Genomic DNA, 72,089 nt, shown 5'->3' on the forward strand with positions numbered 1-72,089 from the left:
GCCACACAGATACCTCTGCCCTATCACTACATGCAATACTCTCAGCATCCTTTCTTCCCACCATTCTACCAACAATATCCTCTACCACCGGGTCAACCACCCATGCCCGTCAATGCTATCCCTCAGCAAGCACAACAACAGCCTCCTGCTCAACAGCAACGGCAGCAACAACAGGGTCCCCGACCTAAGCCTTCTTTCCCGCCAATACCAATGCGGTATGGTGAGCTGCTCCCAACTCTATTGGCTAAGGGACACTGTGTCACTAGACCAGGCAAGCCTCCGCCTAATCCATTGCCTCCCAGGTTCCGTCAGGACCTAACATGTGAATTCCATCAGGGTGCTCAAGGCCATGATGTCGAAGGTTGCTTTGCTCTGAAATATATTGTGAAAGATCTGATAGAAAAGGGACGGTTGACTTTTGAGAACAGTGTTCCTCATGTCCTTGATAATCCGCTTCCGAACCATGCTGCTGTTAACATGATTGAGGCCTTTGAAAGGGTTCCCGTTCCTCAAGAGGATCCCATGTTGGATGTCCGCAATGTCGTTACTCCCTTGGTGCCATTACATGTCAAGCTTTGCCAGGCTTCTCTGTTCAAACATGATCATGATTCTTGTTCAGAATGTCTGCAGAATCCTATGGGCTGTTGTGTTGTGCAAAATGATATCCAGAGCCTGATGGATGACAAGTACTTGATTGCCAGTGATGTATGTGTGATCGTGCCAGTATTCCATGACTCTCCTGTTGAAAGTGCATCTCAGGTAAAGAATGTTGAGCCTTTGGTGATCAGGCTACCTGGTCCAGTATCTTATACCTCTACCAAAGCAATTCCCTACAAATACAATGCAACCATGGTTGAAAATGGGGTGGAAGTACCTCTGGTATCCCCAGCTACAATTGACAATGTTGCCGGTGAAGTTACAACTCTGAGAAGTGGAAAAGTCCGTCCACCCTTGTTTCAAAAGAAGGTGGTGACACCTATCGCCACGGTAACTCCGCCAGCTGCTCCCCCTGTTGACAAGAACACCGGCCCAGCAGGCCAATCTATTGAAGAGTCCAATCTGGACGAAATCCTGAGACTTATCAAGAAAAGTGACTATAAGATTGTTGACCAGCTGCTACAGACTCCTTCAAAGATATCCATCCTGTCTCTGCTCATGAGCTCTGAGGCTCATAGGAAAGTGTTAATGAAGATACTCGAGCAAGCTTATGTTGACCACGAGGTCTCTGTGGATCAGTTTGATGGGATAGTGAGTAATATTACTGCCTGCAACAACTTGGGGTTCGGTGACGATGAGCTCCCCGAAGCAGGGAAACGCCACAACTTGGCTCTACATATCTCAGTACACTGTGGATCTGACCTGATATCCAACGTATTGGTAGACACTGGATCATCTCTGAATGTAATGCCCGAATCCACGCTAAGACAATTGAGCCATCATGGAATTTCCCTGAGGGGTGGCAGCTATCTGGTTAAAGCTTTTGATGGATCCCGCAAGGATGTTCTCGGGGAAGTGGACTTGCCAATCACCGTTGGTCCCGAGACATTTCAAATAACTTTCCAAGTCATGGATATCAACGCTTCTTACAGTTGTCTCCTCGGAAGACCGTGGATCCATGACGCTGGAGCGGTAACTTCCACCTTGCATCAGAAGCTCAAGTTCATGAGGAACGGTAAGGTTGTCACTGTATATGGTGAGGAGGCATTTCTAGTTAGCCAGGTATCATCATTCTCTTGTGTTGAAGCAGGGTCCGCTGAAGGGACGTCGTTTCAAGGATTGACTGTTGAGGGTGCAGAGCCCCGGAGGACTGGTGCTAGCATGGCTTCACTCAAGGACGCCCAGAAGGCTGTTCAAGCAGGGCAAGCTGCTGGCTGGGGCAAAGTGATTCAGATCTTGGAAAACAAGCGTAAAGAGGGCCTTGGATTCTCCCCGACATCTGCTGTTTCAAAGGGAACCTTCTACAGTGCTGGGTTCATCAATGCTATTACTGAAGATGCTGCTGAAGGTGGTTATGTGCCTGCCTTTGTTATACCAGGAGGCACTGTGAGGAATTGGGAAGCCATTGATGTTCCTTTAGTCATGCATGCTTCCATGTAATGTGTTTTGTTGCTCGTGTCTTTTGTTTTCAAAATAACAATCCTTTCGCTCTGCCCAAGGCGAAAGTGATATCTTTGTAAGGGCATGTTTGTTTCGGCATTGCCGTTAATCAATAAAAAGTTGTCGTCTTTCCCACGACTCTTTGTTTTTTACTTTTTAGTGCCCTTTTCTTGGAAATAATGGTAATGCCAGAAAAAACCAAAACATCTGTATTTTCTTATTAATTTCAAAAATCTGCATAGAAAAACTTTTTTCTAAAATCATCCCAATCATATTATGCAGATTGAACCATAATGAACCCGTTGAACACAGTGACCCTATGGTTCCTCCAAATTTTGAATTCCCTGTATATGAAGCTGAAGATGAGGATGATGATGATGAAGAGATACCGTATGAGATCACTCGACTGCTTGAGCAAGAAAGAAGAGCCATTCAGCCTCACCAGGAAGAGATTGAGCTTATCAACCTGGGTACTGAAGAAAACAAGCGAGAGATCAAGATTGGTGCTGCACTTGAGCCAGAGGTGAAAAAGAAGATCATCCAGCTTCTCCATGATTATCCAGATGTCTTTGCATGGTCCTATGAAGATATGCCGGGACTAGATCCCAAGATTGTGGAACATCGGATACCGACAAGACCTGAATGTCCTCCTGTCAAACAGAAATTGAGAAGGTCTCGTCCAGACATGGCTCTTAAGATCAAGGCTGAAGTACAAAAGCAAATTGATGCGGGTTTCCTCATGACAGCTGAATACCCTGAGTGGATTGCCAACATCGTACCAGTACCAAAGAAAGATGGGAAAGTTCGAAGGTGTGTTGATTACAGAGATCTGAATAAAGCCAGTCCAAAAGATAACTTCCCATTGCCTCATATTGATGTGCTTGTTGACAGTACTGCTCAATCCAAAGTGTTCTCCTTTATGGATGGTTTCTCTGGTTATAACCAGATACGAATGTCACCTGAAGATAGAGAAAAGACGTCCTTCATTACTCCGTGGGGAACATTCTGTTATAAAGTGATGCCATTCGGCTTGATAAATGCTGGTGCTACCTATCAAAGAGGCATGACCACTCTGTTTCATGATATGATTCACAAAGAGATTGAAGTATATGTTGATGATATGATTGTGAAGTCAAGTGATGAAGAGCAGCATGTGGTGTATTTGAAAAAGATGTTTGAAAGATTGAGAAAGTACAAGCTGCGGTTGAATCCTAACAAGTGCACATTTGGTGTAAGATCCGGAAAGTTGCTAGGCTTCATTGTCAGCCAGAGAGGCATTGAAGTTGATCCTGACAAAGTCCGAGCCATCAGAGAGATGCCGGCCCCTCAAACTGAGAAGCAAGTCAGAGGTTTCCTCGGACGTCTGAATTATATTTCAAGATTTATATCTCACATGACTACTACTTGTGGTCCAATTTTCAAATTGCTCAGAAAGAACCAGCCTGTTGTATGGAATGATGAATGCCAGGAAGCTTTTGATAGCATTAAAGAATACCTGTTAGAGCCACCTATCCTTGTCCCGCCAGTGGAAGGAAGGCCTTTGATTATGTATCTGTCAGTGTTAGACGATTCAGTGGGCTGTGTTCTCAGTCAACAAGATGAGACTGGTAAGAAAGAGCATGCAATCTACTATCTGAGCAAGAAGTTCACCGACTGCGAGACTCGGTATACGATGCTTGAAAAGACTTGTTGTGCTTTAGCTTGGGCTGCCAAACGCCTGCGTCATTACATGGTGAATCATACAACTTGGTTAATATCCCGAATGGATCCAATCAAGTACATCTTTGAAAAGCCTGCTGTTACTGGAAAGATCGCGCGTTGGCAAATGTTGTTGTCTGAATATGATATTGTGTACAAAGCTCAGAAAGCAATCAAAGGAAGTGTCCTTGCTGAGCATCTTGCTTGTCAACCTCTTGATGATTACCAGCCAATTAAATTTGATTTCCCTGATGAAGAAGTTATGTATCTGAAGGCAAAAGACTGTGAAGAGCCACTGATCAATGAAGGGCCGGATCCCAATAGCAAGTGGGGATTGGTGTTTGATGGTGCTGTTAATGCTTACGGTAAAGGAATTGGAGCCATCATTGTGACTCCGCAGGGGCACCACATTCCTTTCACTGCTCGAATAACTTTTGAATGCACGAACAACATAGCTGAATATGAAGCATGCATCTTGGGCATTGAAGAAGCCCTTGATCTAAGAATTAAGCACCTTGACATCTATGGAGATTCTGCACTTGTTATTAATCAGATAAAGGGTGAATGGGAGACTCATCATGAGAAGCTGATCCCATACCGTGACTATGCGAGACGGCTGTTGACGTATTTTACCAAGGTTGAACTGCACCACATCCCTCGGGATGAAAACCAGATGGCTGATGCTCTCGCTACTTTGTCTTCCATGTTTCGTGTGAATCACTGGAATGATGTGCCTGTGATCAAGGTGCAACGTCTCGATAGACCCGCTCATGTGTTTACTATTGAAAATATGCCAGATCAAGCTGATAGAGATGTGAATGATAAAAAGCCTTGGTATTACAACATCAAACAATTCTTGCAGAATCGTGAATATCCACCTGGTGCTTCCAACAGGGATAAAAAGACTCTGAGACGATGGGCTAGCAAATTCCTTCTGGACGGAGAAGTCCTATACAAGAGGAACTATGACATGGTTTTGTTAAGATGTGTTGATAAGCAAGAAGCCGAGAAATTGATGCATGATGTACATGATGGCACCTTTGGGACCCATGCTTCGGGCCACACCATGTCAAGAAAACTGTTAAGAGCCGGCTATTACTGGATAACTATGGAGCGTGATTGCCACAAACATGCTAAGAGATGCCACAAATGTCAAATTTATGCTGACAAGATTCATGTGCCTCCCCATGCTCTCAATGTTATCTCTTCCCCGTGGCCTTTCTCTATGTGGGGCATTGACATGATCGGAAGAATCGAACCGAAGGCTTCCAATGGACATCGTTTCATCCTAGTGGCAATTGATTATTTCACCAAGTGGGTTGAAGCTGCCTCCTATGCAAATGTGACCAAGCAAGTGGTTGTCAAGTTTATCAAGAATAACATCATCTGTCGATATGGTGTTCCCAACAAGATCATCACTGACAATGGTTCCAATCTGAACAATAGCATGGTGCAAGCTCTATGTGAAGAATTCAAGATTGAGCATCACAACTCTTCTCCTTATAGACCTCAGATGAATGGTGCAGTTGAGGCCGCTAACAAGAACATCAAGAAGATTGTTCAGAAGATGGTCACTACTTACAAAGACTGGCATGAAATGCTACCGTTTGCCTTGCATGGTTACCGTACTACAGTGCGCAGTTCAACCGGGGCAACTCCTTTCTCTCTGGTGTATGGCATGGAAGCAGTTCTCCCTCTGGAAGTGGAGATTCCATCTCTTCGAGTGATCATGGAAGCAAAACTAACCGAGGCTGAATGGTGTCAAAGTCGGTATGACCAGTTGAATCTGATTGAAGAGAAACGTATGGATGCCATGACTCATGGACAGTTGTATCAAGTGCGAATGAAGAATGCTTTCGACAAGAAAGTCCGACCTCGAGAATTCAAGCAAGGCGAACTTGTATTGAAAAGAAGGATAAGTCAGCAACCCGACCCAAGGGGCAAGTGGACACCTAACTATGAAGGTCCATATGTTGTCAAGAAGGCTTTCTCTGGTGGTGCTTTGATTCTTACACACATGGATGGTGTTGAGCTTCCAAATCCTGTTAATGCCGATATAGTCAAGAAATACTTTGTCTAGAAAGAAAAGAACAGCGTGGTAGGTCGAAAACCCGAAAGGGCGGCCTAGGCAAAAATGCGCTTCCCGGTGGATCGAAAACCCGAAAGGGCGATCCAGGCAAAAGTTAGGGACAAAAAAAAATGAATATGAAAGAGCTCGCTGAGATTGTACGCAACTCAGGCAAGAATGAGCGCCTCGATGAGCCGAAAACCCGAAAGGGCGGTTCATGCAAAAATGAGGTTGATAAAAGACAAGTAACTATATCTGGCAAATCACCATCACCCCTTGGGGCATCTGCAACTGTCAATGATCATCTTCATCAGAGGCTTCTGTACTTGTGAATTCAAAATTTCTATGAAATGTAGCGGTCATCGTGTTCAATGTATCACCAACCAATAAAATTACCATTTTCCAAGCTTTGTAAATCCGTGGAGTCATGCCCTTGGCTGACTTTCACTCTTCTACATCAATTTGAGCCTTTCTACTGTTTGAAACTCTATTTTTCTTTCTACTTTCAAATGCTATGTACAAAATATTTTCTTTCCATTTGATAATATCAATGTCTGAAACAAACATTTTTGAAAATTGAAAAAATCTTTTCCTGTCTATTTTGAAAGCAAACCTGAGCAACAGGGTACATTTCAATGAAACATGCATGAATAAACGAGTGTCAATGTCTATTTCAATACATGTTGCAAGCAGGTTACTCCCCGGGATGATCTGTGGTCAATGGCAAGAATGAAAAAACAGAATGAAAGAAAAAAAAAATGAAAAATGAAAATAAAGAGCTCGCTAAGTTGAAAACCCGAAAGGGCGGCTTAGACAAAATGAGCACCCCGCTGATTGACAACCTATGAAGGCAATTCAGGCAAAAATGGGGCAATGAAAAGAATCTTTACTCCCCGGTGAATCGAAAACCCGAAAGGGCGGTTCAGGCAAAAGTGGGGTTTGAAAATGAAAAATGAAAGAATGGAATATTGAAAAAGCATTGACCACAGATGCGAACATCCAATATTTACCCAGCACTGACACGCCTAGCAACGGCGACCTGTATCCAAGGACTTTCCAAGGGCCCCTCCTTTACAAGTTTTATTGCCCTCAGCCATGGTTTCGATACGTCTCCCAACGACGGTCTCTCCAAAAGAGGTTTTTCCCCTGTGAATATGTTGCAGCACGAGCCACTACGTGCCCAATCTTCCAATGTTTCGTCTGCCTTTGTGAAACTTCTCTGTCAAACTGCCAATCAATCATGCATTTCAAGCATTCATACATGCATAATCATGCATTTTATGTGCTCATACATCCAATAATCTTGCTATACCATACATACATGTTGCATATCCAACTTTCAACTGCCAAATTCAATGCAAGTTTCCACTCTCCAACTTCAATTCCAATCATGTCAACTGTCAAATTCGAAGCAATTTCCAATCTCCAATGTCAATCTTAACCTCAATTTCAATGTCAAACTGTCAAATTCAACTCAATGTCAATTGTCAAATTCGATGCAATCTCAACCTTCCAATCTCAATTCCAAACCATGTCAAATGTCGAATTCGAAGCAATCTCAACTTCAATAACAATGTCAATGTTGACATCCAATGACAATGTCAATGTCAATCTCCAATTCCAATGTTGACATCCAGTGACAATGTCAATGTCAATCTCCAATTCCAATTCCAATGCTAATCTCTAATTCCAATTCCAATGCCAATTTCCAATTCCAATGTCAATTTCAATGTCAACTTCCAATTTCAATCCAATCCCAATGTCAAAATTCCAATTTCAATCCAATTCCAATGTCAATTTCCAATTTCAAATCCAATGTCAATGTCAACGTCAATATCCAATGCCAATGTCAATTTTCAATCCAATTTCAGTCCAATTTCAATGTCAATTGCAATTCTCCAATCCAATGTCAATGTCTATGTCTCAATCCAATTCCAATTTCCAATCTCAACTTTCAATCTCAACTTTCAATGTCAATTTTCAACTCAAATCAATGTCAATTTACTCTCAATTTACTCTTGGGCCAACAAAAATGGTCATGTCTATTTCCAAATCAAGTCAATGACAATTTACCCTCAATTGGTATCTTGTTAAACCAGACTCTCAATTTGTATCTTGTTACTGATCAAGCGCCAGGTTCGATCCAAAAAAGAACCACTTGTACCTGCTTATATACCTATGCTTCCGGACAAACGGCGAGTTCGATTTGAAGAACAGTTTGTACCCAGCTTATGCTTTGTTATCAGTCAGACAGCAAGTTCAATCTGAAGAACAGTTTGTACCCAGCTTATGCTTTGTTATCGGTCAAACGACAAGTTCGTTCTAAGAGAACAGTCTGCACTCTCCCACATGGTGTGGTGATAATCCAACAAGCAAGTTCGATCCAAAGAAACAGCTTGTATCAACCCTTTTGTCTATGTCTCCAGCCAAACAGCCAGTTCAATCCAAAAGAACAGCTTGTGTCTGCCTATCTGTTTGTACCTTCAACCAAGTGTCAAGTTCGATCCAAAAGAACCGCTTGTATCTGCCTATATGTCTATGTTTCCGGTCAAGTGTCAAGTTCAGTCCCAAGAACAGCTTGCACCTATCTCTTGTTTTGTATTTCTTGGTCAAGTGACTAGTTCGACCCAAAGAACAACTTGCACCTTATTATTCTACTCCCTGGTTTGTCTACCCTGTCAATGTCCACCTGAATCCCCAGTGACATCACAGGTTCCATAGACTCCAGTTGTCTGTCTTGCATTCATAATCTAAGTATTGCATAACATTCATGTTTTTGAAAATCTGAAAGCGTATTTTTACGTCCAAAAGCAGTGCAAATGTTAATATTTAAGTATCTTCGTCCCGTCAACTCTAAGACTTCGTCTCTTGACTCTCCGGGCAAAGAAACTTAAATAGGGGCAGCTGTTATACCCTAATTTTGGACCTAAAAATACTAACTCAATTCCTCTTTTCTTGCATTATAAGTTATTTGAACTATCTCTGATCAATTGTGTCTTTCTCTGCATTTTGTTTCAATGTTATTTGCAAAAGTTACATGCAAGGGTATTTTAGTCATTTCCTATGTCAAATTTCTCCCAGTCTTTCAAAATTTTGTTTAAATCCTTTCAAATAGTGTGAATAAGCCTCTGTTTCATTCTATGTCAAAATCCATTCCAAAAGTTGCATTTGAGGTCATTTTGAGTCAGTTTTGCCCCTAGGGGCATTTTGGTCGTTTCAAGTGTCAAGTCACTGTTTAAATCCTAAAAAATGCCCCTGAGTCTTTTTAATTTTGCCTGTGTGAGTCTTTGATTCAATTTCTGTCAAAAATCCATTTTTTAATTGCATCTGAGTCGTTTTAGTCGTTTTCAGCCCCAGGGGCATTTCAGTCATTTCACACGAAATTTCGGCAGAGAGGTACTTTAAAGTACCTCATTTAGGCCATTGGTTCGTTTTAGTCCGTTTTGTCAATTTTAATCGTCTCACTTTACGTTTTTTCCAATTTACCAATTTTATTCCAATTTTTATTGTTATTTTCATTTTAGTCCCTAAACTTTTAGAAATTGCACTTTGGTCCTTTTATGCCATCTTATTTTCTTTTTAGGTTTTTATCTTTTTTTTTCTTTCTTTAAGTCCTTTAAGTCAATTTTCGTTTTGAGTCCCTCTTAAGTCAAATTACAGTCCAGTCCTCTAAGTTCCCTAAATTGCATATTGGTCCAGTTCTCTTATATTGCAGGAAGGTCCCCCAAGGTCTTAAAATTTGCAAGAAGGCCCTCAGGCCCAAACTGGCCCAAGGCCGAGCCATTTTTCAGTCCAGCACAGGTGTCAAATGCTCATTGGATCAGAAGTCACAAGCTGGCCTATAAAGCATTGCCAACTCAGAAATTTTCAGAAGAAGAATCAATCACTCAGTGACACATCACCAAAAAGTCTAACAGAATTTTTTCTCTCTCCCAAGTCACCACCGTAACAAACTCGGTCACCACCGTAACAAACTCAGAAACCACCGCAACAAACTCAGAAACCACCACACAAACACAAATTCGTACCAATTTTCACAAAATTCATCATCAAACATTCAAAACCAACATGAATTTCGAGAGAATCAAAACTGAAGTATTCAATTCAATAAAATCCTTTTGAATTGGGATTGTTCTCAGAGATTTTCCACGAAAATCATCATCATCGAACTATTTTCCTTCGTATTCTTGCAATTCAAGTCTAAAGACGATCACAAGAAGATTTGAGAGAGAGAAGAAGAGAAATTGAAGCCAGTTCAAACCAGTTCGAAGAAGAAGAAGATTGAAGACCGATTTATTTTCGGTTTTGAAGCTTACCAGAAAAGTCCAAAGCTCGCAAGGATCCATTTGTTCGAATCTCCAAGCACATTCAGGTAAAAATACGAAAAATCTCCTCATAGTCATCATTGAAGCTTCGTATTAAAAATAAATGGTGAATCCGATTGAAAAAACTTGAAAGATTCGAACGAATTGAAAAAACTGAAACCCTAGGACACAAAAATCATGAAGATACACCGTTTACTTTTTAATTCAGAGCGTAAACTCATCATTAGCATAAGAAACGAATCAGATTAGGGTTTCAATTCCAAGAAAGCCTCAAAATCCAAAACGTTTTGAACTTGTGAAGGATCAGGCAAGAATCCGTTCGATTTGGTGTAGTTCGAATCATTTCGATTCGATTTTCCCCAAAAAATATCAAGTTTAAAAGGATTCAAACAACTTTCCTTCGAAAGATCTGGATTGAAACGTTTTAAACGGTGTTTTTCAGAAAACATCAAGTTTAAAACACTTCGAATAATTTTCTTCAGAAAAACATCCAAATCGAAGCGTTTCAAACAAAAAGTATCCAGATCGAATCATTTCAAACAACTTTCGTCAAAAAGTAGTCAAATCGAAACGTTTCGACTGATTCCATGGAGAAGTGCTTAGATCGAACCATCTCAAACGGTTTCCTTCAAACAGCCACAATATCGAAACATTTCGAACGGATTCTTTTCGAAAAAGTACCAAGATCCAAAGCGTTTTGCCCAAAACTGTGTTGATGTGTGGTTTATTTGTGGTATGTGGTTTGAATCCATGAGCGTGGTAAGGGGAAGATGGATGGAGGATGAGAGAACGAGGGAGGAGAACGGCGGAGAGGTTAAGAGATTAGGGTTAGAAATGAGCTTCTGTGCGTTGGTTTGTTTATATACCCCTCCCCAATCTAGTGCATGCGCGTCTCTGAAGCTCATCGTGTGCCCTCCTTGTGCGCCGTTAGATCTTTGATCTAACGGCTACTGCTGATCCTCACTTCAATGGGAGCGTATGCACCGTTTGATCCAAGGGTTTGGGTCTCTGGATCCATCGTGTGGCTCACGTGGCTCCCTGAGACCCAGATCCGTTTGGTGCTTGGGCCTGGACTTTAGGTCTGGTGGTTTCCTTTAGTTCCTTAAGGTTTTTTCGCTTTTTACTACTCTGCTTTAATTTTTACACCCCTGGCTCATTTGAAAACTTTAATAAGCTTCCTAAAAAATTTTTGCATATACATTTCTTGACAATTTTGTGACCTTTTAGTGTTGATTTTACATGAAAAATTGGTAAACATAATGTGGTTGATTTTTCCTAATATTTTGTGGTGTTTTGTGCTAAAAATGAATGAAGTTTTGTTTGATTTTAATTCCAAATTGCTTGGTGAATGATTGTGGCCTATTCTTTTGATTCCATAGAGTTTAGCCACTGTTTGAGACTGACTTTGATGCTTGTGTGTGAAATTTAGATGGTTGCTTAGCTTACAAGTTAGTTGAGTAGTTAATAATGCAAATATGCTTAAAGTTTGTTTTAAAATGCCAAGTAAATCGTGTTGCCTTAATTCCCATTCCAAGACCTGATTCTAAACCTTTAAAAATGTATTGGAATGTGAGAATTATAGGTCATATGGTTCTTGCATTCTATGAACAAATTTTAGCCATGTTTGCACTCATTTTCTATCCTTTATGTTCTAGTGTTCCTCTTGCTTTATTTCCTTTGATATTGTCATGTGCTACTAACTCCTTTCATTTCATGTTTCATCATTTCATAAGCATTTCCATTTCATCCCATATTCATCTCCATTTCTTTCTTGCAATTTAATTTGTACCAAAATTAGAATGTAAACATTTAGGAGCTTTTTGTAATATTTTACTTTCATGCTTTTAATTTCTTGGCAAAGAGGCCATAGAATGTATTTAGGGTATGATGTAAAGGACAATGGACTCTAATGATGTACACCGACACAAGCACCGACACATGCACACACATCGCTATATAGCTAGAATATGCATGTTTAGATGTATGTTTAGGATTGTATGTTTAGATGAATGCCTAGGACTTATGCTTAGAAAAAACCAATTTTCCAAACAAATGTGAACAACTTCACACAAATCTTTTCCAAATAAACCTTGGGATCCAATATCCCATTGTATTTTCTTTTCCATTTTCTTAATCAAACTTCAATGAAAATAATCAAACTTTGACCTCTTTTGCAATTCACTAATCCAACCTCACTATTTCCTAATCTCGTGCCCTTGAGGCCTCTTTCTATTCTTCAAACCCCATTTTTCAAACTTAAAATCAATCAACAAAAACAAAAACATTTTTTTTGAGAGAGAACTACGGTGGATTTGATCCCTTAATCGGGTACGTAGGCAAGGAACAAAATTCCTTCAATTCAACTAAAATAAAAATTCAAACACTTTCTTCTCCCTCCAATTCTTCACTTAGCAAATTTTAGGTGTAAATAACATTTTCAAATAGCATTTAAAAATAAAGCGCGCGCGTAGAAATTAAAGACGGTTCCTATAGGTTACTATAGTCGTTATGGGTGCCTAACACCTTCCCGTAGCGAAAACAACTCCCGGACCTCGATTCTCAAGGGTTTTGTGTAACACCCCGTTTTCCCAACATAAAAATTTCATATTAAATCAGAGTATTTAAATCATAAACGGAATGTCACATACTACTTTTAAGTCATAAAATAGATATTAATAAATATCCTTCCAGGTTCAACATCATAAAAGTATGGAAATACGCAGCGGAAATAGTTCAACATGAACAAAGTCTTGGCACGCAGGCCTTATCAGAAAATCTCATAATTTGATTCAATACTTATTCGTAAAAAGTTCATAAAGACACGTAAGGAATAGATAAGAAAGCAAGCCCCATCCCGTTACGTATCAGAGCACCTAGACACAAGTGAGGAGTCCTCTCACGAACACTTCTAATCTTTAATACCTGCACATTACCCACGGTCGAGGCAACATATACGCAGAAGGGGTGAGATTTCTCAAACAATAATATTAAGCTCATAAATCATAAATTACATTTAACAACTTTAAACTTCATTAACTAGCATCATTAATCTCTTACATTAGTCATATACTTCATCTTATATCACCTTAATCATAGCATCATATATCATCATATAACATCAGTTACTAGTCATAAACATCATCATACATCATCAAATAATAATCACACACATCATCACATATATTAATCACGACATCATCACATATCGTCAAATATTAATCATAAACATCATAGCATTATCAAACATAGCATTATCATAACAACTTCATAATCAAATTCATGGTCAGCTTCATAATCAATCATCAACATCAACTTCATATTCAACTTATAAATCAATCTTAACGACTCAACATCTTAACCTCTTAAACTCTCGACATCTTAACCTCTTAACAACTCGACTCGACTATGCAACTTATACTTCTCAAATCATCTTAGACAACTTCAACAACAACTTAGACAGCTTCAACAACAACTTAGACAACTTCAATATGCATGTGGTACCACCAGGGCATTAAGCCCCCTTCGCTAAGGTCATATTTGGACCTGTCAGGCATTAAGCCCCCATCGCTAAGGTCATAAAGGACCTGTCAGGCATTAAGCCCCCATCGCTAAGGTCATAAAGGACCTGTCAGGCATTAAGCCCCCATCGCTGACTATGCAACAACACAACTCTAAATGCAACTTGGACAACAACGTGAACATCTTATACAATTCCATTAAAATGGACAACTTCTTAAATCATTACAACTTAGACCGACTTTTACATCTTAAATAAGGTCGACAACAACTTATGCAACACATATTAATTCATAGCATATCAACATCATAATATAACACATCCTTAAATCACACATCTTTATATAACACATCTTTAAATCAAATATCTTCAAATAACTCTTCTTTACATAACACATCTTTAAAAGCACGCATCTTCAAATAACACATCTTTATATAGAACATCTTTAAATCACACATAGTCAAATAATTCATCAATTACACTTTGTTAAATAACTCATCAATTACACATCGTTAAATGACATATCAATTTCACATCATCAATTTAATATTTCCCTCATTCATCACAATTATTTTACACTCAAGTACTCGAACTCATTTGATAATTTTCCCAGTAATAACTATAACTTAATTCTAATTCTTATCAAAATCAAGTTCCTATTCAGTTTTTGGTTTCTCCTTCCCAACAATCCTTCTACAATCCCTTTTTCTATTCTACTCAAACCATGGCTTATAATTGGCTCAACAATTATTATAACTCCAATATAATCAAACACCTACTCCAACAAATTTCTCTCTTTTTGGGTCATAATTGCAAATAACTACATCCTAAACATAAACTAAATTCGGCAGTGTCACCATATTCTAAACATCACAATTGCATGAGAAGAAACCTCATCCTATAAATCCAAAACTAAACTTATTTCACTTGACACTAATGTTTCAGTACATTACTCATAAACATACAGCCCCATTCTCCTTTCTAATCATTTAAAAATTAACTTATCTTATTATACGTTCATAAAGTGTGTACCTTAGCAACTTATCATCTAGCATGATCATCATTTCCTATGACAGTCATCAGCACTTACTTAATTCTTATAGGTTAACATAGAGACATGTATAAAAAAGGTTAACTAGGCTAGATTTGGCAGCATCACTAAATATATAAATCCCAAAAATAAATAAATTAATACCATAATATGAAGAAAAATCAAGTACATGTATAATAGTGACCCCAAAAATAAAGGAACGAGAATATGGTCATTGCAAGTGATTTTAATGAGAATTTTAGACAAAATTCATGTACTGTAGCATCCTGTGATTTCCGTATTTATTAAAACTATATAATTGGCTCATACATTCATATATATACTACTTGACAAAAGCAATTCATATCCATAAATCCAACAAAATATTAAGTTTTCAAAAATTGTGAAGCGTGGGAAATAGGTTACTGCAAAACTAGAACCGCAGATTTCATACATCAGAAAGTAGAATTGCTCATAAAAACTACATATATATATATATCGTTTGAGTCACATCCCAAAGTGATGAAACATACTATCATATTAATATTAGACAAACAAACAGCTCACAAGACAAACAATATAAGCACCGCATATTAAAAAAATACTTTGTGAAAACACCTGAACTGACGTAAGCAAACATAAGCAACACACATGTTCATGCAACAAAGAAAATATTCCTAATTTACAAATTAGGGTTCATACGAGAATAGGGTTAATTTATGAAAAGAAAATCATGGCTGACCATCGAAAATAATTTTTTATCAACCTCAATGAGTCAAATCTATCATTATAGCGATATATAAAAAAAAACACGAAACATGAATTGGTGAATAGAAACTCCCCCATACATTAATTCAACGGTTTTTCATCACCTAATCATCAATTCTCACTTAAACCCTAATTTCTCATAATCTCACAAACTCATCCTAAAGCATGTTAGATGCAATCTAATGATTCACAGACTTAATATTAGTGAAAGATAGTCTCACCCTTACCTTAGATTGTTTTTCTGAAATCAAAAGCAGCGTTCTTCGTTCCTAGGGTTCTCTATCTCTGAGTTCTTCTCTTTCTCCAAAAAGCGGTTTAACGTAAAAACTCTTTCTAACCTAAACTTCCTTATTTATAATACTAATCACTCTTCCTAAATCTATTTAGGCCCAATAACTTATTCTTCTTTCTATTCTAACCTCCAAATCTACTTACTCTAATAATTCTCATATTCTAATAAATATAAAATAATGCCACATAATAAAATACCAACACCTCATATATATAAATAAATCGCATAAATAGATTCTAACTTAATAAAAATAATTAAATAAAAGGAGGGCGTTACAACTCTCCCCAACTTAAAAGAATTTCGTCCTCGAAATTCAAAGCACAAGAGAAAATAAATTTAGTCATTACTTCTTCAAACAAAACACAAAAACCACATCAAGTTAGTCAGTTAAACATGATCACATAAAAAACATAACTACTAACTAGAAAACATGACGACACGACACAACGACTCATCTACTTGGCCGGACGGACCGACCTGCTCTGATACCAATTGTAACACCCCGTTTTCCCAACATAAAAATTTCATATTAAATCAGAGTATTTAAATCATAAACGGAATGTCACATACTACTTTTAAGTCATAAAATAGATATTAATAAATATCCTTCCAGGTTCAACATCATAAAAGTATGGAAATACGCAGCGGAAATAGTTCAACATGAACAAAGTCTTGGCACGCAGGCCTTATCAGAAAATCTCATAATTTGATTCAATACTTATTCGTAAAAAGTTCATAAAGACACGTAAGGAATAGATAAGAAAGCAAGCCCCATCCCGTTACGTATCAGAGCACCTAGACACAAGTGAGGAGTCCTCTCACGAACACTTCTAATCTTTAATACCTGCACATTACCCACGGTCGAGGCAACATATACGCAGAAGGGGTGAGATTTCTCAAACAATAATATTAAGCTCATAAATCATAAATTACATTTAACAACTTTAAACTTCATTAACTAGCATCATTAATCTCTTACATTAGTCATATACTTCATCTTATATCACCTTAATCATAGCATCATATATCATCATATAACATCAGTTACTAGTCATAAACATCATCATACATCATCAAATAATAATCACACACATCATCACATATATTAATCACGACATCATCACATATCGTCAAATATTAATCATAAACATCATAGCATTATCAAACATAGCATTATCATAACAACTTCATAATCAAATTCATGGTCAGCTTCATAATCAATCATCAACATCAACTTCATATTCAACTTATAAATCAATCTTAACGACTCAACATCTTAACCTCTTAAACTCTCGACATCTTAACCTCTTAACAACTCGACTCGACTATGCAACTTATACTTCTCAAATCATCTTAGACAACTTCAACAACAACTTAGACAGCTTCAACAACAACTTAGACAACTTCAATATGCATGTGGTACCACCAGGGCATTAAGCCCCCTTCGCTAAGGTCATATTTGGACCTGTCAGGCATTAAGCCCCCATCGCTAAGGTCATAAAGGACCTGTCAGGCATTAAGCCCCCATCGCTAAGGTCATAAAGGACCTGTCAGGCATTAAGCCCCCATCGCTGACTATGCAACAACACAACTCTAAATGCAACTTGGACAACAACGTGAACATCTTATACAATTCCATTAAAATGGACAACTTCTTAAATCATTACAACTTAGACCGACTTTTACATCTTAAATAAGGTCGACAACAACTTATGCAACACATATTAATTCATAGCATATCAACATCATAATATAACACATCCTTAAATCACACATCTTTATATAACACATCTTTAAATCAAATATCTTCAAATAACTCTTCTTTACATAACACATCTTTAAAAGCACGCATCTTCAAATAACACATCTTTATATAGAACATCTTTAAATCACACATAGTCAAATAATTCATCAATTACACTTTGTTAAATAACTCATCAATTACACATCGTTAAATGACATATCAATTTCACATCATCAATTTAATATTTCCCTCATTCATCACAATTATTTTACACTCAAGTACTCGAACTCATTTGATAATTTTCCCAGTAATAACTATAACTTAATTCTAATTCTTATCAAAATCAAGTTCCTATTCAGTTTTTGGTTTCTCCTTCCCAACAATCCTTCTACAATCCCTTTTTCTATTCTACTCAAACCATGGCTTATAATTGGCTCAACAATTATTATAACTCCAATATAATCAAACACCTACTCCAACAAATTTCTCTCTTTTTGGGTCATAATTGCAAATAACTACATCCTAAACATAAACTAAATTCGGCAGTGTCACCATATTCTAAACATCACAATTGCATGAGAAGAAACCTCATCCTATAAATCCAAAACTAAACTTATTTCACTTGACACTAATGTTTCAGTACATTACTCATAAACATACAGCCCCATTCTCCTTTCTAATCATTTAAAAATTAACTTATCTTATTATACGTTCATAAAGTGTGTACCTTAGCAACTTATCATCTAGCATGATCATCATTTCCTATGACAGTCATCAGCACTTACTTAATTCTTATAGGTTAACATAGAGACATGTATAAAAAAGGTTAACTAGGCTAGATTTGGCAGCATCACTAAATATATAAATCCCAAAAATAAATAAATTAATACCATAATATGAAGAAAAATCAAGTACATGTATAATAGTGACCCCAAAAATAAAGGAACGAGAATATGGTCATTGCAAGTGATTTTAATGAGAATTTTAGACAAAATTCATGTACTGTAGCATCCTGTGATTTCCGTATTTATTAAAACTATATAATTGGCTCATACATTCATATATATACTACTTGACAAAAGCAATTCATATCCATAAATCCAACAAAATATTAAGTTTTCAAAAATTGTGAAGCGTGGGAAATAGGTTACTGCAAAACTAGAACCGCAGATTTCATACATCAGAAAGTAGAATTGCTCATAAAAACTACATATATATATATATATCGTTTGAGTCACATCCCAAAGTGATGAAACATACTATCATATTAATATTAGACAAACAAACAGCTCACAAGACAAACAATATAAGCACCGCATATTAAAAAAATACTTTGTGAAAACACCTGAACTGACGTAAGCAAACATAAGCAACACACATGTTCATGCAACAAAGAAAATATTCCTAATTTACAAATTAGGGTTCATACGAGAATAGGGTTAATTTATGAAAAGAAAATCATGGCTGACCATCGAAAATAATTTTTTATCAACCTCAATGAGTCAAATCTATCATTATAGCGATATATAAAAAAAAACACGAAACATGAATTGGTGAATAGAAACTCCCCCATACATTAATTCAACGGTTTTTCATCACCTAATCATCAATTCTCACTTAAACCCTAATTTCTCATAATCTCACAAACTCATCCTAAAGCATGTTAGATGCAATCTAATGATTCACAGACTTAATATTAGTGAAAGATAGTCTCACCCTTACCTTAGATTGTTTTTCTGAAATCAAAAGCAGCGTTCTTCGTTCCTAGGGTTCTCTATCTCTGAGTTCTTCTCTTTCTCCAAAAAGCGGTTTAACGTAAAAACTCTTTCTAACCTAAACTTCCTTATTTATAATACTAATCACTCTTCCTAAATCTATTTAGGCCCAATAACTTATTCTTCTTTCTATTCTAACCTCCAAATCTACTTACTCTAATAATTCTCATATTCTAATAAATAATAAAATAATGCCACATAATAAAATACCAACACCTCATATATATAAATAAATCGCATAAATAGATTCTAACTTAATAAAAATAATTAAATAAAAGGAGGGCGTTACATTTTGCTTACTTTTTCCCTTCCCAAGAAAAAATAAGATATCACCGGTTTAAAAGGTTCAAACGTAATCAATGTTTGACACCCGAAAACCAAGATAAAACAACCATCTTCTCTAATTTGGTTAAAGTGATCGACATCTTCGCCTCACTCTCTAAATTATTTGCACATTTATTTTTGAATCAAGACGGCTTTCATTTTCACAGATCGAAAACATTGTTTTTTTGGAAAATTTCTCAATATCCAATCTAGTATCCATGATGTACATTTGAAAGATTTGTTATGTTCCCACATAACCACTTGTGAATTCAACAAGAAAAGTGGAACAAATAACAATGGCAAACAAACTAAATGATCAATCAAACCAAAGATTAAGGGTGCATTTGGATTGGCTTATTTTTTAGATTATGCAAATAAATAAGCTTTTATGTATTATTCATAAGCTTGTCAAGGTAGTTTATGATAAAACAACTTATAAAGATACAATTTTCGTTACTGAAAACTTATGAAATAACATAAAAAAAGCTTATTTATTTGCATAAACTATTTTTAATAGGCTTAAAAATAAGCTAATCCAAACAGGCCCTAAATGAAGAACAAATATAAAACATGCGCGCAAGTGCAAATGTATACAATCAAAACCAAAAACAAAGATAAAGAGTAGATGAATAACATTATTGTTTGTTGACACGGTTTGACCCAAAAAGATAACCTACATATGTTGGAGAGAGCAACACACTAACTCAATATCAATGAGTATTTACAAGAAATTACATAAGATTCAAGAAATTAGCCCTAATTGTTCACGGTGAACAATCTCTAATTTCTCCCCTTTTCTCCCTCAATGATGTTTACTTTATGATTAAGTAGAGAAATAACGAATCTTTTTCCCCCAATGGTTCTTAATCACCCAAGATGTTTACAACGTGTTCCCCACTCCAAATCACTCCAAAAGTTGCTCTGAACCATAAACCCTAATTTATGCATTTATTAATATTCTGTCACCCGATTTTGCTCTCCAACTTTTACAACAAAGGCAAAAACACTGATTGTATTTAAATTAACATTATAAATTTTTACTATGATTCAATTCTCCACATATAACAAACTTTACGAGATAGAAAAGAAAGGGATTCCAAAATTTAAAATTCCGTCGTTCAGACCATTTTTTATATTTTTTTTATAATTTTTCATATTCTCAAGAAAATCCGGAAAAATTTGCATTAGTTTTATTTGTTTTTTAGAACTTTTTGATGATATTTTTATGATTTTATTTGACAAGTTCTATCATTTTTTACTTTGTTTTTTGGTTGTTTTTAAAATCAAAATTTAAAACTGCTGGAATTATAGAGATTCTGATTGCTGATATGTACAAATATATTTCGGATTATATAATCAAAACACATCCAAATTGTGTTAAGATTATATAATCCGAATCCACAGGGGCAATTTTGTAAAAATTACAGGGCATGTGAGAAGTAGATAGGGTGGGAAAAATAAAAGCCCAGTTTATTGTCACCCCATCAATTGGGCCTATTAAAAAATCCAATAAAGGGCTTACTGGTGTTCTCGAAAATTGCTGTTTAGACATCCATTGTTTCTTAGAAACACATGGAAATGACCAAAAAGTCCAGCGGTAGTTAACTATCCCCGATTTTCTGCTTTGAAGCCATTGGTAGTTAACTACCATTGTGGTGTTTTTAGTCATTTCCGTGTATTTCTAAGAAACAATGGATGTCAAAACAGCAACACTTAGGCTTTGTTTGCGAGTTGGGTTTTGGAGGGGAAGGGAAGGGAAGGAAAAACTTATGGAGAGGTAAACCATTGTTTGGGAGTTTTAAAAAAATAGGGAAAGGTTATGGGGGGTTTTGAAGGGCTTCATTTGTCCAATTTTAGAGTTCCCCCAAATTGGGGGATTTTGGAGGGTTAAAGATACAAATTGACCATTTTACCCTTACAATAATTCAAAATTTCAATTTTAGCCCTAACTTAATTTCATCTAATTCTAACATTCATTTCACTGTAACTGTGCGCGCTCTCTCTTCTCCCGACCGCGACGTGAATGGCGATCTCAACCTGAACGGCGGCGAACGACGGTGAACGGCGGAGAAGGAAGCTGAACAACGGAGTTTCCTTCATCTCTCTCGATCCTCTTTCTTCTGGTATCAATCTCAAACTCTCTTCCATTCTTTTCCAATTTCTTTTCCTTTTGCTATTTCATTCATGAATTGATTTATGTTTTGCTGTTTGATTCACAATTTGATTTATGTTTTTGTGTTTGATTCACAATTTGATTTCTGTTTTGCTATTTGATTTTTTTAGAGTGAATCATATCTACTCAATAGATGTTTTTTGTTTTAGGATTTGCTTTGATTTATCTTGATTTCATAGGGTGATTTATGCTTATACATAAATGTTGATTTATGTTTTTCACTATTATTATGATTTTTTTGTATAATCATGGATACTGTATAATCACTATTATTATGATTTCACTATTATTATAAATAAATGTTGTTTGTTTCACAAACATGTATTATTTTGTGTTGGATTCAGTTTAAATTCAGTTTAAATGGATCATCAAATGGCTCGTCAAACAGTTATGGAATTGATTAGATGGAGATCAAGACTTCGAATGACCCTTGTTCATGTCATATGTCTTGTAGTTTGTTACTATAGGATTAAAATCCATTCTCAAAGTAGGATAGTTGATCGTAGTTTGACTCTAGAGAAGGATAGAGTACGCAATAAGATAATGAATATAGTTGCTACTAGTGAAGGTCGGAAGATAATAAGAATGAGTCCTAAGGCGTTTTTGGACTTATGCTCTATATTACAACAAGAGGGTGGTCTTCTACCAACACAAAGGGTAACCGTAGAGGAACAAGTTGCTAAAACTCTTTACCTTCTAACACACAATGTTAGAAATAGAGAGATTCAATTCTGGTTCTGACGCTCTGGCGAAGCTACTAGTCGTCATTTTCATCGGGTGCTCCGATCGGCTACTAGTCGTCATTTTCATCGGGTGCTCCGATCGATAATTCAGATATATCATAAAAAATTTATTTCTGTTAAAATAGATTAAAGTGTAGTGCATATTTAATTATTAACAGAAGGGTTGTAATTCAAGCATCTTATTAATATATAGTTTGCATTATATTACAAATGATACAAATTTATAATTTAGAATATACTAATTTTATAATATTTCAAATAGGTTTACTTTCTTTTAGGAAAACAAATAAGGTCAAATATGTAACAACCCAATTCTAAATTTTAGTGGAGAAGGAATAAATTAGAATTATCTAAAGCCCAACAAATATTTGGATCAAAAATAATAATAATTTTGGATCAATACCACCAAAGTGAAGGATAAAGTGGTCAATACAACTATCTAATGGCAAAATAGTAAAATATAAACTGATGAGTTGCAATGGCATAATTTTTAATTTTTTTCTGTGGCTGTATTAGTGGAAGAAATAGACAAAAGAGGAAGAAAAATTGAGATCTTCCTTCTCTCTCGTGAAGCTCTCTCCAACCCTCACTCACTAATCCTCCATTTTTGTCAATCTTCAAGCTTGCATGTGTTGAACCCAACCTCAGTCTTTCAAGTTGAAAGTAGTAGGAAACAAAGTTAATTGGAACAAACTCAATTCCTCTCTTTTTCCCTCAATCTTCGTCCAACCCCTTTTACCCAAATTCACCTTTCAATCAAATTGAGTTGAGTAATAAGCTATTTGCATGTAGAATTCTATATCGAAGATAGATGTTGGGTTGTTATAAGCTGGAGTGAGGACTTGTTAGGGAGCAAAGAAGCTTTGAAGAAGACATAAAGGTTTCTAGGCAAACTGCATCAAGTGGAAAATTTGCTTTTGAGGTGGGTTTCCTTTCTTAGGCTTGAATTTAATTAGTTAAACTTGAAATTTTAGGTGAGATTAATAGATATTGTGATTAGTATGAATGATGAAATTAGATAGTGATGGGAATTCTCATGTTAAATTAGTTTAATTCAATAATTAGCTGAGCATGAGTTGATAATTACTATTAGTGTCCCCCTTAATTTTACTAATGGGCTGAAATTGTTTAGGAAATAATGTTGAGACATGCATGAGAAAAAGTGAATTCCCCTATATATGTTAGCTTGACTCATGAATTAGATAAACATTGTTGGAGTTATTAGCTTCCTAGCCTTGAACCTTTTATATTTGTCTCTGATTCCCAACCTTTTGGAAATCAATTGGAAGGCTCATAATGTTTCTCCATCTTGAAACTGTTGTGTTTTCCCACTGCTGATGTTTCTTTATAATGGAGGTCAATTGGAATGATCATATACTTTATCATTTTTCTTCTGTATATTACTCAAGTTTGTAATCAAATTGATCCATATATTATATTATCCTTGGTTCCTCATTTCACTAATTTTCACCTCTTCCTTCTCCACTACGAGTTCATGTGATAATCAATCATTTATGATGCTAGTTCCTTATCCTTCACTCTATTAACATTTGAAGTATTTTAACTTTGGTTCCCACTTCATTACAAAATTGGTTGTAGTTTTTTTCTTTGTATCACACACAAGACCAAATAGCTAATATTTCCATAAAAGCCATACATGTTGAAGCTTCTACCCTTGTGTATATGATAAAAATGTCACTTGGGTTAATCAATGGGAATGGTTCTTTTCTCCTAACTTGGTTCAGTTTCATGTTTACTACTTATGTTCTGCTTAGTATATAGGGAAAATAAGTGGTTCTAAGGATCATTTTAATAAAATTATTTGTTAATAAAAATATTCTTTTCTCCTAATTTTTGTTAAGTCAAAATATTTAACAATAATAATAATCTAAAAAAGGATCTCTAAAAAAAATCTATAAAAAGGGGAAAATTAAAGTGTACACAACTTTTTTTTGAGAGATCCTTTTTATAGATTATTATTGTTATTAAAAATATTTTGATTTATTTGAGAGGAATAATAAGATTATATTAATTTTAATCTATATCAAACATCTAATTTCATTGTAAAATATATTATTTAAAAAAAATTATAAAATTGTCTGCCAAAGTCTATTTGGGCTTTGCTCAATGGGTCAACCCACAAATAACCCAACTCAAGGATAAAACCCTAAAAACAACACTTCCTCTTCTTTTCTCCGACTAGACTTTTGCCCGTGCTATCGCACGGGTTTGTTATAATGTCTGTCGATGAACAGTGAATACGTCTTGGACATACTTTAGAATATCAACAAAGCAAGCACATTATGTCTGAATCAAAAGTAATAGTATACAAAAAAACATAATAATAATAATAATAATAATAATAATAATAATAATAATAATAATAATAATAATAATAATAATAATAATAATAATAATAATAATAATAATAATAATGATATGCAAAATTAGTCCGTCATAGGAACGAACTAAAGTACATTTTGAAATATTTTTTTATATATCATATTTGATGTTACATTTGTATCATCACCTTCGTCGTCATGAACCAATATCTTCAAGTCATTCCAATTAGTAACTCTAGACATGGCAACATATACTTGTCCATGGGAGAAAATTGATTATTGGAATGGAAGCAAGTAAATTATTAGGATCACATTGAGCTCCAAAATGCTAGCACGCCTCATTTAAACTCTGCATAAGGATTAAATGGAGTAGTTGGTATCGGCTGCTCAAGGATTCTTGCAATAATTGCAAGTGCATCGGGCAAAACAACCTTAAATCTGAGCATACTTACATTGAGCTCTACATTTGGCCATTAAATGAAGTAGCTGTATTATTATGCATGAAGTGTGAATGAAGTAGTTGGTATTCTTATCACCTTGAGCAACCAACCTTAATGAGTAGCCAACCTTAAAATTGAACATGATTACCCAACTGACAAATGTACCTACCAACTCTAGGATATAGCCAAATTGCAGAACACGTGTATATTGACACAATGGAGTATATGCTTATATGATGCAGAACTCAATCTTAAGATACTTAATTAATAAAAACTTAAGATACTGAATCAGAGAGGTGTGTATTGAGCAGCGCAACTCATTAATTAGTGGTGTTGTTGAGTGGCTCCATACTAATTGAAAAACGTGTGAAATTAGTTGGTGGGACAAACTTTTTAAATGCAATGACGAAAACAATTTAGAGGGAAATAGTTGATATTCAAGGATAAATTAGTCATTTTGGGTGTTAAGGCTGGATTAGGGCAAACAAAATATGCTTATCAGACTGCACAAGATTTATATTAAGTATGATAGTAGCCGCCGCAGGCAAACACACTCTGTGTGTTTTTTTCTTTTTCAACACAACATTTCTCATCAATTAACCACCACCTACTCTCTTCATTTCCGACCAACTCCGACCACCACACATCAAAATAAAAACTACAATTCCTTCCCTTTCATTTTCCTCTACAGAAGCCACAAAAAATAATGGTAATCGGTGCATCTTTGTTGTCAACCACCAATCGGAAAATAGCCTCATCGAAGATCCTATTGAAGTTATTTCATCAGTTTCTCTTTATCCTTTGTAACGATTTGAAGCTCCATTCTCTTTTCTTCATTTGTATCATACATGCAACAAAAACAATGAGAAGATTATGTTAGATCCGATTCTGTTGTGTTTTTTCCTGTTCTTCATTCATGTAATTGATTTTATATTTTGGTATTTAATCCTCTTAATCTTCAATAAAAAAAATTTGACAGTAATTGTGTGTAATTTTTTAATGCAGAAATGTATTTTTTTTTTTTTTTACATGCTTGAATGTAAATTTGACAGTACAGTCGGTACTCTCTTACATGATTTAGAGTAAGATTTACTTGATTAGAGACATTAAAAAATAATTTTTGACAAATGCAAGGAAATGCAAGGAGATTATGTTTTTTTCTAAGTTAAAAAATTAGTGACATTTATGATTTAACAATAATAGTATAAAATTTATTATAATAAAATTGTATAATGTTTGTAATAAAAAAAATTGTAGTATATATTCTGATATGTTCATGAATTTTTATAGCAAATAAGATAGACAACCAACATAAACCTTTCAATAAAGGACAATGAGCAGAAAAACTATTTTTTTAACATTTATAACACAATTGTTGTCATTGATTTTATTCTATAAACTTCATCTACTTTCTTTTGGTTGATTATTTCATTCCTCCTCACATGAGAACTGTGTTATTTAAGTAGACATAGTAGAATAAAAGAACAAATTTATATTTTGTATACCTTGATGACAATTTGTTATTTTGATGAAGTTTAAGAAAAATGCTTCAAGCTGCTCACTATTTTCACCATCGTCTTCTCTTCACCCTAAACCTCAAACATAAAGGAAATAATTAATTATAAAAAAATATAAGAATATAAAACAATAAAATGTGAAGAAGAAGAAATAGATAGATATAACATTGAGAAAGAGACAGAGAAAATGAGAAGGAGAGAGGAGAGAAATGAAGTCTGTTTATTTTAGAAAGAAGGTAAGAGAGGGAATATAAAGTGAATGAATGAATTTTGAAATTTGAAATTTATGAATAGTAAAAAGTTGGATAAATGCTTGCATTGTTGGTAGACCCATGGTTAATAGACTATATCAACAGTGTTTAATCAGAAAGGTGATTTTCTGTTACAAAATATCATGTCTACCCTTTGTGTTATAGTTAAAATTGAGTTTAGGAGAAGGGTATTAGAAGTCCGATATTGGTAAAAAAACTCAGGATTCTCCCATTTCAAATTTTTTTACAATGTTACCCTTTGATAAAGTGAAAATAAAGTGAAAATACAGTGCAGTTAAAAAGTTAGTGGCAGGGTATAATAGATTTTTTTACAATGTTACCCTTTGATAAAGTGAAAATACAGTGCAGTTAAAAAGTTAGTGACAGGGACAGTTGTGAAATTTTGGTAGGCATTTGTTTTCTCATATATATTCAATCTATTTTTTAAATGAATTTTCAGAAAGTTCCATAATGTATTCTCTGAGTGAAAATAGAAACAAATAACACCAGAATTATACCAGGGCCCTAATAAATTGCTGATTTTCAAAAACAGTTTGGCCATTCAGTGTTCTTCAAAGCCCAAGTCGTGGTTTACAAACACTGACCTCGTAAAATTCAGGAAGGTTATGAAGTTTGTAAATTGCATTGACTGCTTCAATTTGCTTCCTTATCTGAAATCAATTGAAAAGAAACACACATTTAATGTGGCAACAAAAAGAGAGTACTAATTCACAAGACTAAAAAAGCAGATATTAATCAGAGTCGAGAGAAAATGAAAGAAAAGTTAGAGAGATATAAACAAGTCTTGGAATCACTTGACTTTCACTTAAGAGTATAATATAATAAATAAAATGCAAGTTTAGCGGGAGATACACAAAGCTTAGCTTAGAGTTGAAAATTGAAAAACACACCATATCACAAGTCTTGTGTTTCAAGTACCTTAGATTCATCAAATAAAATGACGTGGAGATATATGATGATATAAGCTTTAGGATTCAAGAAAACAATACTACTTAATCTTAAAGGAAAATTATACCACACAACTATAAAACATGCAATTATGAAATAAATGTTGGGCAGTAAAGGGCTAAAATTAGAAGTAAGCTACCATAGCAAAGATGAGAATATTATGATAGACGAGAGATTACTCAAGAAAAGATTACTGAAACTTCATTTGCAATGGAAAATATGATAGAATTTTGTGCAAGGTTGTTTAGACATACATGCAGAAGACTCGACAAAGGGTTAGACATGACGGAGGATGTCCCAAGAAATAGATCTACAAGACCAAGGAAAACTATATGCCAAACTATTAGCAGAGGTATAGACTATAGAGTTCAGTTCAAAGGTCTATCATAGGATTTAACTCAGGCTAGGGAATCATGGCATTATTTATTCCACATATTCTGAATATCTCTATTCTCCTATTCTTTGCAAGTGTCTGTAAGGTCAAAATAAGAGTGAGTGACGCCCTCGAAATTCCAAAGCATATAGTAACAGATTTCATCTTGGAGGCTTCTAAAAAAACCAACATTTGAACCTTGGTTAATTCAATGTTGTCCTGGAACACTAATGCTGAATTACAAATATAATAAGCATTGTATAAACATCCATGTTCAGCTTCCAAACACAACTTCTCCAAACTTCTCACAATTCCATTACCAATAATCCGATTTCAATTACCCGATACTTTATAATAAGGACTGGACGGTAAGAGGAGAAGATAAAAAATTGAATATATTATCTGAATTGAATGAAGAATCAAGAGCACTTAGGTCAGAAATAACAGAATTCTTATAGTGTCAAGAGACACCTGTTTGATTCTGATTCCGTTAAGTTTTAAAAAAATAAAAAGCTGAAAACTTGTCTGTTTAACATATTTTGATAGCGTCTTCATCGGTGTCGCCATTGAGCAACACTATTTTCCTTCAGCACCAAATTCCTCTTTTCGAAGGTGGCCGAAGCAAAGGCTTGACGGAGGAGTAGACATCTTGCGGCTCTTGTTCGGAGGTAAGTGTGACGGCGGGGTGCTTGTGAGCGGCGTTGCATCAGATTCTGGAAATCCAAAGTTTCATCTGATAATGGGTTTGTGATGTGTGAGGGAGGAAGCTTATGGTGGTGGATGGCTGTTCTCTCTCTCTCTATCTCTATGTTACAGGCTTTTTTTGTTTTTTTTTTTTAATTTTAAAATCAGATGTGCCACGTGGCACGTTCTGATTGGCTATGCCACATGACATAGCCCGCCTTAATGTTACGGAAGTGGAATCCCCTCCCTTTCTCAACGGATCGGGATCATGTAACTCTTGGCGCCAAAGACTAATGAACCGTTAGATGAATCGAGCGTTTCAGCTCTTGACACATGTTTAAATTTTCTTTCTTTTTTTTTTTTTTTTTACAGAAAAAGCTTAAATCATACAAAAACCTGTGTCCCCGACCCTTTGCTTGACCTGCTTGAAACCTTGCAATCCGCCATCGCCTTGCCGCACCGTCTCCGTCGTAAGTCGTAGAAAAACCGTGAGAAGTGAAGCACAGAACCTGCCTTCCTTTTCTTTGCTACTGTATGTGCAATTTCAACAACCTTAAATCCTTTTTCAAGTTTTTGTTTAATATAAATTTTGATTCTAGTGAGAATGATGTTTAATTAAGCGATTCTAAGATGAGCTCTTTTCATAGAAGTGCTTATGCATGACCTATTTACATAGAAAAAGATAAATTAAAGTCAAGTCGTTTTCATGTAAGCTATAAGTTGTTTTCATAAGTTAGTCTTGTTAACTAGTGCCGCCGGGGCGCTGTTTAAGAATTTTAAATTAAGTAATTTTTCTTTAAAAATGTCAAAGTTTTCAATTTAAACTAAAAACAGCTTATCAACATACTATAAGTTATATCCATAACGACGCGTGTCTGTGTGTGTATAAAGAATGAAGGCCTATGCCAAGTCTTGAATTTGTGATCCCAAAGTCAAAAAATTAAAGACATTTCTGATAAATTTGGTTTGGAATTTATTTTTTACATTAAACTGGCGCAGATTCGTTACAAATTATGATGATTAGATAGATACACAACGGGACAAAATGGTATACAAAAAGTCTGGTTTTGGGTTCTGATAATTGAGCTATACAATCGCACATGCTCACGTGTATGCATACATATTACTGTTGAAAGTTTAGTCATTCTTTGATTGTTTATTTGTTTGACGAGATATTGTAAATGTTATTTATTTTCAATTTTCAGTACTATCTGTTTCTGGTCCTGATCTTTCTAAGTTTCGTAGTGCAGACTGAAAAATGGAGGCATTAATGCAATGTTATGGGGATGGATCTTCTGATTCAGATTCTGAATCTTCTCCTTCCAATCCAACCTTAGCTTATGCAGAAAGACGTGAGCCCTTGCCACCCCGGGCAACAAACATTCGTGAACCACTTCACAAAGCATGCGTCCAGCCCTTGCCGCCACCTCCTATTGCGCTCCTTCATCCTCCAAATTTTCTTGGTATGCTGGGTTTTAAGCTGATTTTCTTACTCTTTACAAGGGTAAAAGATAATTAAAATATGTTCCTTGTGGATAGGTTTAGAATTTAGGTTATTAATTAGAAAGTAATAATATTCTGATTTTGCACTAACCTCATATTTTTCAGAATGATGATGATCAGCTATTTGATTTTGTAATAACCTCGTATTTTTCAGAATGATGATGATCAAAACATTGATAAGAACTGATTTTCTTACTCGTATGTTTGAAGTTCTTTCCATCGGCAATCAAATAAATAATGAACTCTTATTTATATGTGGTAATTGCATATGATAAGTGCCTTTTGATGATGAATGTTCATTGTTGTGATGAAGGGCCTCAAGATATTCAGATAAGCCAGACAACTAAAGTTAGGAGCTTCCCTCATGTTGATGGTAACTATGCCTTACATGTATACATACCAAGTAAGTTAACATTATCTTAGTGTTGGAAAACACTTTTCTGTTTTGTCATACAGTGGTTATGGTATTTTAGAGATTTAATTTAATTTTACATGCATTATTTGTCTAAGCATTGCATATGATTATGGCATGCATTTAGATTTACCTGGGAAATTAACCATCACATTTGTCTTAAATATATATGATCTGACAACTTTATGCTTTATACGCTACTTGATTTTCTTGTTTATCAGCCATTCTTTCTTTCTCTGCAACATGAATGTTTAATCATCATTTGTAACCAGGTTAAGGTGATCTCAAATTGGCCTGCAATTGTTCTTTGAAGTTATACTTTCCTGTTTGGACTGTTATTGCATGTTTTGATCCACATTTGTGAGGCAAATAGGTATTTTGAACCACAAACTTGATTAATAATTGTTTTGAAATGTTTGGGTGTTCTGAAGTAGAATTACTTTTGCCTTGAGACCTTGGTCACTAAGTTTTGAAAAGTCACCAAGTCTTGCATCAAAATTTCTCAAGAGTACAAACAGTTATTAGACACAAATCACTTCACTTCAAAGTCAACTTTAACAAAATCAATTTACAGAGTTAAGTTCTTTCAAAACAATAATTGAAAAACTCGGACTGTTAGTTGAGGAATTTAGAGTTAGTTAGTTGGTTAGAGTTAGTTGGAACCGAGACTGTTAGAGATGGTAAGTGCATCAAATCATTTAAAGCAATACCCTGGAGTCAAATTTCAAAGTTGGTTGGGGTTTGATTTCATTCAATCATTTCTTTGTGCAATCTAAATCTATTCAAACCTATCTCAATTGATTCCTCAAGCTCCATTGAGCCCAGGAAAACTCGGTCGGATGGTCTGATCACCTACAGGATCTAGAAATGCATAATTTGTTATTCTTTGAATTTGTATATACACCTTTTTAAGATTTACATGTAATGAATTTGTTGATTTTCAATGTGATATGCTTAAAGCTAATTGATTCAAAAGGTTTTATCCCGTCGAACGCTTAGGTCATGTTTAGCCAGTGTTTGCAAGACTATTTAATGTTTGATGTCATACCTGTACTTCCATGTTACTTTATAATGCTTGAGTAGACTTGACAATGCTATAAAATTTGTTCAAAAGTGTTCCTGCTTTAAGGTGCAGTGACTTTGGACTCAGACTGCAATTGTTCTGTTTCAGTTAATATTTCATCTTCATCGAAAAAAGAAGTAGCCGCTTTCTTGAAGAAAATATCATCTCTGCATCCAAGTCTTTGTGCCGTTGATGTTGATGTCCCACTTAACGTCCTCTGTAAAAATGACGAGAAGCTTGAACAACTTTTACTAGGAAGGGAGTTTCACATAAGTTTGGGAAGAACTGTTCCAATACGAGTACATCAGATTGACTCAGTGGTCACAATGCTAAAGCAGAAGCTTCAGACGCAACCCCTGTAAGTTTTTATTCTTGTTTTGAAAAATTGAACGGCATATTTTTTGTCAACCCGTTTACCTGATTGTTGCCTTTAACTTGTCATTTTGAGCAGATACTGGATCGACTTTGACAAATGGGAGGTTTTTGTTAATGATGATCGCACACGCACCTTCCTCTCAGTCGAGGTTGTTCACGGTGGGCTTGTAGAGGTATGATTCATAACTGTTTCTTTTCCAATTTTTATGCCTCTATATTTATTGTGTTAGTACATATGCAAGTTGGATTTTTATACTGTATTGATTGATTGATTGATGCTTAATGTGTGTCGCGAGTGGACCAATATTCATATTTTGCCTTTTTTTTAATAGAACTGCTGATATATAATATTGTTGATGGTAAAGTAATAGGGGGCTGAGACTTCCTAGTAGGAGAGCGTATGGTAGTAGTAATAGGAAGGAAACAGGGGATCAGAACTCTGCATAATTGTAACAGTTGTTTGAAGTTCGTCAGTAAGAATAAAAGGGTGGGGAGGGGAATTGAAAAGGATATGAGAATAGAGAAATTGATTGTGTTTTTCATTTTTTTAGTTTTTAAAACAGCTACTATCTGTTTTGACTTTTAAGTTTTAAAACAAGAAAATAAGAAACAGTTTTACAAAATATGTTAAACAGACAAGTTTTCAGCTTTTTATTTTTTTAAAACTTAACGGAATCAGAATCAAACAGGTGTCTCTTGACACTATAAGAATTCTGTTATTTCTGACCTAAGTGTTCTTGATTCTTCATTCAATTCAGATAATATATTCAATTTTTTATCTTCTCCTCTTACCGTCCAGTCCTTATTATAAAGTATCGGGTAATTGAAATCGGATTATTGGTAATGGAATTGTGAGAAGTTTGGAGAAGTTGTGTTTGGAAGCTGAACATGGATGTTTATACAATGCTTATTATATTTGTAATTCATCATTAGTGTTCCAGGACAACATTGAATTAACCAAGGTTCAAATGTTGGTTTTTTTAGAAGCCTCCAAGATGAAATCTGTTACTATATGCTTTGGAATTTCGAGGGCGTCACTCACTCTTATTTTGACCTTACAGACACTTGCAAAGAATAGGAGAATAGAGATATTCAGAATATGTGGAATAAATAATGCCATGATTCCCTAGCCTGAGTTAAATCCTATGATAGACCTTTGAACTGAACTCTATAGTCTATACCTCTGCTAATAGTTTGGCATATAGTTTTCCTTGGTCTTGTAGATCTGTTTCTTGGGACATCCTCCGTCATGTCTAACCCTTTGTCGAGTCTTCTGCATGTATGTCTAAACAACCTTGCACAAAATTCTATCATCTTTTCTATTGCAAATGAAGTTTCGGTAATCTTTTCTTGAGTAATCTCTCGTCTATCATAATATTCTCATCTTTGCTATGGTAGCTTACTTCTAATTTTAGCCCTTTACTGCCCAACATTTATTTCATAATTGCATGTTTTATAGTTGTGTGGTATAATTTTCCTTTAAGATTAAGTAGTATTGTTTTCTTGAATCCTAAAGCTTATATCATCATATATCTCCACGTCATTTTATTTGATGAATCTAAGGTACTTGAAACACAAGACTTGTGATATGGTGTGTTTTTCAATTTTCAACTCTAAGCTAAGCTTTGTGTATCTCCCGCTAAACTTGCATTTTATTTATTATATTATACTCTTAAGTGAAAGTCAAGTGATTCCAAGACTTGTTTATATCTCTCTAACTTTTCTTTCATTTTCTCTCGACTCTGATTAATATCTGCTTTTTTAGTCTTGTGAATTAGTACTCTCTTTTTGTTGCCACATTAAATGTGTGTTTCTTTTCAATTGATTTCAGATAAGGAAGCAAATTGAAGCAGTCAATGCAATTTACAAACTTCATAACCTTCCTGAATTTTACGAGGTCAGTGTTTGTAAACCACGACTTGGGCTTTGAAGAACACTGAATGGCCAAACTGTTTTTGAAAATCAGCAGTTTATTAGGGCCTGGTATAATTCTGGTGTTATTTGTTTCTATTTTCACTTAGAGAATACATTATGGAACTTTCTGAAAATTCATTTAAAAAATAGATTGAATATTTAAAAAAAAAAAAAAAAGCAAAAAAATGTTCGGTGCTTCCGGAAATGCATTCTTTCTAGGTAGCTTTCATCTTCCTTAATATCTTCTATCATCATTGCTATCAGATATTTTAATTTAAACCTGAAGTATTCTGTACAGGATCCACGTCCTCACATTTCGTTAGCATGGTCATTGGGCGACACTGCCGATTCCTTGAAGAAAACTGTGGATGACGAAATCAAGAAATGTGTTTCTGGGAAATCATCGAAGAAGTGTATTTTTACCTGTAAATTCAAAGGTATCGAATGTAAGATTGGTCAGAAAACTTACAAAATATGTAAGATTTCAGATAGATGATAATGTGCATGGTTTATAGAGTAACGGATCTGCCAAAATATTTATGGTTGCATCCAGTTCTATTCTATGTAGACTGATGATGAATAATTTACTGTTGTGTAATGTATAACTTGCTTCTTTATCCTTATTGGTTTGGTACATTGTACATCAAATTGGCATGCGCATAAGAATCACAATAATGACTGCAACGTAGCCATTGCATGCAATAGACCTTAAACAACAGGTGACAAACAGGAAGTTGGGTTAAGCCTCCATAATTGATAATCAAAGTCAAACATGACATGTTTCGATTTCAACCACCGGTAAGAATGAAGCTTTACTTTTTCACTGCTCCTCTTTTTTATTTTTTTTTATTTATTTTTATATGAAAAATAAGCTTATTTCTCTCCTTCCAAATCACCCACACCACCGTTAACCAAATAAGATGAAACACCTTCCAAAATTGTATTGAAAATCCACCTAACCTTTCAAATTGAACAATATGCTTCCGCAAAGAACCTTAGAATAAATATGGATAAAATAAAACAAATAGATCAAGTAAATCTACGTCACAAACCCGACTATGAACCTTTTTTTTTTTTTTTTTTTGGTTACAAGGACTATGAACTTATTTGAATCTAAAATTAGAATTAGCATACCTATTTGGGTAAAAAGCTTCTATATAAAGTAAGAGATCAAATATAAGATTCTGTTGTCTCATTTATGTCAAACTTATTTAATACATTTTTGGTCAAATACCTCCGTGGGTCTTTTAAGTTTCACGTTTGTTTCAGATAGGTCCTTTAAGTTTCTAAGGTTTTAGATAGGTCATTTAAGTTTCGAGTTTGTTTCAGATAGGTCCTTTAAGTTTCTAAGATTTCAGATAGGTCCTTTAAGTTTCGAGTTTGTTTCAGATAAGTCATTTCTATCAAATCAACTTTGGCTTAACAGAGGTTGATAGAAAGGGCCTATCTGAAACAAACTCGAAATTTAAAGGACCTATCTGAAACCTTAGAAACTTAAATGACCTATCCGAAACAAACTTCAAACTTAAAGGACCTATCTGAAACCTTAGAAACTTAAAGGATCTATATGAAACAAACATGAAACTTAAAGGATCCGGGGATGTATTTGACCTATATTTTTTATTGTTTTCTCATAGTTTCTTCTTCCTCCACTACAAGTAATTCCATTTGTGTTAGATATTAAATGTTAGTTTCTACTCATCTCAATCCCCACATTGACGGAGTTTAGTCCCTTAATCTAGACCCAACTCTCACTGGTATATATACACACACTTAAGCAATAAATATGTCATTAAAAAAATATTGGATTTAAAATATCTGTGGTTTTTCTTATGATGAAAGTTTCTCTTCATTTGGAAAAGAACACTTGTTAGGATATTTAGTCCATTTTATACAACGACACAAATGAGAGCTATCCATTGATCCATGTGGAATACGTCACTACCAATTACATCCCCAAATATTTAAAACCTTTACCATAAATCCTCACCAAAACTAAGAACTGACTTCGTGAGTCCCATACTACACAAGAGTGACCACCACATGTACTAAAAGGAAATTTACATGGTTTCTCATCATCATACTTTTCAGCATCTTGACACCACAAATTTTTGGTCATGAGGATGGTTCGATGATCATTGTATTAAATTAAGAGTAATCATACTAATAGAATTGAGCATTGTATCTTAATCTAAAATATCAAGATATTAGACATATGAGGCATCTCTTTTATAGGTCTAATATAGCCTCTGTTTTAAGCCTACCAACAACAAAAACATATAAAAAAGGCTCCATGCATTAAAATTTGTTGTAAGGTTCCCTTACTATTTCAAATTATTACTTAATATTTTTGAATTTGGATCTCCATCATTCACTTCTCTACCTCTCTCTATCTCTTTTGATTTGCCGTTTCTCACTTCTTTTTTCATCCATTTTATACATCATAATCACTTATTTTCTTCAATTTTTAGCTAAAGTCACTATAACTTTCCCTACCAAAGGTTAGAGATTCATATTATCTCAAAGTAGAAACAAATGATGTAACATAGATTTTTTAATGCTCCAATAAATTGGATGAAAATAAACAAGAATACAAAATCATAAAGACAAAGCAAGTGAAAAGGAAAGACTTTGAAAATATTTTGTATGCATATGAGTGGTTCAATCGTGCGTAACTTGCCAAGTTGGCTAAGGTTGAGGACAAGTAATTGTATTTATCCAAAACTATGTTTATTTATTTAATTAATGCTTCTTCATTTTTATAAGATACAAAACCCCTGAATCATCGAGGCCAAAACAATATTTTGAAATTCTTCCTTTAGTAACTAACATACTTGAATAATTGATGTATTTAATTTATAACGTAGATAAAATATATTAATTATTTTCTTAAAAAAAGATACATTAGTTCTTCAATAAATTTTGATATATTTTTTTTGTTATAATAGTGATCAAACGATGTAGTTATTTTTTTATTGAGTAAATCAACTCTAACAAATTTTTTATAAAATTTTAAATTATTTGATAATTCATTTAACCACTTCAATTAAAGTATAATAAACTCTTTAAAAATAAAATTAAATTCCGACAATAGATTACATAGCTATAATTTTCGAAGTTTTATAAAAAAAATTAAATTGATCTATTCAATAATTTTTTTAATTTAATGGTTGAATTTGTAAAATCTATTATCAATAATAAATTATCAAGTGCTATAACTTGTATTACACGGTTCTAAAAAAAAATTGTATTATACAAAGGTTATCCACAAAGTAAGTTAATATTTCCTCAACTTAATATATAACAAAAAATGACAATGAAAATAATCTCAATTGATAAGTAGTTGACTTATGCATGATGTTGTAGATTTAACTATAGTTATCAATGAAGATCTCTTTTGTGAGTGGTATATAAATATTTTTGTAAGTATTTTTAAAATCTTGAAGTTTGTCCTGATCGAGATGAGCCACGATACCTAATTTATATAAACTTTTTGGGTAAATAATCATTTTTCTCATTGAATATATAACTTGCGGAAACAATAATCTCTCAATGTATGAAAATTCTAAAATAGTCTTTAATTGTACGCTATGTTAATCAAAATAGTTTCTGATGTTAAAATTGTCCTTCAAACACGGACAATAACTTTTTTCATACGTATATTGATATAAGTAAATATTTATAAAGATTGATATGATGATAAATAAGTATATATTGAAAAACTGATATGACAATATTAACGAAGTTTTTTAACGTTAATTACTATTTTGACTAATGCATTGCACAATCAACGATTATTTTAAAATTTTAATACGTCTATAGATTATCTGGCTACTCGTTTCACAAACATAAAATATTTGTTCAATTTTTTTCACATTAATATATATATGGTTTTGCTAGAAGACACCCTTTAGATGTGTCTTTTAGCAAGCCACACCTCAAGGTGTGATATCCACTTTTTAGTTATAACTTTGCTAAAAGACACCTTCATAAAAATTAGTTGGTGTCTTTTAACAAACGTCAATAGGATAACTTGCTAAAAGACACCTTCATAAAATGTGTCTTCTAGCAAAACCTATATATATATATATATATATATATATATATATATATATATATATATATATATATATATATATATATATATATATATATATATATATATATGGGATTTGCTAGAACACACCCACTAGTTTTTATGTGGGAGTGTTTTAGCAAGCTACACCTTAGGGTGTATTTAACTACTTTTTAGTTATAACTTGCTAAAACACACCTTCTAAAAAATAAGTGGGTGTATCCTAGCAAATGCCTATAGGAGTTGCTAACGTACACCCATTTATTTTTTAGAAGGTGTGTTTTAGCAACATTCACCTTAATGTGTATTTAACAACTTTTTAGTTATATCTTTGCTAAAACACACCTTAATAAAAACTAGTGGGTGTATCCTAGCAAACCCATATATATATATATATATAAGTGGTCATTGGCGTTGACATGCCCACGAGTATACGCAAAAGCTCTGTTTGCTTGCAACCACGAATATATTTAGAGGATACCAAAAATCTATAACTTCAAAAAAGAAAAAAAAAAATTTCTCCCTCTTTAGTTGAACAAATATTTTAAATTTTTGCAATAAAGTAAGTTACATTTAGCACACACAACATAGCAATGACTACAGTTGCAACAACACAACCATGTTATTCATCATGGACTCGTGGTTCAATTCCCAGTTCAATTCCTATCCAACGACGTCGTTTCAGAGGCAAAACCTACCTCAAACGTCTCAAAATTCTTGCTGCTGTGGTGGAAGAAACAACACCTACAAGTAACATCGTACTTTTGGTTAGAAATGGAACAAACCGTGTTCTTACACTTCCATTGAACCGTGCTGATGATATTCAAGCTGAGGCTAGAGCTATGACACGTGCTATTAATGCTACTCTGTATGGTCCTGAATTGTTGGCTTCTAAATATGGGTCCCAACGCATCAAGGTTTTTACTTTGACCATTACTTTTTTCGCCTTATGAGTTTCTTGCGCACAGATTTTAAAATCGGAAATGTTTTAACGTGTTTTGGAGGTTTTTATGCGGTTTGAGTTATATAATACAAACAAAATAGGGCGCGTGAGAAATCAATAGGGTAGGAAAAGAAGGAGTCTTTTACTTTTACTGTTTTTTGAATACCCTTTTTGAAAGTTCTTTCTTGAGTAGTACTTGATTCACTAATTGGTAGAGCTGTCAAAACGGGCTAAAGTGGTCTATTTTGACAGCTCTACTGGTTGGATATTTTATGATAAATATTATGCAAAATTATGTTTTAAAGTAAAAATGCTATGATTATTATGTACTTTATTTGGTACTTGTAGGCACTTTTTGAATAGTACTAGTTCATACATGTGGTTTGACTAAGAAATGAATTATTTTGATACACAATTTTAACAAGAAGTTTAAATTTGTTAATGTATATAACAAAGTGTTCTTTTTTATTAATCATCCATTAAACGCAGTCAATCATGATTAGGAACCTTATTGACTACAATTTTTTATGTGTATGTTTGAACACAATTCATAGTTTAATGTATATCATATGTATTTGAACACCGAAAAGTTATGTATATTTGAACACAGTTTGGTTGGTTAACGGATAATCGGATATCATGCACATATGTTTAAACACCTAAATATCGTAACTAATGACATTCATGATGTGGTTAATTACAATCAGGTCGATGGTTGATGAATTGTGACATCCTGTTATATTCATTAACCGTCTATTGAACGTAATCAACCACGTATTTAAATTGCACTGACCGTCCAAATATTGTTGTTGAAATTTGTTGTCAAATTTGTACCTTAACTCAAACTTGAATTCATACTGTTATCAGTATTCAGCATAATACTTGTATGCATGCAATGTAGATTGGGTTTTTGAGGATTGATTCGACCCTGATTTTGGTTTTATTGGTTATGGTTTAGGTTGTACAAAGGGCTGTTGAAATTGTGAGTGCTTTGGGTTCATTTGGGTTGAAACTGTTTTTAGAGCAAAAGAATGGGACACTTGATAAGAATAAAAAGGCACGTGGTACTGAATTGAAGACCATATTCACAAATTTGGGACCAACTTTTGTGAAGTTAGGTCAAGGATCGTCCACTAGGCCTGACATTTGCCCACCTGAATATTTGGAAGAACTCTCTGAGCTTCAGGTGTTGTGTTCTCTACCCTTTCCCTCATTTATATAGTTGCATTTTTCTGTTCAATTTACATGTTCTATGTGTTGCTTAGGACAGAACAAAATTAGGTGTTCTGATTTTGTGCGATTTGAAAATGTGGCTAGGGTTGAAAATGAGTCGAATTGGTTTAGTTTGAAGCGACTCGATATAAATTGATTTTAGCTTAAAATTCGACCTGAGTTCATCATGAACCTTTTTATGAGCTTGAATTCAAGCTCTTGAACAATTCGGTTCGGCTCAATAGTTTGACTCATTTGGTTCATGAAACATATTTAACAAGTTAATTAGCAAAATTCATGAACTACTTTCGAGTTTGTTCAGTTCACTGTCAACTTTGTCCTCGTGAGCTTAGCTCAGTTGGTTGGGACAATGCATAAAATATGCAAGGTCCGGGGTTCGATTCCCGGCCACCACCAAAAAAAGTTCACTGTCAACCCTACATAGGGCAGTTTTACAGGTTAAATGTGAACCAAACATATCTTACATCTGTTCTAGGTACTATAGAGCTCCTGAGCCTATATTCGGTGCAACTGAGTACACCACAGTCATTGACATCTGGTCAGCTGGTTGCGTACTTGGTGAACTTTTGCTTGGCCAGGTAACTAGCTTCTTTGTGTATGCTTGGTCAAGTTACATTTAGAATTCATGTATGTCAAAACTAATGATGAATTTCTGTTCTTATCAGCCACTGTTTCCTGTGATAGTGGAGTAGACCAACTTGTGGAAATTATCAAGGTAAGATATGTTTTAAACAATAGTATAACAATAGTGATGTTTACCTTGCTACTAGCTTGAACATATCAGTTTTAAGTGACCTTTCATATTTTTGTTTTGTTTTGTGCTATTTTCAGTTTAGTTAATTCGGAATTTTCATGTGGTTCACCTGCAGGTTTTAGGTACCCCAACCAGGGAAGAAATCAAGTGCATGAATCCTAATTATACTAGGTATAATTATATATATAAACTTGGGAAATCTTTGTAGGTTAATCAAGGTTTGAATTCATTGAATTAGAAGTATATCATATATAGTTTGATACTGCTAGCTCATCGCTCTTAGCTAAGTCGTATCGAAGAATATATGGAACGATGCATAGTCTTGTTTATCATCATTAGTTCCATAACTGAGCTATGATTGAATTTTTTGTTGTTGTGTTGAATGAAATATTAACCGTTTTAGAGTGCCATTTTTGTTGTATCCTAACGAATAGGAGTGTAGTCATTTTAGTGCAGTTTGATTTGATTGTTGTAATGTACATCATGCTATAGTTCATACTTTGGCATCCAATCTTTTGATCCATAATTCTAATTTGTATAGTTCACTATACAAGAAGTTGAGTGTTGTAATGTACATCATGCTATAGTTCATACTTTGGCATCCAATCTTTTGATCCATAATTCTAATTTGTATAGTTCACTATACAAGAAGTTGAGTTGAGAAACACATGAGTGGAGAGTCTTTTGTGAGCAACTTGGGTGAGTCTTGTGAAACCAAAAGAGAAGATCCTTAGGAAATCAAAGCTAAGGGTTGTTTCTCTTTTAGGGGTTAGATTCTAGAGTTGGGAAACAATTGTAAACACCTTGGGAGAGTGAAAATTCATGAGTGTCTTGTTCATTGGTGAGATTGGGAAAAAATGGGTAGAAATTAGGGTTGTTCTTTGTGAGCTTGTTGAAGCTAATTTCTTGTAACCCATTTGTATCTCTTTGTAAGAACTCATTGATAGTGGATTGGAGAGATCAATCTCTCCCCTAGAGTAGGTCAAGTTGGACCGAACTGGGTGAACATTTCTTGGTGTTGTTATCTTTTTCTTTACTCTCTTTATCTTGTTTATCCTTTTGGTTGGATTGTGGTTTTGTTATGCACTTGGTTTCTAGATTAGGTCTAGATTGTTGTTATTGCTTATGGTTAACTTTTGGTTGTTGGTTGCCATTGATACTTGCTCCACATATCATAGTTTGTATTGGTGTGATTTTGAGTCCAGAATTCACAACAATTGGCGCCCACCGTGGGGCAAGGGGAGAAGTTTGTCAAGTGTGCACCATGGGTACCAAAGGTTACATCTTGGAGATGGAAGCAAGCATGGTTCAATGGAAGTGTATGGAAGCATTGAAGGTTGAGGTTTTGAAGCCGGTCATCCTAGCACAATCGAAGAAGGTAAAGTGTGAAGAGAGGAGGTCATGATGGCAGTGTCATGGCGGTGATGTGTGTGTTCTCAATGGGTAAGTTTAGCCTGGAGAGGCGGTGTGAAGAATACTCGCGATCAACCTTTGAGGTGGAGTGGCAAGGTGGAAGTATAATGTGAGTACGCATTTGGAAGTTGAGGTAGAGAAAGCTCAACTTGAGGTGGAGTCGATGACACCGGGAATGGTACGACTATGGAGGCCTTGGGTGCTATGCTCTAGTTGTGAGCATGTGAATTCTTCAAGAGGACGGAAGGCATTCCGGGGGTTGAAGAATGTTTGGCATGGCTTGTGGAATTACCGGAAAAGGCCAATGGTAATTGGAGGCAAGTGAATCTTCGTGAGGAAGGATTTGATCACTCCGGGGGTCGAAGAGGTTATGGTGGAGACTTGTGGAACTACCTAAAATCCTAGTGTAGTTGGATGCAAGGAACTTCAAGAGGGCGGAATGCATTCCGAGGTTTGAAGAGGTAAAGGTGAAATCTTGTGGATCTACTTGGTGTAGTTGGATGCAAAGGGAAAAGAAGAGGAAGATTGGTGGTTGATGGTTAAAGTGGCATCATCATCAATTTGAAGTCATGGTGGAGAATGTGGTATATGACTCAAAATTGAGTCTTTGTGTTTCTGAGGAATCGTGACACGATTTAGCAAACGTGTCACGATTTTCTTATGCCGTGAGTATGTTTTGCAGGGTGGCAAAATGTGACACGATTTTGGGGGAACCGTGACACGATTTTTGGCTTGCTGGGCAAGTTTTCAGGATAAGGTTGGTCGTACCTTGGGTCGTACGCACCAAACGTGTCACGATTTGGGAAATCGTGACACGATTTTGACAGATCTGAAACACGTTTTAGGCATTCTTTGACCCATTTTGTTGGGTAAGCTTGGTGAATCTCATGGAAACCAAAGGAGGGAACTTTTAGGGTTTTAGATACTAAAGGTTGAGGGTCTTTGGGTGAGGTTCAAAGCTTCAAGATGTGAATCTTAGAGAACCAAAAGAGGGGGCTCTTGGAAAAGGGTTGGTGCCTTTTGGGGAAGATTCATGGGGTTGAGAAACACATGAGTGGAGAGTCTTTTGTGAGCAACTTGGGTGAGTCTTGTGAAACCAAAAGAGAAGATCCTTAGGAAATCAAAGCTAAGGGTTGTTTCTCTTTTGGGGGTTAGATTCTAGAGTTGAGAAACAATTGTAAACACCTTGGGAGAGTGAAAATTCATGAGTGTCTTGTTCATTGGTGAGATTGGGAAAAAATGGGTAGAAATTAGGGTTGTTCTTTGTGAGCTTGTTGAAGCTAATTTCTTGTAACCCATTTGTATCTCTTTGTAAGAACCCATTGATAGTGGATTGGAGAGATCAATCTCTCCCCCAGAGTAGGTCAAGTTGGACCGAACTGGGTGAACATTTCTTGGTGTTGTTATCTTTTTCTTTACTCTCTTTATTTTGTTTATCCTTTTGGTTGGATTGTGGTTTTGTTATGCACTTGGTTTCTAGATTAGGTCTAGATTGTTGTTATTGCTTATGGTTAACTTTTGGTTGTTGGTTGCCATTGATACTTGCTCCACACATCATAGTTTGTATTGGTGTGATTTTGAGTCTGGAATTCACAACATGAGTAATAGTGATGCTTTAACTTCTAAGTATTAGAGCAATCAAATATAAAGTTTATAACTATTGAAGCAACGTAATACCATGTGAAGTGAATGTAAATGAAGGCCAAAACTGATGCTTCTTCCATGAATGCCGCAAATTTGCAACTCCAAAAGCTATATATAAAAAAATGGGGGTAAACAGTGCTTTTAGCCCCTGTAATATAGGTCACTTTTGGGTTTAGCCCCTGTAAGTTTTCATGTATTGTTGCGGTGTTCATTTGGTTCATATTGAAAGATCTGTTTCAGTCAATTACAAATTCAAACAATGATTTGGACGTCAACATTACAGATCCATAAGCATGAGTATTCCGACCACTTAGATTTTATCATATTATTTGTAGGTTTTTGCCGTTGTATGCTATTAACTTAGGCGATGTGAGTTTATTCACAAATTTACCCCTTTATGTTTTGAACCTATGTTGTATACGATTTACTCTATCAATTTGAATGAATGAATATTGTTTTGTTTTTGCCAAAAAAAAGAAGAAGAAAGACATATAAATAAATAAATCTATACAACCAAGTGGCACACACCATGTTTATATTTTCACGTTCAAATAACAAAACCCTAATTTGGTTTTGGTTAATTTAGTACCTATTCTTGTTGTCGATTTATCTATGATATTGGGTAGGCATGACAACAAAACCCATACTTGTGGTTACTCGTCCGAACCAGACCTAATTTGAAGGGTTTTCCCGTTTTGACTGGGTTTGAGTATGAGTTTGGGTTTTCCCCGATTTCGAAACATGAGTATGGGACGAGTAACAGGTATATAGGTACCCACCCTGAACCCATACCCAAACATGTTCCGAATGCAGAAAATTACTTTATGTTGATATGCCATGTTATTTTGTTTGATAATTTCCGTGTACCATTGATATTAAAGGAAGGAACAACTAAATCAATCGGTCTAACAAATGTTAAAGTGAGCATATTGCTGGATAATGCATTACAACATTTCTCTAGGGTTGCAATAAAACTTCTATTTTATATTTAAAAAAAATATTCAATGTGGGGACGAGAATGGGGTGGGGCGGGGATACCCGTACATGTTGGGGACGGGGATGAGATTCAATTTCTCATCCCTCTTAGGCATGGGTAGGGTAACGGGTAAGTATATGTGAATCGGGTATGGGACAAGGAATGTAAAACCCGTCCCCACCCCGACCCATTGCAATGCCTAATATTGGGTCCATTTCTTACACATTATTTGATAGTAAAATCACTATCTAACTAATTTTTTTATGCGTCTACATCAAAAAAATAATTTATGTTCTTTTACTTAGGTTTTTTTAAGTATAGATCAACTTGGTCCTCACTTAACATCTACCAGATCGTGGTTATCTTGATTAGCTAATGAACGAAATAAACACCACCGAAATAGCACCAACAAACAAACAAAATATGGTTATGCATATGCACCAATAAAGAAACATAGAAAACTCACACTAGAGGCACCACACATAAACACACACTGCATGCAACAGGTGTGCCATTTCAAAGAAAACCTAATGAAAATCGAAGAACTACCAAGCACACAACAAAATAATACCCCGTGATACAACATAAACTACCCCATCAATATTGGTATTTAGGGGAATCAAACCTAAGACTTTAAGAGGAAAACGTTCTAAAATTTTAAACCAACATGACTGATTATCCAAAGTGAGTTTGATTTTTTTAAAAGAAAATTAATGGTGAGTTTTTAATGTTGATATAATATATTTATATATTTTTGTGTCAATCTCTGTTCAAATAGAACATTTGTTTCTTTTAGAAAATGAAGAATTCCAACTCAAAAGCTACCTGTAAGTCATAACCTTTTATTCTCGGTTAGAGTTAATTCCATCTAACTTAGAGACCATGCCAAGGAATGGGTTGATTGACATATCATACTAAAAACGGTGCAGTATTTTTTTTTTCTCAATAATTATCGTAAATTTTATTTAGTTTCTATATCCATTTTTTATTCCCTACGAATTACAATTTACAAAGCTGCATATTATTGTAGTTTTTAAATGAAAATTTATTAAAAGTAAAAATATTAATTATAAAACATTAAAATTCATGACTTTTTCATGATTCATGAATTGCTGGATTTATTCATTGACTCGTACATACATTCACTAATTCATTGGTACGAACTAACTGATGTGAATTAATTAGTTTCGTCCTAATTTTACAATGAAAAGGAACTGTGTGGAGAAGAGAAGATGGTACAAATATTTTAGGATTGTGATGATGATGACGACAATTATTAGAAAGAAAGCGATTGTTGGTGTGGGAATCTAATTAGTGATAGGTTGCATGTGCAATTATACATGTCTATATGTTGTAATATGACACTCTGATTGTGGGGTTTGTGTGTGTGGCTAATAATTGAACAATTCAAATCAATAAGCAAATGCCTCCCGTAACTATATGAAATTGCATTGCATAATTTAATTAAATTATTGCAACCCATTAGGCCCAAAATCAGGCGCATTACATCCATGAAATTGGGGAAATACTTGGGTGACATAATTTAGGTGACATAATGTCACCGCGACATTAAATCTGGGTCACACAAAGGTGTTGTGTTGTGTGGCTCAGATGTGGTGTATGTGTTGTGTGGCCCAGATGTTGTGTGGCAATGTGTGTTGTGTGGCCCAGATTTAATGTCACGGTGACATTATGTCACCCGAGTGCTTCCCATGAAATTGGTACGTTGCATTTGTGCCTTTGTGGGGATGCATTTCTTCATGCAATGCAACTCGGTAGGTCCCACTATCATTTTCTTTTTCATGCACGTGCATGGCTACCTTTAATGGTTTATTATTTATCATTCTCTCTACAATGTGAGGGTGTAGGGTTAAAGCTGCCATTTTAGGGTCTTTCTTACTAAAATTTCGCAAAATGAAGTTGTAAGCTTTTCACATAAAAATGAGAGGAAAAAAAAAAGCAGTAACCTGTCAAAACAGACAGGGAATTAGATTCCAACACCACTAACATATTGTAATCATTAAAATTTGTTAGGGAAACAATAGTTTAAAGAAATGATCGATCGTTATTGTAGTTAGTGTAAATTAAAAGCAGTGCATATCTATATATGATTCATAGTATACTATATGCATATAACTATACATCGATCCTCCATCAATTTCACAAGTGATATTGCATCTGTCTCAAACAAAATCTTGAGCGGGTAGTTCAAAAATCAAAATTGCCCAGATTGGTTGCTGGTCATCAAAGCTTCAATTCGTCGCCAAATTCCTTGGTTTCTTTACTTATATATTTCAGTGAGGTGATCTTCTTTAATTTCAGTGTAACAAATACTCCACAAGAACTGCCACAAGAATAAAATAAGATTAGGGAAATGTTAACCGGTGCCTCTGAGGCACTGGTTAAGGAATTATAAAATGATTCGAAATATCCTTTTGGAAATTGTGTATTCTATGTATTAAAAGTTAAAAAAGTGCTATTTTCAAGGCAAATTATTTCTTTTCTTTATACTTTTAGTTTCTTAATAAGTGCCCGGGGCACCGGTTAACAAGACCCATAAGATTAGTAGAGATGATGATTTTGTGTTGGATGTGTGGCAAAACTATGTACGATATGATAAGAAATAAAAATATTAGAGAGAGTTAATGTAACACCTATAGTATAGTAGAAAAGATGATCAAAAATATGCTTGTATGATTTGGACATGTATAGAGAGAGAATTATGATGTAAGGAGATCATATCAAAGAGAGGATAGTCAAATCATTAGAGACACATAAAGACATAGAAAAATTATAGAAAATAGACTTAATTGATCACTCAGTCCCTTAACTTATTTCTTTGTGGTCTCAAAACTATTAAAAATCTGATTTTGGCCTCGTATGTATTCTATTGTTTAACTCTGGTCATATATATTAGTTTTTCTAGAAAACTTTAACTTTGTCCATGTGGCCTATTAAGTGGCAAAACCAGCAGGTGATATGACAAAGGTGATTCAACAATATAAATGGGGATGAATTGAGGAAAATTAGGGTTCTTCCTCTAATCTTCTTCCACCTTTAGCCGCGCCAAAATCCATTCTTTTAATTTCGTCTTTACTTCTCCTTCCACCTTCATTTCCTCTCATTTTTTTTATCACTAATTAAAGTGTCGAACCAGTCATCAAAAACCCAGTCACAATAGTGGGTAAACGTACAACTCTATGGTTATGTTGGATCCACTTTGAGAAGAAGAACAATAAGGGAATTTAGGTGTGGAAAATCATTGGTAATTCGAATTGTTATTGTTACACCAAATCCGAGTCGTGAGGAAGAAATTTTGGGGTTGCGGAAACTACATAAATTTTAGCGATAAAGACAATAGTTTTATTTTTATTTTTAAAGTTAGCTGATGTTATTGATGAATGGGAATTGAAGATTGAGAGACAGAAGAAAAAGAATATGAAATTGAAGTTAATAAATACTAACAAATGGTTGATAATGGCTTTGATTTTTTGATACGTATGCTTTGGTGTTAGGCACAATGTTAATTTGCAAAACCACGTCCATTTGAAGTGGATTTTATTGAAAATAGACAATGGGAGTTTGTTTAGTAGTTGTTTCACTTGTAATGTAGTTTGATTATGATGAATGAATGTAATGGTTCTATCCAATGTACTATTATTGTAAAGTTAATGTAATTGTTGTTGATTGATTTCATGTATTATTTAATTTGGTATAGTGTTGTTTAATATCAATATGAAGTTAATGAAAATTTTAGTGACTAAACTCAAAATTTTGGATTTGGTGATGAAATTTTAGCGATGAAACCCAATAACAACGTAAGACAGACAACATATAATGTGTAAATAGACTAAAACTTGGTAACAAAAGTGCAAAAGTGCTATTAGAACTTGACAACATATAATGTGCAAATTGCCTAAAATTTGATCAACATATAATGTGTAAACTAATGAAACTCAAAATTTATTTTGTTTGACATCATGAATCAAAGTCATAAAGACCGTGTACTACTATGAATCAAAGTCATAAAGACCGTGTACTACTATTAGAAGTTAGTGTCTATAACTTGATAAAACTCAAACTTGATAACATAATAAGTCATAATCATATATTGTATCAATATTACATAGCAAAAATACATAACTTCTAGAAATTACATAAAAATTGTATCTAGCCAGAAAAGGCTCGAAATGAGTCGAGCTGAACTCGGTTGAGTTCGACTTGACTCAATAAGAATTGACTCAGTTCAAAACTCGACTCTAATTCGATACAAACCTAATATATATTATCGAGCCATTTATTTTATGAACTTAATTTTCAGTTCAAGTTCATCTCATTTGGTTTATGAACCAAGTTCAACGAGTTAATTGTCGAATCGAGTTCCGAAATATTATCGAATTCGTTACGTTCATTGCCAGCCCCAGATCTAGGTGAGCTTTTCCCCTCCTACATAGCAAAAGTGAAATTTGTGGTCGTTTTGATTGAGTATGACTGTAAAATGCATGATTGGGTTGAAATAAGTCAATATACAATATTGAGATAATTTGTTTTTACTAAATATACACAGCTATCAAGGAATAAAATGAATTGTTCAAGGGTGACACATATTATGTCTTGCGATCAATATATATATATATATATATATAGGGTTATGTTACAAGCCACCCTTTGGTGGTGTCTTTTATCAAGTCACACCATAAGGTGTGATTTTCACTTTTTAGTTATAACTTTGATAAAAGACACCTTCCTAAAAGTAAGTTGGTGTCTTTTTGCAAATGCTCATAGAGTAACTTGATAAAAGACACCTTCATAAAATGTGTCTTCTATCATAACCCTATATATATATATATATATATATATATATATATATATATATATATATATATATATATATATATAAGGGAACTATATACATGAACATTAGCAGTTTAGCACATACTCCTCCCTGGACTCTCAATTGTAAGCGAAAAAAATTACTTTTTAAGTTCATTGAATAATTAATGAATTTGATCTATAATATAGACCAAATACATCAATTATTCAATGAATGCAAAAAGTGAAAGATTACTTATTATTGAGATCGGGGAGAGTAAATATTACATCAAATTACACGACATTCACATCATTTGGATAACAATGACGTGTAGCTAGATACCACTCACTATTTATAATATCAAATAAATGATTTAATGTTACGAGGAATGCTAGCGACACTCACTTTTGAACACTCTCTCTAGCACTCACTTTTTTATTGGATGAAATTCATGTATGTCCCACCACTTTGTATGAATTCTATTTTCAAAGTGTAGACTCACAATGAGTTAAACCAATAAGAGAGTGAATATTAGAGAGAATGCTCAAAATAGAGTGTTGCTAGCATGACATGATTACACACCTGAGAACAAATAAATGAGAGGTTCGAGTGGTAATAATACCATATTAGGGTGGTGACAATAACATACTTGAAGGTGTATTTTTAGAATGTATACGGTAGAAGTGCAGTAGATAGATCCTGAGACAATTACATAATTTGTATAGTGTCACGAAACAATTTAAAGAAAACATCCTTATATGCAACTCAAACCAGTATTTATTTGAGAGCAATGCTATATATCTAGAAAAAAAAACATCAAGAATTCTTCAAGAATAAAGAGCAACCAATCATAATGTACTATTTGCCACAATTCAAGGAGGTGTGGCTGAAAAATAGGAAGTGGACAAATAAATCATGCAATTAAAACTTGCCACATGTGTCTTGAAAAATTCTTGATGCTATTTTTCTAGATAAATAGCATTTTCCTTTATTTGAAGACAAAAATATTTTTCAAAATAAATTTACTTAAATGATAAATATGCGCCGAAATGAACGTACATATCATATCTTTTTCCTTAGTAATTTCAAATGTTTCCACGTTCTTATTAATTGCTTTACTTAAAGAATAGAGGAAGAAAACTATAGTCCTCGTGAACTAAGCTCAGTTGGTTTGAACAATGCATAATATATGCAAGGTCCGTCCGGGGTTCAAACCCCAGCCACTACCAAAAAAAAAAAAAAAACTATAAGTAACTAAAATGTTTGTTAAGAACGGGAGAGCATCTCTGTCTTAAAAAATATTGATTATTGTTGTTGATTTGGGACATGGATGACCCTTTTATATTTATTTTATGCTAATTTTAACTACACCAATTTTGATCTTCTGGCCGACTCCACTTCCATGCATCACAACCATGGGAGCAAACTTTGCTGGCCCAATGGAGGTGGCTTCTTTCTTGGCTGAGGTGTTTTTTGTGCGGGAAGAGGTTATCTTTGTTGAGCTGATGCCTGCGGTTTGCCGCATGCTGCTCTGTGTTCATAACAACTTCCTCCATTAGGTTTGTCGTCACAATTGGTCTTGGCTTTGGAAAAATAATGGAAGGAATTGACGCTTAAGGTATTAGCTTTTTATGGCAATTGCTTTTATCATTTTTTTTATTTCCGAATGGTATTATAGAAGAGAGACTATAAGGGGTATTTGAATCCTAAGATCAACTCCAACGGCACCTTTATGTGTTACGTCCACCAACATGTCACTCAATTAATCAATTGTTGATCACCATTGAAGGTAATGGGTAGAACGACAACTTGGTAACACCGTTACTTTCTGAAGTAAACACTCTCTACATCGTCCGCCAACATGTCACTCGATTATTGATTGTTCACATTTTTTTTTTTGACAAATGCATATACAATCAAATATAATTAAAATATTAATATGGTGGTCGTAGTGCGTCCCAATTTAATTTCTTTAAAGTTGAACCATTGAAGTGAAAAATAAATGAGTTACTTCAAAGTGATATAGTAATATGGACCCACTCAGAATACTAACGTTAAGTTGCATCATTGGAGGTCTCTTATATACAAGTAAAAGGAAAACAAGGCAAAAACTACAACTACAAAGAGAAACAAATCTAAAGGAAAAAAAATCGACAAAGATGAACTTCACCTAGCTAGTCAACCCAGTACGCTCCATCGAATTTTTTTGTCCAAATAAAAAGGTGCGCTTTTGCTAACTTGGTCCTTCATGTTTTTTGTTGGTCTAAGTTAGCAAACCCCTATATATATAAAGTCAACACAACATCAAGAGAGAACAACAATTATAGTGAAAAAAATAATACACAGTAGCCCTTCATTGAAACAATGACAAACATGAAACAAAACCCATTCCAAAAATTCATATGGAAAATGAAAGGAAACCTTTTTATTTTCAAATAATCAAAATCACGTCTGATTTAAACAGGGTTATTTGGGAAAATTGAAAAGGGTCAATCTTACAAGTTAGAACAGTAAATAAATAAATAAAAATTAGATTCTACAAATTGAAGATTTGATATGAATATATCATAAAATTGATTTCCTCTTCAACCAATGTGGTTTGTGATTTCTACATGGACTTCTCAGTCTCGCAAGCTTTAGACGATGAACAGATGTGGGATTGTGAAAGTGCAGATGAACAACATAAATGAAAAACACACGGTAAGGTGCAGCTTAAGAAAAATAATATCTCAACCGTTTATTTTAATCTTGTGGCTAGTATTTAATGCTCTCACCCTCTCACAATAACATCTTATCTCACTTGATACATCCTATATATATATATATGGTTTTGTTAGAAGCCACCCATGCATGAAGGTGTCTTTTAGCAAGCCACACCTCAAGGTGTGATTTCCACTTTTTAGTTATAACTTTGCTAAAAGACACCATAAAAATTAGTTGGTGTCTTTTAGCAAATAGTCATAGAATAACTTGCTAAAAGACACCTTCATAAAATGTGTCTTCTAGCAAAAACCATATATATATATATATATATATATATATATATATATTTTGTGGATATACTTTTTTTTGGTTATAGATTTAAATAAACCGAATATCATTTGTTTGCTACACGCCAATTCTCTTTCTCTATTTGGTACGAAGTTTGTAGGTGGCTCATGATGAATGGTGATTATCATGCAAGGTGAAATTTCCATTTTCTTTCTAGTCTTTGTTTCTCAAACGCGGACTCTCAAAGATTTTGAAGTGATCGACATTAATTTGTTTGGATATTCGCTCTTTTTATTCGCGATTTCTTTGTTGTTTAAACAAAAATAGAAAGAAAAAAAAAAGTAAAAAAAGTTGTTTTAATGTGATGGAAAATAATGAAACCCACTTAAGTGATTAATGCTAAATTGAACGAACCATTGGAGATGCTCTAACGATTTGCTAGCAGCTGCCATTTTGCTACGTATACGACACCGTTCCGTGCATGGGAGCCACTATCCTCTTTTATCAACAAATTTTAAGGCCAACGACGCGTCAAAAGAAGATGCTTATAGGTTAAGATACTTCGTCCACTTAAAACCCTAAAAATATAATAAAACAAAAAGAATAATGAGAATAACCACAAAGAAAAACAAGATAAAGCCTCTTCTTGCTTTCCTCCTTCCTCCATCTTCACTTTAATGCTTTATTACTTTCTTAACTCTGCTATTCCACTATAGTGTGATTCTCCACCATCTCCCTAAAGAGCCATCAAACTTTATTAAAGACAAAAAAATAAAAACGCAAAAGGATTGAACACCATGGTTTTCTCTTCTATTCCATCTTATTTAGATCCTCTCAATTGGCAGCAAGTAAGTTTTTTCTTTTTCTTTTTTTTCCACAAAAGAGTGAATTTATTTATTCCTATTCCTTTGTAATAATAATATCTTCTTGAATATACCTGCAGATTTTTTTTCATTACAACTCAAGAATAATTTCATCTTTTTCCCTTTCTTGTAACCTTGTGATATATCTATATATGAATTTCATTATACATATGTTTTGCAGCAACCAAATCAACATCAGTTGCTTCCACCACTATCCTCATCACAGCCACATGGTGCAGGCTCAATTATCAGGCCCGGTTCGATACCGGATCAAGCTCAAGCTCAGGCAGCTCATGAAGTTCAAACTGGTCATCAGGTTCAAACTCACCAAGCTAAGTTACCACCACCTTCAGAGACAGCTTTGAAGTGTCCTCGTTGTGAATCAACCAACACAAAATTTTGTTACTACAACAACTATAACCTGTCTCAACCAAGACACTTTTGCAAGACATGTAGGCGTTATTGGACAAGAGGGGGTGCATTAAGAAATGTTCCTGTTGGTGGAGGGTGTCGTAGAAGCAAAAAGACCAAAAAGAGTAACACCTCTACTCCCTCAAAATCTCCAATATCAAATAGTAATGAGAAAGATTATTCAACAAGTGCAATCCATTCAACTTCAACTCCTCTTGGTGAATTCTTACACCCAACTAATAGACCTAATTACATGACATCTCTTCAGAATCTGAACCGGTTCGGTGTTGGAAACATGTTTCAAATTGGTGATTATAGTTCAAGTACTGGTGGAGGAGACGGAGGAGTTGTGGATCAGTGGAGATTTCAGCAGTTTCCTTTCATGAATAATGGTTTTGATTCAAGTACTTCAAATGTTTCTTTCCCATTTCAAAGTGAAATTGTTGAACCAACAACTACTTCTAGGGTTACTACTTTGATGCCTGCATCGGTTAAATCGGAACACAACGGAGGAGGTTTTAATCTGCTTAGATCTCCAATGAATATGTCAGAGAATAACAACCATTACAATAATTCATCATGGACTGATTTTCATGGTCTTGCATCTTCTTCGGCTAGTCGTCTGTTATAACTTTCATCGTTTGCACTGCTAGAAAAGGTTGAATTATTGGCAGTAATTAGAGATGAAAAAATATTTAAATTGATCTCTAATTTTGACACCTCTAACTTATACTTAGAGATGAAATTAGAGGTGAATTTCATGTATTTTTTTTGCTCTAATTTTTTTGTTACTAATTCAATATCTTCTGTTGTAACTCTTTGCTTATCATCAGTTATCAAATCCAGGGCATCATCTTTGATGGATCAGAGAAAAAAATGAATTCATCCAGCTGAACAACATGATTTACAAGTTGCACTATCTTCGAATGGCGAAAATCAAGGCTTAGTGTTAAAAGAAATAAACACAAGCATGGTAGTATTTGGTTTTTTGTTCTTGTATATTTTCATTTTCATTGTCATTGATTAATTGTTTATGTTTATGTATTGTGTGAGTTTATGGTGTGTTCTATTCTATATCAACTTTCTTTAAGTTGTATAACAATGTGTGCTTGTAGTAATCATCAACTATTATGTGATTGCTTTCAGAAGTTATGATATCAATATTATTTGGGTACATCATTTCATTTTCTCCTATATTTACTTACACTTATGCAACGGTTTTGGTCACGTACGGCAATAAGCTAGTAAGATTCTGTGGACATGTTTGTCAGATTATTATTATTATTATTATTATTATTATTATTATTATTATTATTATTATTATTATTATTATTATTATTATTATTATTATTATAAATCTCTCACATGCATTAATATTATCATGCAAACCCGCGAATTAAATTAGATCTTTTTCATATAGCTGGATATTATTCCATATATGAGACTAATTGTGATATGGATATTAGCATCTTAGAATATGTGTACACACAATTGAAAGAAGATAGCAAAGTTGGACATATAGTTCAGATATCTAAATATTATTCAAATATGCATAGTAAGGTAAGTTTCTTCTTCAATTTCTTTCTGTTTTCTTTTCTTTTTCAGCTCCATATACATTGGGGGGTTATGCATCCAGACAAAGACCTTGCTAGGTTATTTCGTACTATATGTGATTCTTAATTTCGTCAAAGAGAAGTTCTTGGAAACTTGAGTGTGACAGTGATTTATTGTTCACAGATAGCTCTTTTACTTGTCCTCAATATAAAATACAGACCGGTAAGGTTGGAATTCCAAGAAAGCTCAAATCATTGTACTTTTAGCAGATTTGTGTGGGCAAGTTTTTATCCAAATCAACTACTGGTTTGAAAATTTTAGTTAACCGTTTTCACCTAGATATGTATTTATGCACGCACTTCCCTCAAAAAAAAAAAAATGTATATATGCACTAGGGACGTGTGTTAATGACTTAATGGAAGGGAAAGATAGAGATTAACTAATATTTTATTCAGTAGTTCTTGAAGAGTAGAACTTTTCTGAAGAAATGATAAGATACGAACATAGATAGTACTACTATAGAGTTACTTACTACGTAAGAAGCTTGTACCATTTTCTTAGAATTTGTTTTATCTGTAAATATATTTCTTAATTCAAACTATTAGATATTTTTATTATATTTTATTAATACTATTAGTTTACCTTAAAAAAAAATGAAAAATTACAATTGGATATATAAGCTTTGTTTGATAAAAAATGTTGACATTTGATACTCTTTTATTGATACTATTAGTTTATCTTAAAAAATGGGAAATAACAATTGGATATATAAGTTTTATTTGATAAGAAAATGTTGACACTCTAGTTGATAACAGATGAATTTATCGTTGATAGCATAATAAACTAGCATATAACTAGTAGCAAATAAGCATATAAATTGAAATTATAGTGTTTGATAAAAAAAAATGTTCAATATCACAAAACAAATTGCAATAATGCCTTCCTTGTGTTTTATGACAAACAATTACTATATGTTTTTACTTCTTTGAAAGAGAATTTTCGATTTTGTATGTATTCTTGTCTTTCGTGTAAAATTCTTGATAAAATTAGTTATCGAAAAACGTTATGCGTTGGTAAAAAAAATTATAAACTCATGAGAAAAAAATGTTAACAAATGAGTTTATTCTAGTTAAATAGGCTTATAAACTATAGGCAGTATATCTGCTAGCTCAAAAATTTTGCCTTGTCAATCAAAGCCATAAAATCCTTTTTAAGTCCCTTATTATTGTACTATTATACACTTCAAAAGAAAGGTAAAAGAGTAGCTGGTCAAAATATGTGTATGACCTTTTTGTTGTGGCAATTTGTCATTGATCGAGTTCATTCCTCTATGCCTCTTATTCCGAGTAGCTTTTGTGCTTCAAAGTTAATCAAGCAACAGATCATATACAACTCAATAATTATTACAAACTAGTATAGTATTATTTTAATCGATAAACAAAACTATTAACTAATGAAAAAAAAAGGAAAAGCAATATGGAAGATATATATAACTTTTGTAAGAACCAATGTTGGCTTTAAAGAACGAATAAAGCAAGTAGCAACATGAGCAGCAGAGACCGATATATTTCAGACAAAAGCTATCTTCGTGTCTTTGTGTCGTCATCACGTAGGTTGTAACATGGGTTGCCCTTTCATTCCAAAAATGTCGGTTTGTGGTTGCAAAAAACGTTTTGAGGGTTATGAAGGAAAATAACTAAAGAAGTAAAGAGAAAGAGAAATGTGTGGGTTAAATTTGAAGGTGTTATTATGGTACGAATTATGAATCTATTAGGGCTCAAAAATTCATGCAAAATAATAATGCTTCGTGAAATGAAATGGCATTGGATTTGCTTTATGTATAACTGCTTTTGACCGTTGATTATTTGGATAAATGTGATATGAACCCTTGGATTTGCTTTCTTTGCCCTTATTTGCATCTTCTATTTTTTTTCTTTTCTACTTTTTCTTTCACGCAAATAACGTGTATATGCGTGGGACCTCACTTATCCATCACCAGTTTTATAGATTTGGACTGGTCATGGAACTCAGAATACTAAGTTATTGGGTCACCTATGGAAACCTTAACATACATATATAGAATAAAATTGTTTTTCTTGTTTGATTTAAAAAGTTAAATTTTCGTTTAGGAGAACTATCTGAGTGATTTGATAACATTAATTTTATATATTTTTTAAATCAAAAGTACTTTGTACCTCTTTTTTTGACAATAAAAGTGCTTTTTATAACTTGATTAGTGGCTTTCTTCTCTAGTCTAAAATTCAAACTCAAATAATGGAACCAACCAGAAGATACAAATGGTACATATGCTAGAATCTCCCGCCCTCGTATTGTGATTTGAGTTTGAAGTTAGAATCTCAATGTTGATAGACTATATAAATAAATTTCATTGTTTATATTTAGGGTTTAGTAACTCAACTAATTTGAGCTGAGAAATAAGGAGTTGTAGGCCGGGACGGATTTAATGTAGGGACAATGGGGTCAACCGACTCTACTTGCCTCCACTTGCTTATTGTATTTGTAACGCAGAATTAGATATTTATGCAGTTTGACCCCACTTATATGATATTATTGTCTTTACGTAGTTCATTCATAACAAAACTAAAAAAGATCATAATGAGTGTTCTAATTAAGAGCACTCGTTAAGAAATTAAAAGAAGTAATTTTTTTATAAAAAGTTGTTGTAATTATTATATTGATAAAAATAACACTTAATTTTAAGATAAAATTTTCTTTTACGAAATCTTTAACCAATTCTCTTAGAGCATATCATTAACAAGACCATAAAACTACTATGATATTCTAAACTATTACTCCATCCGTTTCAAAATGAGTGTCACTTTAGCCAAAAAAAATTATTTCAAAATGAATGTCGCTTTACATTTCCAATACAACTTTAATTTTTTTCTTCCAATTTTACCCTCTCAAACTTTTCTCTCACACAATTTTCAATGCAACTTTAAGTTTGTCTTTTTCTAATAAAGTAAGGACAGTTTAGTAAAAGTGTTATATCCAATCATCATCAAACCTACCAATTATTCCCCTAGCCCCTCCAAAACCCTCTAAACAACCTTCACCTCCCACCATATACCTGGATTCTCAAGTTCTAAAGGATGTGTGGGAAGATATTGCTTCTGAAGTTCTCAGACTGATAGCAAGTAGACATGATCTGGGTCATACAATAAGCTATCAGAAGCAATGGAGAAGGATCAAGGAAAGGGTCATCAACCTGATTTCAGCTCTGCATGATTCCTGCATTGAGGCTCAAGAGCAAGCCAAGCAGAAGCTGGAAGATTGGTTGAATGGCATTGAAGAGAATGATGGAGATGTAGAAGTTCTTGGTACTTGGGTGAAGAATCCACTCAGTATCAGAGGCAGAGAACCTGATGAATTCCTGCCTAAGGAGCTGAATCTGATCATTCCTTCTGAGATTCTGGAAAAGATTGATGCACCTAACCTGGCTCTAGCTCAGGAGAACAAGGTGCTCAAAGAAGAAAATGACAGGCTTGAAACAGAGCTACTAGAACAGAAGCTGAAGATATCACAGTTGGAAGCTGACATGCAAGAAGCCAAGATCAGAGAAGACAACTACAGAAAAGTTATGGACAAGAAGTATGCTGATGTTCAAGAGCTTCTGAAGAAGATTTTAGAGAAATAAGCCAAACCCTTAGTTGCACACTTTTAGCTTATTTTTCTGTCTTTTTAGGCTTTTGATATTCTTTGTTCATTTCTGCTTCTGAATTAGTTCTTTTTGCTTCTGATATTAGATGCTTCTGAATTCTTCCTGCTTCTGAATATCTTTAACTGTTTATACCTTGTGTGTTATTATTTGCTTTCATAATAATGCTTGCTATGACTGCTTATTTATTCCTTGAAGATGGTTAAAATGCTTTAAATTTATTTGAATTATGCTCTGAACCTTTAATCTTGAGTTTTTCTCATCTCTTCTTTTTGTTTATGTCTTTTTGCTAATGACAAAAGGGGGAGTATATGTGATAGTATTTAAAGGCTCTGAGCCCCATTAATTAATGTTTGAAAATTTTGAAAATTTCTACTCTTTTTATCGGTGTATCAAAAAGGGGGAGTATCAAATTTCAAATAACAATTAATTGAACCATTCTTCTTATCTATAAGTCAATTCTTTCAATTTTTTTTTATATAGCTCTGATATTATTGTGCGAAAAATGAATTTAATTAACCTGGATAGAACTTAGGGGGAGCTTACAAACCTCACCTTAAAGACTATCAGACTCAGGGGGAGTTAGAGCTTACAAACCTCAGAACCCCAAGGTCAACTTGTTAATTAGATTAACAACAATTGATCAATTTTTAAATACTATTGTTTGTCATCATCAAAAAGGGGGAGATTGTTGGAACAAAATGTGTTTAACAATGAACCTTAAAGAGTTTTGATGATAACAAGGTATTAAAAATTGTAAATTGGACTAGCTAATATTTGTTCAAGTGTACAGAACCACAGTTAAAAAGTTACATCATTGATTGGTTCTGAATGAGCAAATAAAGAGCAAAAGAAAATGAAGCTTAGATGATTCTGAAGGCAAAGCGCTCCTGAAGTCAAGCTGCTCCTGAAGAAATAGCGCTCCTGAAGAAAGGCTGCTCCTGAAGAATAGTGCTTCTGAAGACAAGAGGTCCAGAAGCCACATCATCAGAAGCTGAAGAAGCTGCATCATCAGAAGCTGAAGAAGCTGCACCATCAGAAGCTGCAGAAGCTGCATCATCAGAAGCTGCCTCATCAGAAGTCATTTCACCAGAAGCTGAAGATCAACTGGATTTGCAAAACATTCAAAGATTGAAGAATCTACATTGCAAAAGCTGTCTATTGGTTTCGAAAACACAGCAGAAAATCAGTGGAACATTGCAACGGTCATTTCAAAGGTGTTTGAAGGCATGTGCTTGCAATTTGGACGAAAGCGTTGACATTGTACTATTGTACGAATTGTACAACCACGTTCTCCACTACTCTGTTTTGTGTCCACGCTACAAGACAAGAAAACAGCTCCAGAATACGGTCTCGCCTGCATATATGTTCATTTGGATAAGGAATGGATTTCAAATTGGTTCTTCATAGGACAACAACCAAATCAGGCAAAAGATCATTGGTGAAAGATCAAGCTTCAACAACGACTCTTTGGTGTGCTGGCAATTTCACAACGTCTCTTTCACACCTCTATATAAAGGAATGAAGACCTAAAGATTTGGTAATGCAAGAACGCTGAACGAAAGACTCATAACATTTTTACAAGTGCCAAATCTCTGCTGAAATTGTTTTGCATTCACTTAGAATTTCTGTGTCTCAAAGTCATATCTTAGAAATTCTTAAGTCCATTGAGTCTGTATCTGATTTGTATTGTGAGCACCTCTGATTGTATATCAAGTGTTCAACCTTAAACAATTTTCTGTGTAATTTTGTTTAGTTAGGAAGTCTCTTGCAGTTGTGCTTGAGCAGGAAGTCTCTTGATTGTGTTCTTGAGCAAAGGAAGTCTCTAGCTTGTGTGCTTGAGCAAAGGAAGTCTCTTGCTTGTGTGCTTGAGCATTTGTAATCAGATATTACTCATAGTGAAATCTCCTTGGAAGTGCAAGGGGGACTGGACTACTTCCGGATTGTGGAAGGAACCAGTATAATTGCTTTGTGTCGTTCTTCTTCTCTCTCTCTGTTTTATTCCGTTGCATTTAGATTCTGATTATCACTTCAGAAGCTGTCTCACTTAGCTTCTGATCAGTGTGTTCAGTTTTTTTTTAGGAGAAACGAAGAATTTTTCAAAACACAATTCAACCCCCCCTTCTTGTGTTTTTCTCACCTTCAATTGGTATCTAGAGCCTTGGTCTGTTGTGTAACACTTAACCGTGCAACAGTCAAAGATCTGAGAAAAACATGTCTACTCCTCCTCCTTCTGGTTCTGATGATACTAGCTATAAACATGTCTCACATGATTATAGTGACAGTAAGAAATCCAGTGTTGGAAAGATTCCAAAATTCAATGGAGATGCTGAAGAGTTCTCTTGGTGGAAGACCAACTTTTACAGTTACATCATGAGCCTGGATGAAGAATTATGGGATATTCTGGAAGATGGTGTTGGTGATTTAGTCCTTGATGAAGAAGGAGCTGCTGTGGATAGAAAGAAACATACTCCAGAACTGAGGAAACTTTACAAGAAGCATCATATTATCAGAGGAGCCCTTGTCACTGCCATACCCAAAGCAGAATACATGAAGATGAGTAACAAATCCACTGCTAAAGCTATGTTTGCTTCTCTCTGTTCAAATTATGAAGGGAGCAAGAAGGTCAAAGAGGCAAAGGCTCTCCTGCTCGTACATCAGTATGAGTTATTCAAGATGAAGGATGATGAAACTATTGAGGAGATGTACTCAAGGTTTCAAACCTTAGTTTCTGGGCTACAGATTCTAAAGAAGAGCTATGTTGCTTCTGATCATGTAAGCAAGATACTCAGAAGCTTACCTGCCAGATGGAGACCAAAAGTGACTGCCATTGAGGAAGCTAAAGATTTAAACACTTTAAGTGTCGAAGATCTTGTTAGTTCTCTCAAAGTTCATGAGTTAAGTCTTAATGAACATGAGTCTACTAAGAAGAGTAAATCAATAGCTCTTCCATCCAAAGGCAAGTCATCAAAAGCTCTCAAAGTGGTTGAATCTGAAGAGGAAGAACAGTCAAGTTCAGATTCTGAACTAGATGCTGCTGAAATGGCCATGCTCTCAAACAGACTTCAATATCTGGCCAAGAAGAACAGAAAGTTTCTCTCCAGAAGAGGTAACTCCAGAAGCTCAAAGAAAGAAGATCAGAAGGGATGCTTCAACTGTAAGAAGCCTGGACACTTCATTGCTGAATGCCCTGATCTTCAAAGAGAAAAGTCAAAGGACAAGTCAAAGAGGTCTACATTCAAACCAAGCAAATTCAAGAAGCAGATTAAGCAGAGTTTAATGGCAACCTGGGATGATTTGGGTAGTGAATCTGGATCTGATAAAGAGGAAGCTGATGAAGATGCAAAGGTAGCTGTTGGGTTGGTAGCAACAGCAACTTCAGAAGCTGGATCAGATTCAGACTCAGAAGATGAAAACGAGCATTTACAAGAACAATGGCAGAGGAATTGGTTTTCCAGAAGTGAAACTTGAGAAAACCAATCTAAAATCTTGTTGTGAATGCATCAAGGAAGGTCTGAAAACATTCTTTGTACCAGAAGGGGCTGAGTTGGAAACTGTTGTTCAATCAGAACCTGAAACTTCTAGTTCTAAGGCTAAGATTACCTCAAAGCCAAAGAACTCTAAGTCAAAGGCTATGATCAAATCTGATTCCAAAACTTCAAAGGTTAGGATCCTGAAAAGATCATAACCTATTCCTCAGAGTCTGGTGAAACCAAAATCTGGGGTTCTGAAGTCTAAGTTTCAGAAGAAGACAGTTACTGCTTCTGAAGTACCAAAACCTAAGGTGATGGTTAATCAGAAGCAACCCAACTCACAGCACAAGGTACAAGAAGTGAAGAGTAAAGCCTTAAGTACTAACCTTCCAGGACCCATAGAACAATGGGTACCTAAATCTAAAAATGTCAATGATGCAGGTATCTCTAAGAGCAGTGTCAAAGCAAAGATCATGGTACCTAGACAGCGGTTACTCAAGACACATGACAGGAGACAAGTCCATGTTCCTCAGCCTAACAATGAAAGAGGGAGGAAATGTGAAATTTGGAGGCAACCAGTCAGGCAAGATCATAGGTACAGGAACTATTGGTAATTCCTCAACCTCAATTAATAATGTATGGTTGGTAGATGGTCTTGAACATAACCTTTTGAGCATTAGTCAATTTTGTGATAATGGTTATGATGTGCTTTTTGAAAAACCCAACTGTGCAGTAATCAACAAGGAAGACAAATCCATTGTGTTCAAGGGAAAGAGAGTTGACAATGTCTATAAAATCAATTTTTCTGAACTGGCTGATCAGAAGGTGATTTGCCTACTATCAGTGAATGATAAGAAATGGATGTGGCGCAGAAGGTTGGGACATGCTAACTGGAGGTTAATCTCTAAGCTTAGTAAGTTACAACTTGTGAAAGGGCTACCAGACATTGACTATCATTCAGATGCACTCTGTGGTGCATGTCAGAGAGGGAAAATTGTGAAATCATCTTTTAAAACCAAAGACATTGTTTCAACCTCAAGACCTTTAGAATTACTCCATATTGATTTATTTGGACCAGTGAGTACTGCATCCTTATATGGAAGTAAATACGGATTAGTCATTGTTGATGATTACAGCAGATGGACTTGGGTGAAATTCATAAAGAGTAAAGATGTTGCGTGTGATGTATTCAGTAGTTTCTGCACTCAAATTCAATCTGAAAAAGAATCAAAAATTTTGAAAGTCAGAAGTGATCATGGTGGAGAATTTGAAAATGAGCCATTTGAAGCTTTTTGTGAAAACATGGAATTTTCCATGAATTCTCTTCTCCTAGAACACCACAACAAAATGGGGTTGTAGAGAGAAAGAATAGAACTTTACAAGAAATGGCCAGAACCATGATTCATGAAAACAATTTACCAAAACACTTTTGGGCAGAAGCAGTGAATACAGCATGCTTTGTTCAAAACAGGATCTATATCAGACCTATTTTGGAGAAAACAGCATATGAACTCTTTAAAGGAAGAAAACCCAATATCTCTTACTTTCATCAATTTGGATGTACATGTTACATTCTGAACAACAAGCTCTACCTAAAGAAATTTGATGCCAAGGCCCAAAGAGGAATCTTTTTAGGTTACTCTGAAAGGTCAAAGGCATACAAAGTGTATAATTCAGAAACACTCTGTGTTGAAGAATCTATGCACGTTAAATTTGATGACAAGGAGCTTGAAGATAAAACTTCAAAGCAAGGTGAAAGTTTTGCAGAGATACAGGTTCCTGAAGCTACTCCAGAACCTGATCAGATAGCTGAGTCTGAAGATAGTCCAGAAGCTGAACCCACATCAGAAGCGCAAGATGAAGCTGCTTCTGATGAAGCACAAGATGGCTCACATCAAGAAGATCCTCCCAGAAACACATTCAAACACAAGTCTTCACATCCTGAGGAGCTAATCATTGGAAACAAAGATAGTCCAAGAAGAACTAGATCACATTTCAGACAAGTAGAGTCAATGATTGGACTAATCTCAATGATTGAACCTACAACAGTTGATGAAGCACTTTCAGATGATGGATGGATCCTAGCTATGCAAGAAGAGTTGAATCAATTTCAAAGAAATGATGTGTGGGATCTGGTACCCAAACCTCAGCACAAGAACATTATTGGAACAAAATGGGTATTCAGAAACAAGCTGAATGAGCAAGGTGAAGTAACAAGAAACAAAGCCAGGCTTGTTGCACAAGGGTATAGTCAACAAGAAGGCATTGATTACACTGAAACATTTGCTCCAGTTGCAAGATTGGAAGCAATCAGGTTACTTCTTTCCTATGCAGTTAATCATGGCATAATATTATATCAAATGGATGTCAAGAGTGCATTTCTAAATGGTGTCATAGAAGAAGAAGTGTATGTCAAACAACCTCCTGGATTTGAGGATATTAAATATCCTGACCATGTTTTTAAACTGAAGAAATCACTATATGGCTTGAAACAAGCTCCCAGAGCTTGGTATGATAGACTAAGTAATTTCTTAATCAAGAATGATTTTAAAAGAGGACAGGTTGATACTACACTCTTCAGAAGGACCCTTGGGAAAGATATTCTTGTTGTGCAAATATATGTTGATGATATAATATTTGGTTCTACTAATGCATCTCTTTGCAAGGAATTTTCTGAGTTAATGCAGGATGAATTTGAAATGAGCATGATGGGAGAACTGAAGTTCTTCCTTGGCATTCAAATCAATCAATGCAAAGATGGAGTCTATGTTCATCAATCAAAGTACACAAAGGAGCTTCTGAAGAAGTTCAAACTTGAAGATTGTAAAGTGATGAACACTCCAATGCACCCTACGTGCACCTTAAGCAAAGAAGATGAAGGAGCTAAAGTGGATCAGAAGCTGTATAGAGGTATGATTGGTTCTTTGTTATACCTCACTGCATCTAGGCCAGATATTTTATTCAGTGTATGCTTGTGTGCAAGATTCCAATCAGATCCTAGAGAATCTCATATGACTGCTGTCAAGAGAATTTTCAGGTATTTGAAAGGAACAACTAATCTTGGACTCCTTTATAGGAAATCCTTAGATTATAAGCTAATTGGATTCTGTGATGCTGATTATGCTGGTGATAGGATTGAAACAAAGTCAACCAGTGACAATTGTCAATTTCTGGGTGATAATCTTATATCCTGGGCTAGCAAAAGACAAACAACTATTGCTATGTCTACAGCAGAAGCAGAATACATTTCAGCTGCAAGTTGTTGTACACAACTACTTTGGATGAAACATCAGTTGGAAGATTATCAGATAACTGCTAACAGTATTCCCATTTATTGTGATAATACTGCTGCTATTTGTTTGTCTAAAAATCCAATTTTGCATTCAAGAGCTAAGCACATTGAAATCAAACACCATTTTATCAGAGATTATGTTCAAAAAGGAATTTTAGATATACAATTCATTGATACTGAAAATCAATGGGCTGATATATTTACTAAGCCTTTAACTGTTGAAAGATTTGATTTTATAAAGAAAAATTTGAACATGCATTACGTGTCTGATTAGATGTTTGCTTGCTCCTGAATAGGATTTTTGGTTCTGAAGTTAGTTCAGAAGCAGTAGTCCATCAGAAGCTCTTTATTGAGATTCTGAGGAAAACTCGCTTCTGATGATGACGTCAGCATCTGAAGTCCAGAAGTTGGATTTATTGCTTCTGAATAGTTGAATTAGTGGAAACGTTGGGAGTTACTTTTTAAAATTAACTTCTGGCCCACTAACTTGGTAGTTACTCTGTGAACTTCTTACGTGGCCTGTATGTGTTGGTGTATAACTAAAAGGGCAATGATGATTTAATAGCTTTGAAAGTACTTTTCACGCGCCCCCAATTTTGTCATTAATGTTATGTTTGTTTGTCTCTTTTGAATTGCAATCGTTTTACTTTTAACACTTTGTCAATTCACACACTACTCACTCACAACAAACACATTTTGCTCTCAAACCTCGTGCGAAGTAAGCGCAAAAACCTTAGAACCTTAAATTCTCTAAATCTTCTTCAATCATCATCAAATGGCATCTTCAAGCTCGAAGGTTTCAAGAAATAGTTAAAAAGGATGATGTCCTGCTACAAAGCTACTACAACACTCTTCTGGGTGGTAACAAAGATGCTAAGCCTTCTGAAATGGAGATTCATCACAGGATGTTGGTGAAATTCTGTACTGATTGCTTCTTTCTAAGAGCAGGAGGGTCTGACCAACCAAATCATCAACAGAAACTGGCAATCTACTTCATGGCCATGCTTGAGAAGATTAATTTCCCCAGATATGTCATGGATTATCTCTGCTGGGCTATTAATGAAGGCACTGTCAAAGGAAGGAAACAAGTGCCCTGTGGAAGATTGTTATCAGAAATCTTTTATCAAGGAAGAGTGCTGGATTTCTTGAGAAAGACAAGAGATGCTTCTGATAAATGCTTCGAAGTTTCCACTGCTGAGAAGACTATCAGTAGCAAGACATTGCATTCTATGCATGTTTTCAAGACAGCCCCAAAAGATGAAAAGTGGTTGGAGATGACCACAGAAGAATCTGAGATAATCAGGGACTTTCCTTCCATCTTTAAGGAAAGTAATCCTGAACACTTAGCTAAACTAGTAGCTGAGTACGTCTTGGATGAAAATGCGAGCTCTCAGGAGGAAGCTGCTGTTGCTAAAGGGAAAGGCAAGAAGGCCAAGGCAGTTGCTGTGTCAAAAGCTGTTTCTGATGCACCCAAAGGGAAGAGAGCCAGAACTAGTTCAGAATCTGATGCTGCTCCTACTAAAGGAAAGAGGGCCAGAACTAGTACTGTGTCAGAAGCTGCTGAAGCTAAACCTGTTTCTGTCAAGGATAAAGGAAAGATGCAGAAGGTTGGTGCTGCTTCTATTCCTCAGAAAAGAAGAAAAGGTAAGGCAGATTTGGTAATCACCGAAGAGCAGCTGGAGGAAGCTCTTAAAGAAATAGAGAAAGAAGAGGCTGAGCCCAAGCTGAAGAAGAAGAAGGCTCCCCTTCAACTTGTGAGTCCTATGGTTGAGATGACTCCAAGAAAGAAAAGGATGGCAGATGAACATGCTTCTGATATTTTATCAAGCAAAAAGGAACTAAAAGCACAATACATTCAACAAAGAGATGACAAGCTCAAGACCTTGGGTATGGAAGACTGTGATAGGTTCTTCAAAGAGAAATTGGCCGAAGTAAGAAAAATTGCTGGTAAGACTGATGAAGACAACGAGGAAGAAGAAATGATGATCATTTTTGAAGATGCTCCAGAAGATGGAACTTCAGAAGCAGTAGATAACTCTGCAAAGTTATCTAAGGTATCTCAAGTTTCTCACACATCTTATAGCACATCCTCTATTCCTTCTGAGGACACATCCCTTTTAGATCACCTAGAAAGTCATTATCTAGGTGAACTACCTCAATCTGGTTTTACCACAACCTCAGAGAAAGCCTCTGAGACAACTCCAGAAGCAGCTGCTTCTGATAAAGTTGTTTCAGAAGACCCCCCACAACAAACACCTTTACCAGAAAAAGCCTCTTCACCCTCTACAACTTCATCACCCCCAATTGTTCCTGAACCATCTGTTCCTGAACAACCAACTCCTCAAAAGACCGTTCCTGAACATTCTGTTCCTGAACAACCAATTACTAAACCCACTTCTGAACCTGAACCTGAAACTGCCGCTCCTGAACACATTGTTCCTGAGCTAACCTCTGCTTCCATATCTTCTTCACCAGTTCAAGTCATCAAGCTCATCCACCATACTGGTGTATGTGATATGGACACAGATTCTGAGGATGACCAGTATGATCATGCCTCTGATATGGTAGTTGACCCCACTCCTGACCAACCATCAACCAGCCAATCATCAACTACAAATGACCAATCATCATCAAACCTACCAATTATTCCCCTAGCCCCTCCAAAACCCTCTAAACAACCTTCACCTCCCACCATATACCTGGATTCTCAAGTTCTAAAGGATGTGTGGGAAGATATTGCTTCTGAAGTTCTCAGACTGATAGCAAGTAGACATGATCTGGGTCATACAATAAGCTATCAGAAGCAATGGAGAAGGATCAAGGAAAGGGTCATCAACCTGATTTCAGCTCTGCATGATTCCTGCATTGAGGCTCAAGAGCAAGCCAAGCAGAAGCTGGAAGATTGGTTGAATGGCATTGAAGAGAATGATGGAGATGTAGAAGTTCTTGGTACTTGGGTGAAGAATCCACTCAGTATCAGAGGCAGAGAACCTGATGAATTCCTGCCTAAGGAGCTGAATCTGATCATTCCTTCTGAGATTCTGGAAAAGATTGATGCACCTAACCTGGCTCTAGCTCAGGAGAACAAGGTGCTCAAAGAAGAAAATGACAGGCTTGAAACAGAGCTACTAGAACAGAAGCTGAAGATATCACAGTTGGAAGCTGACATGCAAGAAGCCAAGATCAGAGAAGACAACTACAGAAAAGTTATGGACAAGAAGTATGCTGATGTTCAAGAGCTTCTGAAGAAGATTTTAGAGAAATAAGCCAAACCCTTAGTTGCACACTTTTAGCTTATTTTTCTGTCTTTTTAGGCTTTTGATATTCTTTGTTCATTTCTGCTTCTGAATTAGTTCTTTTTGCTTCTGATATTAGATGCTTCTGAATTCTTCCTGCTTCTGAATATCTTTAACTGTTTATACCTTGTGTGTTATTATTTGCTTTCATAATAATGCTTGCTATGACTGCTTATTTATTCCTTGAAGATGGTTAAAATGCTTTAAATTTATTTGAATTATGCTCTGAACCTTTAATCTTGAGTTTTTCTCATCTCTTCTTTTTGTTTATGTCTTTTTGCTAATGACAAAAGGGGGAGTATATGTGATAGTATTTAAAGGCTCTGAGCCCCATTAATTAATGTTTGAAAATTTTGAAAATTTCTACTCTTTTTATCGGTGTATCAAAAAGGGGGAGTATCAAATTTCAAATAACAATTAATTGAACCATTCTTCTTATCTATAAGTCAATTCTTTCAATTTTTTTTATATAGCTCTGATATTATTGTGCGAAAAATGAATTTAATTAACCTGGATAGAACTTAGGGGGAGCTTACAAACCTCACCTTAAAGACTATCAGACTCAGGGGGAGTTAGAGCTTACAAACCTCAGAACCCCAAGGTCAACTTGTTAATTAGATTAACAACAATTGATCAATTTTTAAATACTATTGTTTGTCATCATCAAAAAGGGGGAGATTGTTGGAACAAAATGTGTTTAACAATGAACCTTAAAGAGTTTTGATGATAACAAGGTATTAAAAATTGTAAATTGGACTAGCTAATATTTGTTCAAGTGTACAGAACCACAGTTAAAAAGTTACATCATTGATTGGTTCTGAATGAGCAAATAAAGAGCAAAAGAAAATGAAGCTTAGATGATTCTGAAGGCAAAGCGCTCCTGAAGTCAAGCTGCTCCTGAAGAAATAGCGCTCCTGAAGAAAGGCTGCTCCTGAAGAATAGTGCTTCTGAAGACAAGAGGTCCAGAAGCCACATCATCAGAAGCTGAAGAAGCTGCATCATCAGAAGCTGAAGAAGCTGCACCATCAGAAGCTGCAGAAGCTGCATCATCAGAAGCTGCCTCATCAGAAGTCATTTCACCAGAAGCTGAAGATCAACTGGATTTGCAAAACATTCAAAGATTGAAGAATCTACATTGCAAAAGCTGTCTATTGGTTTCGAAAACACAGCAGAAAATCAGTGGAACATTGCAACGGTCATTTCAAAGGTGTTTGAAGGCATGTGCTTGCAATTTGGACGAAAGCGTTGACATTGTACTATTGTACGAATTGTACAACCACGTTCTCCACTACTCTGTTTTGTGTCCACGCTACAAGACAAGAAAACAGCTCCAGAATACGGTCTCGCCTGCATATATGTTCATTTGGATAAGGAATGGATTTCAAATTGGTTCTTCATAGGACAACAACCAAATCAGGCAAAAGATCATTGGTGAAAGATCAAGCTTCAACAACGACTCTTTGGTGTGCTGGCAATTTCACAACGTCTCTTTCACACCTCTATATAAAGGAATGAAGACCTAAAGATTTGGTAATGCAAGAACGCTGAACGAAAGACTCATAACATTTTTACAAGTGCCAAATCTCTGCTGAAATTGTTCTGCATTCACTTAGAATTTCTGTGTCTCAAAGTCATATCTTAGAAATTCTTAAGTCCATTGAGTCTGTATCTGATTTGTATTGTGAGCACCTCTGATTATATATCAAGTGTTCAACCTTAAACAATTTTCTGTGTAATTTTGTTTAGTTAGGAAGTCTCTTGCAGTTGTGCTTGAGCAGGAAGTCTCTTGATTGTGTTCTTGAGCAAAGGAAGTCTCTAGCTTGTGTGCTTGAGCAAAGGAAGTCTCTTGCTTGTGTGCTTGAGCATTTGTAATCAGATATTACTCATAGTGAAATCTCCTTGGAAGTGCAAGGGGGACTGGACTACTTCCGGATTGTGGAAGGAACCAGTATAATTGCTTTGTGTCGTTCTTCTTCTCTCTCTCTGTTTTATTCCGCTGCATTTAGATTCTGATTATCACTTCAGAAGCTGTCTCACTTAGCTTCTGATCAGTGTGTTCAGTTTTTTTTTTTTTAGGAGAAACGAAGAATTTTTCAAAACACAATTCAACCCCCCCTTCTTGTGTTTTTCTCACCTTCATAACATATATAATTTTTGCACGCTTACGCGTTTATATATTTTTATATAAATTTTTATGATATAACTTTGACCCCACTTATTAAATTTTTTGGATCCGTCAGTGGTTATAGGTCTTGAGTTCAAATATTAATTTAACAACTAAC

General features: G+C 34.9%; 3 protein-coding genes and 1 long non-coding RNA gene across 21 annotated transcripts; 3 read left to right on the top strand and 1 right to left on the bottom strand.

Moving 5' to 3' along the window:
* Nucleotides 1-12,839: 12,839 nt before the first annotated feature.
* On the bottom strand, nucleotides 12,840-17,057 carry LOC146950931 (uncharacterized). Its single transcript, XR_015027740.1, has 2 exons — nucleotides 16,566-17,057; nucleotides 12,840-13,110 (listed from the first exon to the last, which is right to left on the bottom strand). It is a non-coding gene; the product is annotated as an uncharacterized LOC146950931 (long non-coding RNA).
* A 4,552-nt stretch (nucleotides 17,058-21,609) lies between these two features.
* Nucleotides 21,610-35,020, top strand: LOC146950932 (uncharacterized). Of its 15 annotated transcripts, none has more exons than XM_085746883.1 (8): nucleotides 23,058-23,476; nucleotides 28,993-29,662; nucleotides 30,376-30,593; nucleotides 30,947-31,036; nucleotides 32,217-32,466; nucleotides 32,557-32,656; nucleotides 34,315-34,380; nucleotides 34,696-35,020. In XM_085746883.1, exons 3-8 carry the CDS (start codon nucleotides 30,389-30,391, stop codon nucleotides 34,891-34,893), a joined length of 909 nt encoding a protein of 302 aa, XP_085603009.1. In that variant the 5' UTR covers nucleotides 23,058-23,476; nucleotides 28,993-29,662; nucleotides 30,376-30,388; the 3' UTR covers nucleotides 34,894-35,020. The 15 variants fall into 15 exon arrangements, with proteins under 15 accessions (XP_085603013.1, XP_085603021.1, XP_085603022.1 ...); XM_085746890.1 differs by having other exon boundaries at nucleotides 32,560-32,656; XM_085746889.1 differs by having other exon boundaries at nucleotides 30,381-30,593; nucleotides 32,560-32,656.
* Nucleotides 35,021-38,891: 3,871 nt separating this feature from the next.
* Nucleotides 38,892-44,945, top strand: LOC146950933 (protein ACTIVITY OF BC1 COMPLEX KINASE 3, chloroplastic-like). 2 transcript variants are annotated; one of them, XM_085746877.1, is made up of 5 exons: nucleotides 38,892-39,389; nucleotides 40,374-40,601; nucleotides 41,124-41,226; nucleotides 41,314-41,363; nucleotides 41,518-44,945. In XM_085746877.1, the coding sequence occupies exons 1-3, from the start codon at nucleotides 39,066-39,068 to the stop codon at nucleotides 41,130-41,132; spliced, it is 561 nt and encodes a 186-aa protein (XP_085603003.1). In that variant the 5' UTR covers nucleotides 38,892-39,065; the 3' UTR covers nucleotides 41,133-41,226; nucleotides 41,314-41,363; nucleotides 41,518-44,945. The 2 variants fall into 2 exon arrangements, with proteins under 2 accessions (XP_085603003.1, XP_085603004.1); XM_085746878.1 differs by having other exon boundaries at nucleotides 38,926-39,389; nucleotides 41,133-41,226.
* An 8,959-nt stretch (nucleotides 44,946-53,904) lies between these two features.
* On the top strand, nucleotides 53,905-55,687 carry LOC146950934 (dof zinc finger protein DOF3.6-like). 3 transcript variants are annotated; one of them, XM_085746881.1, is made up of 3 exons: nucleotides 53,905-54,087; nucleotides 54,284-55,171; nucleotides 55,347-55,687. In XM_085746881.1, exons 1-2 carry the CDS (start codon nucleotides 54,037-54,039, stop codon nucleotides 55,142-55,144), a joined length of 912 nt encoding a protein of 303 aa, XP_085603007.1. In that variant the 5' UTR covers nucleotides 53,905-54,036; the 3' UTR covers nucleotides 55,145-55,171; nucleotides 55,347-55,687. The 3 variants fall into 3 exon arrangements, with proteins under 3 accessions (XP_085603007.1, XP_085603006.1, XP_085603005.1); XM_085746880.1 differs by having other exon boundaries at nucleotides 55,360-55,687; XM_085746879.1 differs by having other exon boundaries at nucleotides 54,284-55,687.
* Nucleotides 55,688-72,089: the final 16,402 nt, after the last annotated feature.

The sequence above is a fragment of the Medicago sativa genome, chromosome 2 (assembly GCF_051527215.1).
Source record: "Medicago sativa cultivar Bolivia chromosome 2, Bolivia_mono, whole genome shotgun sequence".
Classification (NCBI taxonomy): Eukaryota; Viridiplantae; Streptophyta; class Magnoliopsida; order Fabales; family Fabaceae; genus Medicago; species Medicago sativa.

Bases quoted from the DNA above. Each gene is read 5' to 3' on its own strand.
- LOC146950934 (XM_085746879.1), top strand. From the start codon at position 54,037: ATGGTTTTCTCTTCTATTCCATCTTATTTAGATCCTCTCAATTGGCAG. The intron at 54,088-54,283 runs GTAAGTTTTTTC...TATGTTTTGCAG, and splicing joins ATCCTCTCAATTGGCAGCAA to CAACCAAATCAACATCAGTT.
- LOC146950933 (XM_085746877.1), top strand. From the start codon at position 39,066: ATGACTACAGTTGCAACAACACAACCATGTTATTCATCATGGACTCGT. The intron at 39,390-40,373 runs GTTTTTACTTTG...GTTATGGTTTAG, and splicing joins ATGGGTCCCAACGCATCAAG to GTTGTACAAAGGGCTGTTGA.
- LOC146950932 (XM_085746887.1), top strand. From the start codon at position 30,389: ATGGAGGCATTAATGCAATGTTATGGGGATGGATCTTCTGATTCAGAT. The intron at 31,037-32,216 runs GTAAGTTAACAT...GTTCTGTTTCAG, and splicing joins CTTACATGTATACATACCAA to TTAATATTTCATCTTCATCG. The intron at 32,467-32,556 runs GTAAGTTTTTAT...TGTCATTTTGAG, and splicing joins AAGCTTCAGACGCAACCCCT to CAGATACTGGATCGACTTTG.